At 39.0% G+C, this 60,024-nt stretch overlaps 5 protein-coding genes and 2 long non-coding RNA genes across 16 annotated transcripts; 3 read left to right on the top strand and 4 right to left on the bottom strand.

The window, feature by feature from the left end:
* Nucleotides 1–710: 710 nt before the first annotated feature.
* Nucleotides 711–1,189, bottom strand: LOC124349232. The gene is made up of 3 exons (XR_006920249.1): nt 1,112–1,189; nt 956–1,003; nt 711–876 (listed from the first exon to the last, which is right to left on the bottom strand). It is a non-coding gene; the product is annotated as an uncharacterized LOC124349232 (long non-coding RNA).
* Nucleotides 1,190–14,105: 12,916 nt separating this feature from the next.
* Nucleotides 14,106–15,543, top strand: LOC124351031. Of its 9 annotated transcripts, none has more exons than XR_006921335.1 (6): nt 14,106–14,617; nt 14,687–14,740; nt 14,798–14,884; nt 14,968–15,043; nt 15,101–15,211; nt 15,277–15,543. XR_006921335.1 is itself a non-coding variant. In XM_046801783.1 (6 exons), the coding sequence occupies exons 1-6, from the start codon at nt 14,348–14,350 to the stop codon at nt 15,330–15,332; spliced, it is 450 nt and encodes a 149-aa protein (XP_046657739.1). In that variant the 5' UTR covers nt 14,106–14,347; the 3' UTR covers nt 15,333–15,543. The 9 variants fall into 9 exon arrangements, 4 of the variants coding, with proteins under 4 accessions (XP_046657739.1, XP_046657740.1, XP_046657741.1 ...); XR_006921331.1 differs by having other exon boundaries at nt 14,106–14,411; nt 15,098–15,211; XR_006921332.1 differs by having other exon boundaries at nt 14,106–14,411.
* Nucleotides 15,544–17,193: 1,650 nt separating this feature from the next.
* On the top strand, nt 17,194–20,150 carry LOC124348522 (magnesium transporter NIPA3-like). Its single transcript, XM_046798750.1, has 10 exons — nt 17,194–17,887; nt 17,956–18,078; nt 18,162–18,191; nt 18,316–18,407; nt 18,494–18,514; nt 18,616–18,640; nt 18,717–18,800; nt 18,883–18,931; nt 19,433–19,634; nt 19,695–20,150. The coding sequence occupies exons 1-10, from the start codon at nt 17,818–17,820 to the stop codon at nt 19,956–19,958; spliced, it is 960 nt and encodes a 319-aa protein (XP_046654706.1). The 5' UTR covers nt 17,194–17,817; the 3' UTR covers nt 19,959–20,150.
* Nucleotides 20,151–22,064: 1,914 nt separating this feature from the next.
* On the bottom strand, nt 22,065–22,804 carry LOC124348579. The gene is made up of 4 exons (XR_006920038.1): nt 22,661–22,804; nt 22,470–22,599; nt 22,283–22,402; nt 22,065–22,210 (listed from the first exon to the last, which is right to left on the bottom strand). It is a non-coding gene; the product is annotated as an uncharacterized LOC124348579 (long non-coding RNA).
* Nucleotides 22,805–23,009: 205 nt separating this feature from the next.
* On the top strand, nt 23,010–27,508 carry LOC124351048 (staphylococcal nuclease domain-containing protein 1-like). 2 transcript variants are annotated; one of them, XM_046801805.1, is made up of 17 exons: nt 23,010–23,152; nt 23,287–23,453; nt 23,587–23,659; nt 23,721–23,866; nt 23,928–24,262; nt 24,337–24,504; nt 24,562–24,726; nt 24,781–24,905; nt 24,990–25,190; nt 25,273–25,456; nt 25,517–25,824; nt 25,893–26,263; nt 26,336–26,409; nt 26,474–26,611; nt 26,686–26,784; nt 26,844–26,960; nt 27,034–27,508. In XM_046801805.1, exons 2-17 carry the CDS (start codon nt 23,336–23,338, stop codon nt 27,151–27,153), a joined length of 2,742 nt encoding a protein of 913 aa, XP_046657761.1. In that variant the 5' UTR covers nt 23,010–23,152; nt 23,287–23,335; the 3' UTR covers nt 27,154–27,508. The 2 variants fall into 2 exon arrangements, with proteins under 2 accessions (XP_046657761.1, XP_046657762.1); XM_046801806.1 differs by having other exon boundaries at nt 23,110–23,219.
* Nucleotides 27,509–27,968: 460 nt separating this feature from the next.
* Nucleotides 27,969–38,014, bottom strand: LOC124351136 (neuronal PAS domain-containing protein 2-like). Its single transcript, XM_046801895.1, has 12 exons — nt 37,401–38,014; nt 34,143–34,309; nt 33,675–33,739; nt 32,443–32,535; nt 31,901–31,991; nt 31,488–31,655; nt 31,100–31,390; nt 30,872–31,016; nt 30,678–30,780; nt 30,184–30,590; nt 29,521–29,996; nt 27,969–29,438 (listed from the first exon to the last, which is right to left on the bottom strand). Exons 1-12 carry the CDS (start codon nt 37,418–37,420, stop codon nt 29,401–29,403), a joined length of 2,064 nt encoding a protein of 687 aa, XP_046657851.1. The 5' UTR covers nt 37,421–38,014; the 3' UTR covers nt 27,969–29,400.
* Nucleotides 38,015–43,516: 5,502 nt separating this feature from the next.
* On the bottom strand, nt 43,517–52,257 carry LOC124351139 (transient-receptor-potential-like protein). The gene is made up of 24 exons (XM_046801897.1): nt 52,221–52,257; nt 51,422–51,482; nt 51,029–51,150; nt 49,883–49,994; nt 49,735–49,812; nt 49,611–49,667; nt 49,301–49,443; nt 48,959–49,160; nt 48,608–48,793; nt 48,149–48,238; nt 47,928–48,072; nt 47,709–47,861; nt 47,319–47,574; nt 47,098–47,166; nt 46,959–47,023; nt 46,590–46,713; nt 46,324–46,519; nt 46,019–46,034; nt 45,780–45,943; nt 45,516–45,576; nt 45,297–45,449; nt 44,945–45,203; nt 44,297–44,869; nt 43,517–44,037 (listed from the first exon to the last, which is right to left on the bottom strand). Exons 2-24 carry the CDS (start codon nt 51,479–51,481, stop codon nt 43,530–43,532), a joined length of 3,792 nt encoding a protein of 1,263 aa, XP_046657853.1. The 5' UTR covers nt 51,482; nt 52,221–52,257; the 3' UTR covers nt 43,517–43,529.
* Nucleotides 52,258–60,024: the final 7,767 nt, after the last annotated feature.

The raw sequence follows: 60,024 nt of genomic DNA on the forward strand, positions 1-60,024 counted from the left end.
CTGAATTTAATTTCCTTCATCGGTTTTTCGAGATGTTTTCGAATTGTTTTACCACCACACTTAGGACATTTCCCAATATAAATATTTGTACAATTGGCAAAACATAAAGAACACGTCATAACCGAAGGTGGATACATCAAATAAAAGTTAGTTTTTGATGCAACTTGTTCAAGTAATTTTTTCTTTGATTGATTTTGTTGCAGAGAATAGTGTTGTTCTATCAAAGAAGTGGCGACCTCGCCTTTTGATAACATTTGAGGAATTATTATTGAACTGGAATTGTTGTCCAGCCATGTCACAAAATTAGTAAAACACTCATTGTCATCTAAATTCACCACCATTTTTAGTTAAATGAAACTACCGACGCGTTGCAAAAGTGACGAAACTAGAACACACACTAGTCCTTGGTCAACTGCTCAGTAAAGGCATGGCCTACTCCAGTAACGGCCTAGAGGCTGGCTATCCCTGGATTGTCGAATAGATCCAGCTTAATGTAACTATCACTTATTGTAACCCCCTGGACGTTGCAAACACACACTAAACACACTTGAACCGATGAACGAATAGAGTTTCCAAGATGCGTTTGCTGTAGTGAAACACCCAGCAAATGGCTGAAATGCTGTTAACAGAAACAGGGAAATAGAGGGGGGGAAATAATAGCAATAACTAAGTAAATGAAACCTACTGGCTAACTTGACTCATGGGCTGGCTGGCTGCACGTAGAATGTCTTTCAAACCAAGTGCTGCAACTGTCTTGCTCTCATCCAGTCCTTTGCCACGAGGTTCTTGACGAAACTCTGGCATGTCAGGGTAGAGATGAGATTTCAAGCGGTGAATTTGGGTCTTCAGCTCCTATAGTGTTGAATTTGGGTCAACCTAAAAGAAGAAATACATTTGGTCAATGGTCATTCTAGTGGCAGAGTGCCATACATGTCTGCCACCTAACTCAACTTACCGTTAAAGTTGCCAGCTGTTTTCCCCCTGAAGTACTTAAAATGCCAATCTAAAAGTGAACCCAAAATGAAATGTTATTAGTAAATTTTTAGGTTAATTCAAAATACAAAGCTAGTATTGATAACCAAACTAAATCGACGAGTTATATGATACACACCTCCATTTTGATTTTCGTTTAGTCGAATATCGCTTCTCACGATTCAGAACGAAGCCGACAGAAGATATATAGCAAGTTTTACAACTGAAATTAAAGTTGTCAAGCGAGTGAAGCCTGTGGGCAATTTCAGCTTTTTTAACTAAAAACATATTTTTAATATTTTAAATCTAAAAACATAATGTTTTTCATTCTGTTTTTTAAATTAATTCCGGCTAGAAAAAAAGCTAGAAATACTAGTCTGTAATACTCCACACAGTTTTCGTTCACTTGTGACGTTTCCGTGTGTTAAAGTTAAAAATTTTTAACTTGGTTTCAGCAACCTCTTGTGGATTTTATGTTTTATCGGCTATCAGTGGTTACAGCTTACAAGAATAGTCCCTCACGATAAATTTTTTTACAAAAACGTTTTTGAACTTCTGCTGAACTGGCTGAACAGATTATATTATTAATATTGCCACAAATTAAAAAAAACGTCGTTCTTTTAAAATAGAAGAAGAAAAATGAGTGACAAGATAAATAGATTAACTGTTTCTGTGCTGGTTTGTGTATTAGCTGTGTATTTCGCTGCGCTGTTGGTGGTATCCAGTCAAATTAACAAGATTCAACCTGTCCCTTATCTTGACGAGATCTATCATGTGCCACAAGCCCAAGAATATTGCCAAGGAAACTTTTCACATGTAGGGTTTTATATTGTATTCTGATATTTTGTCAACAAATTATCTAACAAAAAATTATTGTTTATGCAGTGTGATAACAGGATTACTACTTTGCCTGGATTGTATCTGATCTCGGTTGGTGTCATTACACCATTATCTAGCTGGTTTAGTAAAAATTTGTGTGAAACACATCACCTACGACTAACCAATGTTGTTCTCAGTTTGAGCAATTTTGTGCTGAACGTTTGGTTGACCAAAAAATCCATCGAGACTCTGGGGTAAGCTAAAGTGTGTTACCTTGTTTGTTTTTTTAAGTAGAAAGTGCATTGTATTTTCTTTCTGAAATCCAGAAACACGATACATGGAAAGGCATGGCATCAGCACTAAATGTAGCCCTCTTCCCACCTCTTTTCTTTTTTTCATTTCTGTACTACACTGATGTAGCTGCGTCGTTCCTAGTTTTTCTCATGTACGGTCTTCACATGTACGGAAAGAATGCATTAGCGGCTGTTGCTGGTATGGATTTCCAAGTCGTAAATTTAATCGTCTTTGTTAATTTTCACATTTGTCGTGCAGGAATCGCAGCCGTGCTGGCGAGACAAACGTCTATCGTCTGCGTAATCCTTGTAGCTGTTGGATGCTTCTATTTAAGTTTGCAAAAGCTACTGTTGTCAACCAAAGATCGTAAATTCCACATTCTTTCAAGTTGGCATCAAGTTCAAGTAAATAAGAATATGAATAGAATTTTAATTGGAACCATTTTTAAATATTGAATGTTACATTCTAGGTCATTTTGAAAAAGTTTTTAAATTTGAATCCCCCCCCAAAAAAAATTCATACATACGGTACATACATCATCATCGGTACATCATCATTCCATTGTATCTCTTTGGTGCATTTGCAACCTACCGAACGATGTCTACGAGTAAGAGTTTCATATTTGCTTTGGCATTCATTGTCTGTTGTTTTGTCGCTCTGGTGCCTCAACGACTCCTAGAGATTCGCTATTTCTTCATCCCTTTTTTGTTTGTAAGATTGCATATCCGACCCAGTTCTTGGATGGCTTTGTTTTTCAAATTCTCAATGTATATCGCCATTACGATGACATAATCGTGTGCCTCATCGTATAACCATTACAGAGAGTTTGTAAACGTCCCCTGTCTTTTTATACGAACCAGCTATTTTTGTTCATGGCGGATTATGGAGAATTGACTGGTCTCACGATAAATTATTTGTTGCAGTACTTCTCCCTTCATTTCCTACCCATTCTTAGTTATTTGATGCTATGGTTTTCTTAGTTATCGGGTGATTTAATAATTTAAATTAAATACATTTCTGGTTAGATCTTTTTTCCGAAATTTCATAGCCCCAATAAAAATCATTTCATGTTTTGTAAAAGGCCTACAATAAGCCTACAATAAGGCTCCGATGCCTGGGCCCCGATACACAGTCCGTATGTCGAACGTCGAAAAATAGGGCCTGTTAATCGTATTTTCGCACAATTTCACCAATATATCTGCTTTTAAAGTAATATTTATTCGTGAAACGACAAGTATATGTTTAATTTGGGCCAAAGACATTCATACCAGTGGTATGAAAGTCCACTGCCACTTGCCTGAATTCCAAATCCTTTCAGGCCAGTGGAGCTAGTAAACATATGTCCGTCTCTACATTAGCTCAACCACACTACTCTAGGGTTGCGATGATCATTGATCAGTGGGCAGTCGCGTGTTGGCGAAGTTGGTTGAAAGGGGGAGGGGCAACTCCGTGAGGGACTTTGGGTCCGAATAATTTAATATTCAGAAAGGCCGACATGGCTTGAGACACTCCCTAAATCGCATTTCATACGTAGAATGACATCTTCACCATCCGTCAATGTGAAAATCCTTTCGCGGGCAAACTCCTTGGTGAAACTTCGCATTTCCGACAACAACGTGCTACCTTTGACAGGAATCAAGCAGGGGGCATGCAGGCTCGCTGTCATCAGCGGATTACGACTGAGTTGTACACTCATTTCTCGGAGACAACAGGGAAAATTTCTATGGAAACAATCTTACCAAAATTCAATCAGCGAGACTGTGGCGTGTTTCGGCAACCCCTCTTCCACTACCGCTGTACACCAGCCAGTCAGCCGTATCAGTTGGAGGTCTTGGCTGAAGTTGCAGACGTAGACGAGGGAAGACTTTCCTACGCGAGGTGTCGTCAGAGGGGGAGGAGTGTCATCAGACAATTCAGTGTAATCAATCAACTTGCAAATTGAAGCGTGATCCTGGACTTGTTGGTGGAAAAACAACTAAAAAAAGAAAAAAAAATGTTACTGACGTATTAAAGCACAGCAAACGGTAGCGGTTTATCTTTGCTGTCGCATCGTCAGAAGAGTCTGTCAACGTATTTTGGTGGGATTCAGGTCTCAGTTTCTGTTCCAAAATTTTGTGAATGATAACCTATATTTGCATAGTTCACCTATTGACTATGCGAGTTAAATTTTAAACTGACATTTATGCTGGCTACCTGTAACAAGACCATAATTTGGTTTTCTTTCTATTTTTAAGGCTAAAGTGGGGTGCTGTGAGCAACTGATCGAGAAGGAGGAATTTCGAAAAAAATCGGAGAGCTCGAGAAAGAGCTCTCTAAGCCCATGGTGGTCAAAATCACAGCGTAGTTGCATCAAGACTGCCCAAGTTTTATATTTATCGTTTATTATCTCCACAGTTGATACTTTATATCTATTCTAGTTTAAGAAAGAGTTCTTACTTTACTATATGGCCAGTCACAATTGAAATGTTCCTAACATTCTTAAGAGATGTATTGCTAGTTCTTACTGCCCTCTTCCACTTGAATCATCAGATTATTTAAGAAACCGATAGGAAGAGAAAAAAAGGGAAGAAATACGTAAAAAATTATATTTAAGTCTTAATTAGGCCTAAAATACATGATTTTAGCATACTCTATGATAGCAATCACTGTAGAAAATAAGCAAGACAAAAGTCCTAATAAGGAAATGAAAAAAAACATAAGGTTTGAAATACGTTCTATTATCCTTCTTATCCACATGAAAGAACCCATCAACGTCGCCAAAACTGCATTAAGAACCAGGCATGACAATAACGATGCAGCAATGTCATGCCCCTTTGAAGTCATTTTCCCATTTTGGCAGTCGAAAATGATTTTTGCCATTGCACCGAGAAACTTAGCCACAATTTCACAGAACATCCCGCTGACAGGAATGTTAAGAAGTGACACACGTGATTGTTTCTGAATGAAAAAGGTGAATTTTTGAACCCGTTTAAACCTAACTTTAAACAACATTGAAAGATACTTCCAGCAGGTTCATTTCCTTTTTCAGCGTCATCATTATTTACATCTTATGATTGTTTCTGGATAAAAATATGTGAATTTTTGAACCCATTTAAACCTTATATTAAACAGAATTGAGAATTGAAACTTTCAACAGATTGATTTCCTTTATCAGTGTCATCATTCTTGAAATCTTCCTTTGGAATCAGCGTCGAGGATTCAAAATGTTGTACTCCTAAGAAAAAAATGCATTTTAAACCTAAATTAAAACATAACTAAAAAATCATTTACAGCAGATCCATTTCCTGAAACATTGGAGCTACCATCGATGTCTCCAATTTGGGGTAGGTCAGTTGGCCTATTTAAATTTTCCATTTCTATCAATTTCAAGTAGCATTAATAATGAAAGATTATACAAAATGAGATTTAAAACTTAGAATTTCTTCAGTAGGCCTATGTTTTACAAGACAGAAACGAAACGAAGAACGTCACAAAAGCATACAATATTTTTATTTAAAAATTCCACATTTTACACAACAGAAGTTGCTCTAGCGTTGGAATATTCTCACAAGTAAATTGTTTTGTGTTACACAATTCTTGTTTACATCTTTTATAACAAAATTTCTATGTTCCCATAGGCATGGCATCATTCATCGTGATGTTAAGCCAGACAACATGCTTCAGTCAGATAAATGCCATGTTAAATCGACTGATTTTGGTTCGAGTCGCGTACATATTGACAGAGGTAACGTGCGGGTTTAGTTGGAAAAGATATTTCTTTATATAAGTCGTGCGAGTCTTACTCATTTTTAAAATTGAGTTGAATACGTTAAAAAAGTTCAATCGGTTACTACCGTGTTCCAAAATATTCTGAATTTATGATGATTATATCACTAAGTAATCCAGAAATAGCCAGGTCTTTTTCAATCATGCTTCCATCTATAAAATCGTAGAAGATTTTCGACATTGCTCCAAAAGCTTTGGTTGCATATCCTATGGCGATAAAGTTCACTGGTATATTCATTGTTTCCTCAAGTGCCTTTTTCTACTGTATAAAGAAAAAACAAATATTTTTATGGCTCAATTACTTTTCATGCGACTTTCACTTACTTCATTTTTGCGTTCGTGAAGTGGTATATTAATTGCTCTTTCATTTAATGAATTCTTCGGCGTCCATACTGCTGATTCCCTCTGTTTAAAAGTAAGTATATCATCATAAAGGTATGTATCCAAAATTTGATGAAAAATTATGCTCTCTTCAATGTCCATGTTTCTCCAAATGATGATAAACAAATTGAAATGAAAATATATCGAAGACAAAAATGAATGGAAAGCAAAGTGTGAGTTCAGATGCAACTACGTAAAGCATGTATGTTTAAGGCTGCAGAAAAGAAAGAAACAACAACTATTCGATAGAAACCGGTACGAAAACCAAAGAAAAAGCGCAAAATTTTTGTTATAAAAAAACTCTTTGTCTTCGCTCTCTTTTGCTACTCATTTTCTATGAGCTCTGGGTTTTTTAAGGAAAAGCGGTTAAGAAGACTCGTCTACAGTAAGGGCAAACCCTTGCTCTGAGACAAAAGCCAATTGCAAACCTCTTCTGCGGTAATTGCGCTACATACTCTCCGTAAAAATTATATTCGCAGCAATCGATCCCTCAAAAAAGCTGGACGTCCCAGCTATATGTTGCATAGCATCAAATGACCCCATTCTGTGTCGAGAAAGTGGAGCGGTATTAAGGTGGAGAAAGAGAATAAAGAGTTCATTCGTAAATTGAAAGAGAGGCAAGTTCTCCCATATTTCGTGAAGACTAATCGACGGGATGCGACTAGGGACCCTAGGAGAGGACGTTGCTGCATCAGTTGTATGGATTTGCGTTAGGGTCTGTATCTTACAAAAAACACGATAGTCCGTTGACTGCCGGAGAGCGTGAATCTTCCATCCGAGAAGGCTAGATGCTCACTGTTTCTTTTACCTTGAACGGCTTGCAAAAGTTGGAGGAACCACTAACTACTGCAATTTTCCGCATCCGGATTACTACGCCTTTGGAGACGAAGAGCAGAAAGCCGTCGATATCACGGATGAAAATCAAATAACGTCATTTCACTCGTTTTCCCGATTAAAATTTTTTTATTTATTTCTAATTTCTAATTTTGTTTTCCTTGATTTCATTTCCTGTAATTATCCGGCTACGTTACATACGATACGTATTATTCAAAAGGTCTTTCACGACTTTGCATTCGAAAACGATGTAGTAAAACTCGAGGTATGCTGAAAGGATTTTTCATCGTTGAATTTCAATTTTTCGTCCAACTATGCTGATAAACTAATGGCAATGAGCTGCAGGTAAGATCAGCTTACTTAATGGTGTGGTGGTCGTCACTAGGAAGAGGTCTCGTAAGCCAAATTACTTTATGACAGTTTTTTCTAGTTCTGCACATCTATGGCTCTTTTTCTCCAACATTCATCCAGGCTGTCCCCGAGTCGCGGTCTGAAATCAAACGGCACCTTTGCCAAGGGCGGCTGCAAAATCATTGATTTCACCTGTGTGGCTTGCACCCTTGACCTAGCATCACAAGGCCGAAGACATGTGAAAGTCCATTAAAGGAAATGTTCATGCACTTTGTGAGAAATTTGCAAGGTAATCCGTGTTGGGGTAAATTATCAACGGTTCAAGGTAACGGTGAACGACTTTCCGACACTTACCTGGTCTACACGAAGAGAGTGACAGTGTCTGGTGAAAGTCGATGCGTGATAGTGTTCTGTATTAATTTCGCTATCAAGACATCCCCACCCACCCCCTACCCTTGTCGCTGCCCTTTCAAGTTGAAATTCCTTGTACAAGGTCGCATTTGTGACAAATATTCAACAAGTCACTGTAATCCTTTTCTTCGTAAATGACCTTTTCAAGATTCACATATTATTCTTCGTCCATCCACGGGCTTCACCGCCAGTCATCACCAAACAGTTATCCGATTACGGGTTCCCTTTTTGGGAGAAGAAATCGGCTAGTCTAATCTCAAGCGTGGAATGTTCGACAGTTAGACCATAGGTCGTGACAAAGTGGTGTAATGATTATTTTGTTATTTTCAGTTACAACTCATTTTTAAAATTTGGTTTTTAATGGAAGGTAGAGGGTGGCATTCGGTGGCAACTATTTAATTTGGAATCCAGATTTCCAAGTATCTGTACAACACTCGACGAGTGAGCCGAGTTCAGACAAGCAGGCGCGGTATTGCAGCAACCGAGGATCCACTCTATCAATTGTTACCAACACAGTCAGGGAGTTTGAAGAATCCTGTGAACGTGCTTTTGCATGTCAGTGCACCTAGCCAAAAGAGTGACGTGGACGAAATTTTTTTCAGTCGCGTAATTTCGAGTGAACGTTCGCACGTAACGGAACGGAAAAACCCGAAAATATTTGCATAATGAAGGTTATTTAGCGGTCTTGTCATGAAATCTAGATTAGCTTTTAACTGGACCCAATTGGCATTCCTTTTGAGTGAGTAATCGTTTGCCGAAATCCCTGTGAAATATTTATTAACCCCATCCAATGGCTTAAATTTGTATCGTTAAATTTCACCCAAGTTGGTGGGGAAGGGGTTGAAGGTTTGATCCGCCACGAATAACCAACATTAAATGTAAATGCTTCCTAAACGAAGATAAAGAACTATATAGTAATAGGCAACGAGTATCAATCTGAGTAATGTTAAAGTTCACAATGTGGTGGATCCACCAGTGGCAGTGTAATCAAAATGTATGCATTCTCGAAGTATGTAAAGGAGAAGTCACTGGTGAGACATCCGGTTAAACAATAGACAGATGCCTTTACCTAATCGCAGTTTGAGCAATCCTCTGTACTTCATATTCACTTCTCTGATTTTCCGCGTTGTTCAAGTATCTGAGTTTCCTTACACTTAAGGCCCAAAAGAAATACTCTACAGCCTGACGCTAACGAAGGCTGATCACACCGACTACATTTATAAAAACCAATTCTGCTCTGATCTACGTGACCGTAAACGCGACAAAATAGAGTCGAGAAGTCCCAAAGCCACCAACCTACTCCTCGGTGGGTGCTCCTTCAAACAAACGAATTTAAATGGAACGAAACTTAAGGGATACCTTTCAGATTACTGAAATGTATTTGTGCCAATTGAGCGATACATGTTTTCGGGTTTACGCAAATAAAATAATTTCATGTAATGTATTCAAAAGATTCAGAAACGCAACTCGTGATTGGTTTGAATATGATAATCCACATCTACAATATAAAAAACAGGTAAAACAGACCAATGTTAACTTTTGATGATATTTGATGTCTTGGCAGATGGGCTCGACTGAAAAAAAATTAATGAAACCTTCAATATTCCAGAGACAAATGAAAAGCCTTCTAACAAAAACAAACGTATTATGATAGTGCTAACCCTGTCAATTTTTGATACTACAGTGATCACCCTGTAGAAGTGAGTTGCGAGTTACCCCTTTCAAATTTTACAAAGCAGGAAGGGAGTGGTATCAATTCCACCCCGTCCGGTAAGGTTGCAACCACACAACCGAAAAAAGTGCTTGGTCCCCATTATTATCCTGAGACGCTCGAAAGTGGCATTGCATTTTCCCCCAATCTCGAAAAGTTAGAATTGGGTCTACGCTTCACCATTTTTTTTCGTCATTGGGGGGCGTTCTCGTGGTCGCGGTCATTGCTTCCCCCACGCGGGATCCTTTATGCCCAACCCCCCCCCCCCACTTCCTCCGATTCCACTTATAGCTACTTTGTCCGTGCCATCAATGGTCCCTATTCATCGTTCACAAGCGTAATTCACATAATTCACATAGAAACACGGGTCCAGGGACAGACATCTAGGTTGTTTCTCCTACTTCTTCACGCCTCTCTCTTCACCGTATGCAACATAAAACTTGTATCACAGTCGTGATCGTAACACATTTCGCTGTCATGGAATTATTTGAAATTAGAACATGGAGTTTGGGAATTATTGGCATGGTGCCTCTTTATTTCGACTGGTGCAATAAAAAAGCTCCTTCTCGCCTTCCGCTACCCCACGGCAAGTTCGTTTCCCACAGGCGAACCGCGGAAGAAAAGGGGTAACAAAACACTTTTTATAAGAAAAGGCGGCGCCAATTATCATCAAGCCTGCGTCTAAATCTCAGCGAACAGTTCCACCGATGCGAAACTCCGATTTCGTCTATATTCCAAACACCAGACATCAGAAGCCGAGATAATCATCCTATAAGCCACCCTAAAGGCAAAGAGAACATTTTGTTTTAGCGAGCGCTAGGTGGCTTATAGGATGAAGCCCGGCATGGCCGAAAAACGAAGTTATTTTTAGAATTTTTTTCCTAAATTTCAATCGTTAATACTCGTTAAGAAAACGCCCCCCATTTAAACTGAAGGAATTTCAAAAGGCCTCCCAAAAAAGGAAAAAATTGATACCGACAAATATAAGTCAATCAAGTTCAACTTGGTGAGCCGATCCGCTCCCAAATTGCGTGTCGAAACGAGGTGCCTCTTTGGCTGAATCGAGAATTGGACGGGCTCACAATTAGAATCTAGTTGTAGACTTTGAGCTACCGTTGATAAATTCCACCGATCGAAAGTCGGTCTTGACCATTTAACGTAAAAACGCGCTATGTGTCCAAAAGAAAAACCATAACAGGAAAAGAGAATAGATTTGACATACTGGGATCCTTTAAAATGGAATAACGACCACCTAAAGATGAACGAGGGTGGCTGAAATCGCGATAAAATTGGCGTTGATCGTGACCACCTTTAGATCCGGACGCGCGAGGGGCTCCCGCGTTTTCGAGAGCGTTCAGAGTTGTCACCTGGTCGACCAGGGCCTGGGTGAACTTCGGACCGAAGAGGTGTTCCCCACCCGTTGGCAGGACAGCCTTGTCGTCTAGTAGCCCAATATTCTGTGGGTAGATTTGAGCCAGAATGTTGTGGCGTCGCGCGCTCTTGATGTCGTGGTACACCACCGCCCAGAGCTCAGAGCTGTTTTGACCGCCTTGGCGTCGGCTCGAGATTTCTTCTTCTTCTTGAGTCGACTTGCTAGAAACATAATGGGCTTGACTAAGTTAAGGATTCTTAAAGGTTTGGTTTCTGTATATCTTCTCGATTGGGTCGATGTTGGCCTTAGCTGCCGAAGATGACTTAATTGCCTTCAGCCGGATGTAGAATGCCTCATCTAGATTGGGGTTGATCAGCAGGTCGGCGTTCTTATTTAGTTTGGGTCTTAAGGCCTCTCTAGCACTTTTCGCTCGAGTGTCATATAAGCCTGATACAACCCAGCCGGCCAAACTAGCTGACTTTTCACTTGAGAGACGAAATTTCTTTACGTCTCCCCTTCTTGATGAATCGGAGCCTGAACTACTAGAACTTGAGCTAGAATCGCTTGACTGTTCGGGATCCGACATGATGTTTGCACAACGAGAGCGAAAAGAGATCTGATGTGTTTGAGAGGGAGATCCGCCCACCTGAGCGCCATCTCTCACCTATCCCACGTTTTTGTTGTTCTTTCGTTTGCTGAGAAGCAGCTGAAATATAGAGGTCGCACACAGTCAATGTCGAACAAATTTACCGACAATTATGAAAACCTGCAAAAACCTGAAACATAGTCATATGATGCTTGCTTAGTAGGCCTAGAGTATGGGTTGATCACACTCGTAGACCCGATATATTCCGGATAAAGTTACGGAAATCGTGCATTATTATCCACGAAATCAGACTTTAGGAATAAATATAACCGATTTTGGGTTTTCGGTAATTTTAATTGACTTAATCACCGTTTTCCAAATTTCGGTACCTAGGCTATTGTCTCGATTGTCGTTGATACTATACTATCGATAATCGGTTTAATAATTTAAAAACAATATACGTATCAAAAAGTTCTTCATACTAATGAAATTTTGCTAAGAACATATTAAAAATATAATTTAAATTCAGAAGTAATTCACCAAAATAAGTTAAAAGTAACAAATTAATCAATATTTGACGTTGTAAAGTATTTGACGTTGTAAGTTCCAGAAATTTCTCAAAATTTCTCAGAAATCTGAGATTTCTACCTTATTCTTCCTTTTTCTCAGGACTGCACATCGAGAAAAAGAGTGGGTAACCCCTTGTTCATCGTGTCCCCCACTGGACCACGCGAGTCCTGACCAGGGCACTCACTAGATAGCTTCCAGTTGCCGTCGGCTCCCGGTAAGGGCGCCTCTGAAGTTGTTCCGTTTCCCCCCTGCGGTCTCAATCGGCCTCGGAGATTTAGTTTGGACGTATATCCCAGGCTACTCACTATGGCAAGCACTCATCACCAAGGATCCTGTCTCTTCTGTACACACCAAAACGAAATCCGTCGGAAGAAACAAAATTTGATTTTTCCATGTCGAGTTATACAATGGGACACGGAGTTGGCTGTCGGCCAAAATGTTGTTCCGTTTTAGCGGTGGCGTAGAAGAACTTCTTGCAGAAAATGGCGAATTCTACAAGCACGTCCAAACCAGAGATTATGAGATGGCTTACTCTTTCTAAAGTCCAGCAGTCGGCATTGCCCCCTCCCCCTACTGAGAAGACGAATTCGACTGCGCTGCTCCTTTCGGCGAGCTCAGGAAGCTTTGCCTTACTTGGCGGTAGGGGCGATCCTCAAGGGGGAGAACTACTGGGAAATGCTTCCCTAACCGCCCTAATCTCAAGTTCTTTCTTGAAAAGCCGCGCGATGGAAATCCATAATAGCGGCTAAAAATGAAAAAAGTCCCATCACCGAAATTCAATGGTGCTAGATGAACACTCGATAAGTTGTTGGCTTAATATATTGTTAGCAAGCTCTTTAATTCAATAATTATTGCAATCAATAGCAATCTTGAAATTAGAAATTTCTTTCTCTGCCCTAAGAATTATTGAGCATTATAAGCTTCCTAAGTATAGTACATTAGTTGGTGGCACAGCAGACAAATACTGGCTTGTAAATCTAAAGTTCTGGGTTCGACTTCCGAAAAACCAAATATGATTTGACAACAGAATTGAAACAGTCTTAAGAAAGCAAATGAGTTACGAAATGTGAAGGAGGCTAATATCACATTATGAGATTAAATGGAAGTATAAGTAAATAGAGGGAAGCAAAAAAATTTTCCTTTCATTCTTGAAAGTGAAACGGTGGTCGCGCGAATTTGATAAAACAAATACGTTATGACCTCGTGCCAGGGTATACAAAGGGTGTACAAAAGCAAATAACACCTTTTGCATACCCGGGTGTACAAGCTTGTACCCACTTTTATTTAACACCAAGTAACCCTTTGTACACCCAAAAAGGACGAGAGTGTAATTCTCTTCAGCAAGCCATCCGCACCGAAAGAGAAGATTGGCAGCTCGCTGTAGCAGAAGCCAAGAACACCAGCCGCCTTGCGGACCAACAACGAATAAATTCTCTGAGGTCCTCGTCACCTAAGTCACCTTGCCCCATCACCTGCACTACCTCACTTCCCCCGACTTGCCCAGTTGCCCTTCTTCGCCGACCAACGCCACTCTGGCGAAACTAAAATAAGCGGGGCTTTGCTATATGTTGTGTTCCTTAAATGTTCTATTTTTTGTTGTACCTGCATCTTTATTCTTTATTGTAAACTCAATATTTATGATTAACGTTATGTGCGTGATCTGTTGTCTCTACTCCTCCCCCAGTTTCCCCCACGAAGTTCTTCAATTAATTATCAGATCCGCCTTTTGTATAACGAACATTTTGGGGAATTAAGGTCAGGGCATAAAATCTTTCGTCACTCCTAGCTAAGCCCGGCGCTCGTCCTTATTTCTGGAGGGTGTCCTGATTTCCATCTTGAATTGTGTCTGTATCCATGTTTCTTAGATTGTCGAAATTGGCTGCATGCAGCTTATCGGTGCTCTTCCTCCGGTTTGGCCGCGGTATGCTGGCTCATCCGGGGGAGGGGGCATGTCACGGACGACTCCGAGATGGCATGCAAGAGCGCCAGCGAAGCAGACGGACTCGCGTCGCCCGGTGTTCTGGGAGTTGGATCATAGACAAAGACCACTGGTTTATGCTCTTCATAAGAAAATTAACATGGCCAACTGTCGCCAACATTCTTGCTACCCTTCCTCCGATTTCTCCAACCCCGTATTACTTGTCCTGCCCTCTAGTGTACGTTTTCATCTCTACGTTCTGTTTCCTGCTCGGCTGCTCGCCAATCGTCCGCCATTGTTCGTGGCAGTTTGTGGCTTCGGCGCTTCGCGTCCCATGAGAAATCTGAGAATTTAGCACGAGAAATGTCGTTTACGATAGAAAAAGAAGTTGTGGTGTATATTGTGTTCAATTTTGGTTTGATTGAAGGTGAAAATCATAGATTTTCAACTTTTGAAGTTAACACAAAGAGGCTTTCAGAGTGGGAAAAATGGATTCCTTAACCTGATGCTCAGCTATCTGTGGTCGGTATTTTGATGCTGATGATATTATTAAAGGGAGAGAAATAGGTGGAATTTTCCAGCCATTCAAGAAATGGACCCTTAAAGACCTTGCTGTACCCAAACACTTTCTATGTAATATATTTTGCAAATGTTAATTTGAAAACTGGTATGTTGCTGAAATAACTGACAACTTTTACGTAGGCAAACCTGTTGATCCTCTTGCTGAATCTCTTGATTGTTCTCAAGCCAAGAAAGGTAATTTTCTAATATAATTAAAACATGAACCCCAATCTAACTATTATTATTTTACAGGTGGGCCCAAGATACATATCCCATTCGCTGATTGCAACAAAGAAAATCATAAAGCTCTTGCTTCACAATCTTCTAATAATGTTAAATGTATTTCAAGATTTAATGCCATCATATTGTTGCATACATCTTTCAAAGGCATACTAAAAGGAATACCAAAATTGTTATCATAGGTGGGACCTCTAAACGGATTCCATTATCTGAGCACTGGAAATCGGCAGCCTCTCATTTCCAAAGCTTCAAACAATGGTACTTGAAACAAAGGTTTTAATTGAAAATATATGTTGACATTCTCAATTCCAGCAGGTACACTCATCAATTTAACTAGTCCCCATAAACACTTTGAGATGATTAATAGCATTAATCAAATGGACCAAAATGTGAATGTTATCAATAATTTGTTAAGGGCAGCTCAAGGTAAATCATTGTGGAAGTTTTAAAATATAGATTGTAATTTAATTAGTCTTATTCATTTATTCAAGGTGAGACCAGTGTGACACTTCATGACCTTGGAGTCAACAATTTCCTGTTCCTCTGAGAGACTAGCTTCGACTGATTCTGAAGCAACAGATGCTTGTTTTAGTCAAGAGTCCCTTTCAGGTGATCCCAAGACCCTTCAAATCAACAATTATCCAAATGAAGACTACATGAAATCCTACTTCTATTGTTTAAACCTTTGTGGTCTGTTATAACATTCTATATTGTCCAAATGGCAAATGAACAATAAATTACGACTTCTCCTGTTTTAACCTTTGTTTCCCATTCCATCACATCCCATTTTATCCAAATGAAAAAGACTCGGCGATTGATGAAGAGAGAAAGAAATCATAAATAAAAAAATCGACAATTTTCTTACCTTTTTTTATTAAAAGCAACATTCAGTTAATAATAAAACAATAAAAAACAGACAGAAAGCAGTTGAACAAAATTACAAAAACTTTTCAATAACACTTACGACAAAAATTACTTAAGATTTAGGACGACTTGCATAGAATTATCAATTATATACCAAAAGTCCAAAACAGAAGGAAAACATTAAAAACAATACTCGTCTGCAACACCCTTCGTAGCCACGGTGCAGTACAGCAGTTTATCCGCTAGAGGCACTACAATCGATACGGGAGCTCGGGGTCAGTAGGGATAGGGCTAAAAGGATAGTACATGCGAAACCAGTCTTCTTTATCTATGGTTGGATTCTTCGAGCGATCAAGAACACACCTTGTCTCTTTTTCTGCTGTAATGCACAAATTATCTCGTTCCGACGACTTTAAGTTTGCATTTAACGAGCTTTCACTCGTTACATAATTTTAAGTTAATTTAAACGACCAGCACAGTAATTTAAATGAAAAAACGCGCATTAAATTTGTGAAAAAGCGCAAAACTTTAAAATTTTATTGAAGGCTTCCTGTTCACAATTTAAAAAATCCTTTGATACAATGTTTCTTCGTGACATGAAGAACACGCGATAAAAAATGAAGCAAATCTAATTATTTTTGCGACGAAAAAATTCGAAACTCGGCGGAATAGAGTTGGCTAACGTCCGAAGTTGCCAGTTCGCTGAAATTGTGAAAAATCGATTGGACACGTAAAAGTAAAATGTCTTACATGGCGGCTTATGGAGTTTCGCCCGTTTTAGTTTTAGTTTTTAATTTTCCCCTTTAAGTCGTCTTCAGTTGCTATTCTTAATTAGATAACTACATTCCTTAGTTATCAGGTATTCTTTTAAGATTTATTTCCCCTCGATAGTCATTGTAGTTTATTTATTATGAATTTTTAAGTAAACGTCCCTACCGTGTTTACGAAAAAATATCGCCATTTCCTGCCCCAAGGGAAGAATGGAAAGAAGAGACGAAGGAAGAAACTAAGAGGGGACAAAAGGGTGGCGCGGGGTTCTCTTTACTCGGGGCAGGATATTGTCCTTGAAAACCAAATGCCCTTTACTTAAAAATTCATAATAAATAAACTACAATAACTATCGAGGGGAAATAAATCTTAAAAGATTACCTGATAACTAAGGAATGTAGTTATCTAATTAAGAATAGCAACTGAAGACGACTTAAATGAGAAAATTAAAAACTAAAACTAAAACGGGCGAAACTCCATAAGCCGCCATGTAAGACATTTTACTTTTACGTGTCCAATCGATTTTTCACAATTTCAGAAAACTGGCAACTTCGGACGTTAGCCAACTCTATAACCCACTAGTGTTTTTTCAATAAAGTTGGCTAACGTCCGAAGTTGCCAGTTCGTTGGACGTTGACGATTGAACGGTTGAGCGGGTTGACGTCCAATTTTTTTATTTTGGACGTCAACCGTCCAATCGTCAACGTCCATTCGTCCAAGTCGAACTGGCAACTTTGGACGTTAGCCAATTCTATTGTTTCTGCAGATACGTTAAATAAGCGTCAACTACAGTAATTAAGTATTATTTTTCAGCTTAAATTATTTTAAATAAATAGGCGAAAATAGAAAAAAAAGAAGTGAGCAAGTCGAGACTCGAACCTTCATACTCTAGAACCGTAAGTAAAGGTCGCAAAAATCGTTCTGCAGGCCAAGGGAAAATCTCTTTATGGAGTTGACAGACCAGACCTCCCCCTTAATGGCTCTTCGTTGGATTGTTCTTGCGCTCCTGCCCTCTAGCGGCTGAAGGACGAACGACCGTTATTCGTTGTTTTAACTTGTCCGTCGGAGAAGTTAATTTATAATGTAATTGATATGTGTTATTCTTTGTACGTATAAAAACAAGGTTTAATTGATCAAAACTAATTTAATAATCAATATATAATTAGAATCAACGAGGCATTAACGAGTTAACGTAACGTCTTGTCAGTTGTCAAACAGTTAGCAGACGATCGAGTTCACAACAAAGGCATGTGCACGCTAGGCGTAAGGCTATCTGTGGGGTCTTTTATGTTTCAAGAAATCTTTGTTGAGTCAGGTTTCAAACTGATTTCCTTCAAAAAATGTGAAGATAAAATCTTTCCGGCACCCCTTATCACTGCATATTAAGAATTTGGTTATCAATGATGGAGACCAGCACACGAGATTTTTTTATTGGATTAAGTCTAGCAGTTTTGTCTTGCTTTTTTATAGGTAAACAGCTATAATTATTGTGAATCAATATACATTATGTTCCCTTTTTTCATTTTTGTGTTGAGCAGGTTCCAGTTTTATCATTAAAAAACTTGGATTGCTTAGGCTTCGTGGTTCTACATCTACTCCAGCTGCTGATGGAGGTTTTGGATACCTACAAGATTGGGTTTGGTGGACAGGACTTATCACAAGTACAATTTAATTTATGGTTTATTTGACAAGTTGACTAAAAAATAATATTTAATTTAAAAAAATGTTTGCTTCCTGATGAAAGTGGGAATCGGGGAGGCCAGTAATTTTGCAGGTTGGTTATATAATGCTGTTACTAAGAATTACATGTTATTTTGCTGAAATAACTATAGCAACTAACATGTAGGTCTACTCCAGTTATATTCTTTACTGATTTTTTCATTTCTGTGCATGATAAGCTTATGCTTTTGCTCCGGCTGCCCTTGTTACTCCTCTCGGAGCTCTCTCAATTCTTGTCTCTGCTGTATTAGCACCAAAATTTCTGAATGAGGTGAAAAAAAATAATAAGCAAAACAGTATATTTTTAATACATAGAGTTGTGTGATTGTAACATTTACAATCTTTTCCTGAGGACAGAAGTTGAATATTCTAGGCAAGGTAGGCATATTACATATTGCATATTTATGAGGTTTAAATTTAATAGTATGATGGTATACATTAATCTCAGAAATAATCTTGTTCTGTACATTTCTTTGCAGATAGGATGTATGCTTTGCATTTTGGGTTTGTAATATTTCTCTATATGACTAATCGAAATTGAGCATTTGATCAACCCATAAAACTGCTATATCACATGTAGGATCCAGTATTATTGTTATTCATGCTCCTAAAGAAGGTGATGTAAATTCCATTCAAGAGCTCAATAAAAAAATTTTTGAATCAGGTAAAAGAGTAATATTCTTTATACTTTCAATGTAGGATTTGAAATTTTACCTAAAATCCTGATTTACCTTTTTCTCAAATAGGTTTTGCTTACTACGTATTAGTGGTGGCGACACTCGCAATATATTCCATGTAATATCTTTATTACTTTACTAAACAAGCAATTCGCGGCTCTTCCGAGTTCCGACCCGCAAAGTGGTCCAAACTCGCCGTTTAAGATAATTCAATTTTAAGAACAAAACGGGCAATTTAGAAACATTGAATCAAGTCATGAAGTCAAAGTCTTGTCTAGCATTGCAAGGCACCTCGATGATCGGAATTAAATTTCTTGTAATTTTAGATTTTCGAGAAAGAAAAACAGGGTCGTAGTACAAAAAGCTATTATTAGTGTAAAATTGCCTCTCCCTCTGTCAAAATCCCAAAATGGATTTCTTTGGTTTACCGGAGATATGAGCGTTTTCGCATAGAGCTGCCAATGATGGTTTTTTTTTAACGATTGGTGTAAAGGAAATCGGTTTAAAAAAAAACGCAAAAAGTTGTACCTTCATAACGGTGGTAGTTTTGGACCACTTGAGTCGCGTTTGCTTGTTTTAAAAAGTTAAATCTAATTTTTTTTTTTTTTTCGTGCAATAGCAAATTCATCGTGCCTCGCTATGGGAAAAAAAATGTTGCTGTATACATATTCATTTGTTCCAGTATAGGCTCGTTGTCAGTAATGTGCTGTAAAGGTCTAGGCCTTTGCATTCGTGAAAGCATGTCAAGCCCAGAACGTTCAGCTCTTAACAAACAGTTTTTCCTATTTCTTATTCCGCTTGTAATTTGCATCGTCGTTCAGGTATCAATTTCTTCTAATCCTTTTTTACTTACTAATTTAATTCACAATTCTTTCTCATAGATGAACTACCTGAATAAGGCCTTGGATTCCTTTAGTTCGAATTTAGTCAATCCTGTTCACTATATTTTCTTTACCAGTTTTGTTATCTTAGCTTCATCAATTTTGTTTCAAGAATGGCACCATATTGCGGGTGTCGATGTGTTTGCTACATTAATTGGTCTCACCGTCGTCATCATTGCATTGTTCCTAATAAGTTCTTTTAACGATTCACAAATTACTCTATCGGAGATATATTCTTCTTCTTCGAGAAAATATCTGAATTAAGGTATTAAGCTTTTGAATACGCCAATCAAATTATCATGTAGGTACTATATTTTATTTGTAATAGTATTAACTTCTATAAACTATGTGAATGAGAAAGTTTCTACACTCTGCTTAAGCCTGATTGTGAAAAATATATTGATTGTTACATAATGATGCATGCATCCTATTGAAATACAGCATTCGAAGCACAAATTTTACGAGGCAAATTGTTTTGAATCGTTTTTAATAGCAAAAAATTATAAATTTTGAGTAATTCATTCTTTCGATAGAATCCAGTCACCCAACCATAGTTTTCTGGTGTATAAAAAAACATACGTTGCGAAATATTGTCACGGGCGTTTTTATTCTAACTATACAACTCGGCGAGATTGGTACACAGTAGGGGAAAAACAACTCGATGCTGGACGAGAACACAGTCAAAGAGCGTATTCGCCACTACTGGCACAATAACCAGTAGATTGATATACGCTTTACACACTAGAAAAGAGAACTGAGACGAACAAAAAGAGAAGCGGGTGCGCTCTTGTGAGTCTAAAACGGATCTGCCGTCCAAGAGATGCCAGAGAAAAAAGAAAGACAACCCACGAAAACAATCCCCGGAAAACAAAACAACAAATAATACCGAGAAGCGATGACCAACACACAGAGCTATCCAGAATCCTAGTCAACGTATTCAACGTTGACTAGATCAACAAGGTCGATTTTATTCGCTTCTGGCGAAAGACCTTCAACTGAAATACACAGGAACAAACGTTAACACTCCGTCCGTGACAATATTTCACTTTATTATTTTTTGCATGTAATTAGCCGCCGAAAGTGTGGACGGGCGACAGCGCAAAAATAGCGGACGGATCAGAGATGAGCGTCAGCATAACGGACTTTCTACTCACCCAACCAGTCGGCAGTCGCCGCAATTGTTTTTCATGTTACGTCCAGTTATAATTAAATTCAGTTCAATGCACGATAGGTAGCGTTAAATATTTATTTTAAATCTCAAGACATTTATTGTTTTTCTTTACGTTAAATACAAAATGAAAACTTTGCAAAATTTCAATACAACATATCAACGGTGCGTAGCACTATGACGGAATCGCAGTAGTAAAAAGGCGCTTAAGTATCGTACTATAGTAATTTGTATCACTAGTAAAATTGAAAATGGCTACAGTGCATCACTAGTAAAACGTATCTCAAATAATACCGTTCGGTAGAAAATCAAAATTTTCTAAATAATTTATTTATTTCATACCAACAAAAGGTCAATAGTAAATTGTTTCATAATTCTTTTTCAAAATTTCGTGTGAAAAGGGAAAGTGATACAGTAGTATTTTGTAGTATAACGACAACGTCTCGTTAGTAACAGGCATCAACAGTAACACCCCCTATGATCCAGTATGATATTCACGGCTTCGCCGTGATGATCCCGAATGTAAATTTCACGGCTTCGCCGTGGATGATACCGAATTTAATTTCACGGCCTCGCCGTGGATAATAATAAAATTATGTTCACGGCTTCGCCGTGATTGATAATAACTTGACGTTCACGGCTTCGCCGTGGATGATAATAATATGATGTTCACGGCTTCGCCGTGATTGTGATTCGGGAATTACCAATTTTATAACCTAACCTAACCTAACCAAACCTAACCTAACCTAACCTAACCTAACCTAACCTAACCTAACCTAACCTAACCTAACCTAACCTAACCTAACCTAACCTGATGTTACTTGTGAACAGAAATACTAGTGAGACAATTTATCAATGCAACGAAGTTCTTATGATACAAGAACCACAAAAACTTCGTTCTTATGAGACATTTTACTTAAAGAACTAGTTATTAATGGGTACTGTTTCGAGTTACTAAACAATGAAATTATTAGTGATATATTTTACTAATGAAACACTTTACTTTCAACACTATATATTTATGAGCAAAAAAAAAAAGCTGTTATTTATGGCCACCTTTACTAGTGCGATTCCGTCACTGTGAGATGCACCCCATATCAAGAGTAGAAACTGATAATATGCATAAAACCGGATTTGGATGGCTGCCTAAAAATTTACGACAATTTGCAGGGATTGCTCGATATGTTGTTTTTTTTTGGCAACGTCGGATGTCATTTCCAACTCGGTGATTGTGATCATCATCTTCTTCCGGATGCGCTGAATTTCGGTTTTCAACTTGGTTTCCGCATGGACAAGACGAGAGTTCAACTGGTCGATTTCGATATAGACATTTGCCGACATTTGCTTCCTTTCAAAATCGTTTGGGAGTGAATAAGTGACTCAAATGGAATTACTTTAGCGCTAAAGCTGATATAATTACTTGATAGACTCGAGCTCTTCCTCCTTATCGGTAAGTCGGTGTTCCATATCGAGATGGCTTGGTTCATCTTAGCTGATGCAATTACATGCGTTGAACGCGATGTTCTTCGGCTTTGCGAGCCTGAATGTTATATTAAAAAGGAATTGTTAATCAAATTACCCAAATCATTTGATGTCGGTATACGTACAGCCTCTGAATTTCTTTGTATGTGAAAGCCAACTCTTCACGTTCGTTTTCTAGACTGCGATATTCAATTTCTAACTCATGGAATCTGCTGTTGAGTTCAGAGTACTGGCTCTTCGGCTCAGCGTTCTCATCTAGTAAAAAAGGAAAAATTGTCAGAAAATAACAAGTGAAACTCGGAAAATATGAATTTACCACCCAATTTGCTACGAAATTTTATGTTAAAAGACAGAGTGTAAGATCAACAAGCAGTCGAGAGTTTTTTTTTTTTTTTTAAATCTATGATCGAACATTAACATTAAAGAAGACAAGACAAGCTTAAAGTGACAGGCTGTGTCCTGAATGAATGATGATTACGATTTCAAATCCAATCTATGTTTATGTTTGATGGTTGATGGTTTGCGAGCCTTCCGTCGCCGCCGCCGTAGACTTTTTAGCGCTGCTGAATGATTAGGTATAACTCCTATCTGTATTTTATGTAGTTCGAAATCCGTGGAGGCTCGCTTGCCACGTCTCAATCTTCGTCTCAATCCTGAAAATTTCTCCCCCAATCTGTTTTCCCATTGGTTGTTTTTTCTTACAGAAAACTAAAATCTGTAGAATTAGTAAAGGTAGCTTGCCATAAGTGCTATTTCAAGCAGTCTCGAACTGTGTTGTCAAGTCCATTTCCTGGATCTCTTTCTCGAGGTATGAACATATGGTCGTGTGAAAGCGTGTTTTTTTTATCTTGAATCAATTCGTTATTATTTAAGTAGTAAGGCGTATTAAAATTTTCACGAGGAAATATGAGCTCTATTAATTAAATGTATTACTCATTCTAGTTATTCTGTTTGACCCTGTCCTCCTCCTCGACGATCCTCGTGCTTCACAATGAGTTCGCAACAGCAACCGGCTCTGCAAGAAAAACAACCCCCTCAATATTTCAAAGGAATTGTGAAATTGGTATTGTCTGGAGATTCTGTGATCATTCGTGGACAGCCAAAAGGAGGTAAATGATGGATTTATTTTCCTGGTTATTTTCTTTCACAAATTTGATGCAATCTGTCATAGTGTGATTTTGTTGTTTTTATACCATGTTTGTTTTCTTTTGTTACAAATATAATTGCTATTATCATCTATAGGACCACCACCTGAGAGGCAACTGAATTTGTCTGGAATTAATGCTCCTAGATCAGGAAGGAGAGCTGGAGGGAGGTTAGTAAATGCATGCCAAAACCTGAATGATGAACTTCTTCTATTCTGTTGATATTTTTAGTGCTGAAGAAACCAAGGATGAACCATTTGCTTGGGAAGCAAGAGAATTTTTACGAAAGAAACTAGTTGGCAAGGAAGTTGTGTTCACTATTGAATACAAGGTTCCGTCATCTGGTCGAGAGTATGGTTTCCTTTATCTTGGAAAAGGTAGCAGTTATTTTACCTAGGGGTTGAAGTGAGGTGAAAGATAACATTGATTGTTCTGCAGATGCTGCTTCTGGAGAAAATGTCATCGAGTCCTTGGTTACTGAAGGCTTGGTTACTGTTCGTCAAGAGGGAATCAGAGGCTCCACAGAGTTAGCCCATTTAGCTGAACTTGAAAGTGCTGCCAAAGCTGCAGGTAAAGGAAAATGGGCTTCCACTGGCTTGCAAGAGCATGTTCGAGATATTAAGTGGGTAGCCGAGAATCCTAGGCAACTTGTTGACAAGTTCAAAGGGAAGCCAGTTCAAGCTGTTGTTGAACATGTTCGAGATGGATCGACAATTCGGGCCTTTTTACTTCCTGACTTCTATCACATCACATTGATGGTTTCTGGAATTAGAGTAAGACTATAAATTTTATGAATCTTAATTTTTGTTATTGATAATTTTTTGTGTTGTTATATCTGTGTATTAAGTGTCCAGGATTCAAGCTAGATTCCGAAGGCAAACCAGACCCAGCCGCAACGGAACCCCTGGCTGAAGAAGCGAAATTCTTTACCGAAACCAGACTTCTTCAGCGAGACGTTCAGATCGTTCTCGAATCAGTTAATAACAACAACTTTGTTGGCAGCGTTATCCATCCGGTAATTGTTTATTAATCAATAACAAAAACATGTTGAATGCAACTTTCGTCTTGTTAGAATGGAAACATCGCCGAACTCTTATTGCGTGATGGGTTTGCCCGTTGCGTTGACTGGTCGATTGCTTTAGTGACGGGAGGCGCAGAAAAGCTTCGTGCTGCTGAAAAAGCAGCTAAGGAGAAGAAGTTGCGTATTTGGAAGGATTACGTGTCTTCAGCCCCACAAGTAGGTTTTCTCACTGTGGTGTGTATCATTCGTTTACTAAATATTGCATTATAGTTGAGCGCTAAAGAAAAGCAGTTCAATGGCAAAGTTGTTGAAATCGTGAACGCTGATGCCTTTATGGTAAAACTACACGATGGCTCGACTCGAAAGATCTTTTTGGCAAGCATTCGTCCGCCAAGGTTTGTTTGGTTACTTACAAACTCGCGAAGAAATTTGAGTTAATACTCAAATATAATATAATTGAGGAATATACTCGATTTTAGGCTTGAAGAGAAAGGCGAAGAGAAGGGTGAGAAAAAGAAAGGATTCCGACCTCTTTACGATATTCCTTGGTTGTATGAAGCACGTGAATTCCTTCGAAAGAAGCTGATCGATAAACGCGTAGACATCACAGTCGATTACGTACAACCCGCAAGCGCCAACTATCCAGAAAAAACATGCTGTACTGTCCTGATTGGAGGAGCGTAAGTAGTTTTACTTTTTTTTTATGTTAAAAAAAATCTCGTCCATCTCTACATGCAAATGATAACACAAATGTCATTGTAGCAATGTTGCCGAAGCACTAGTGTCCAAAGGATATGCCACGGTCATTCGTTACAGGCAAGACGACGATCAGCGATCATCTCGCTATGACGAATTGCTTGCTGCTGAAATGAAGGCTTCTAAGACTTCGAAAGGAGTGCACGATAAGAAAGAAGCTCCGACGCACCGCGTAGCTGATTTATCAGGGGTGAGGTTTATTAGTAGTATTCTTCGTTAGCGCTTGATTTTATGAATTACTTTTGCATAGGATCTTGCCAAATCGAAGCAATTTTTACCATTCTTGCAAAGAGCTGGTCGTTCGGAAGCCGTTGTTGAATTTGTTGCCTCTGGATCTCGTCTTCGGCTGTACATTCCACGTGAGACATGCCTCATCACTTTTCTTCTCGCTGGCATCAGCTGTCCTCGAGGTACTCGTCCCAATCTTAACGGTGCTCCTGGAGTCCAAGATGGTGAACCTTTTGGAGATGCAGCACTCGTCTTTACCAAGGAACATTGCCTACAACGAGAAGTTGAAATCGAGGTTGAAAGCATGGATAAAGGTGGAAATTTCATTGGGTATGTTTCCTTTTAAAAACCATAGTTTGCTTGTAGTTCCTTGTCTAATGCATTGGTTTTTTTATTAGATGGCTCTGGTTAGATAACCAAAATTACTCTGTGAAGTTAGTCGAAGAAGGGCTTGCCAGTGTTCATTTCACGGCTGAGCGTTCAGTGCATTATCGAGCAATGCAGGTAGCCGAAGAGAACGCTAAAGCAAGGAAATTGAAAATTTGGGCGAATTACGTTGAAAAAGAAGTGAAGGCCGTGCCTGAAGAGGAATTCGCAGCTGAAAGAAAAACAAACTACCAAGCTGTTGTTATAACGGAAGTAACTCCAGAACTGCGATTCTATGTTCAAAAAGTGGACCAAGGACAGGCATTGGAACAATTGATGAATCAACTTAGGCAAGAACTCAACACTAACCCTCCCCTTGCAGGCGCTTATGTTCCCAAGAAAGGTGGGTTTTTTACTCCCTATTGAATATTGTAATGTATTATTTCAAATTATAAATTTTTTACCCATCACATAGGTGACATTTGTGCTGCTAAATTCTCTGATGGAGAATGGTACCGTGCTCGCGTAGAGAAAGTTGCTGGAAACCAGGTTTGAAGAAAAAAGAAATCAAACTTGATGTATGGTTTTTAAATTTTATTTGGTCTGACTTTAGGTTCATTTGCTCTACATCGACTACGGAAACCGCGAAATTACCACTGCGGTGAAGTGTGTGAGCATTCCTGCTGTCTATGCGGGACCAGCAGCCTTTGCTCATGAGTACAGTCTGGCGTGTACCGCGCTCCCGAAAGACGTAATTTTCTTTCTTGGCATTTTAAGAATTTTTTTTTTCTCGCATTATATTTATGTTTCGGTTTTGATTTATAGCCGGAGGACATTCAAGAAGTTGTAACTGCTTTTGGCGAAGACACCAATGGTCGGCAGTTGTTGTTGAACGTGGAATACAAAGGAGCTAACGGGGACTGTGTAAGTGAAAATAATAACGTCTATGTTAATGTAATAATTCAAAATTGTGTGGTCGACAGGTCACTTTGCTTACCAACGAAACAGATGCTTCTCAACGCAAAGACATAGCTCGTGAGCTTATCTCTGATGGATTACTGTGCGCCGAACCGCGACGTGAAAAGCGGCTCCTTAAATTGGTGAGAAATTGATTTATTATTCTATCAACAACCTTCACTTATTCACTATTGATTTTGTTTTTGTCATTTTCAGGTGAACGATTACATTGCGGCTCAAGACGCTGCTAAGAAACGTCACTTGAACATTTGGCGATATGGTGACATCACTGAAGATGATGCCAACGAATTTGGTTTGGGGAAACGCAAAATCTAAATCAGTGTGTTTCACATTTCCCAACCTCATTCCACTTGATTGGCGAAGGGAATAATTGTTTGAAATTTCTTGCTGATTTTATTCAGTAAAAAAATATCAAATTTATCTACTATCATTTTCTGCTATTGTTTTGATTTTTTTTCCTCAAAAATGCATTTATTATTATTATTTTTTTTCCTGGTCAAGCATATCACGCTCGGAAGGTTTTTTATTACCTACCGTGACATTTTGTAAGACATGCTGGGGCAGCCCTCCCTACTTTGTTGGGAATTAAAGGTTTGTTATTACAGATCAAACTTGTTAGTAGGGGTTGTGGTGCGTCAATGAAATAAACGCGAAATTAATTTCGTCTTAATTTTATTTTTTTAATATACAAGCAACAATTTTATTTTATTTTATTTTTATTCATTTAACTGCTCTTACCATAACTTGCCGTTTTAATTGTTTTGATTGAATTTACTAACGTTACAGGTCCACTTTTAGATTTCTTCTAAAAGTAGGACATTTACCAGGAAACGTTGGAGATTTTGTCTACAATGGAAACCAATGAATAAACAAGAAAAAGATAACAAAACTTTTATTCTTTCACGGGGGGGGGGGGGGGGGGGGGGCAAATAACAACACAATCGTGAGAAAAGTAAAAAAAAAATCACACATGAGCGTACACTTGTGGGAATGTACACCCAGACATTTAATATAGAATAACGCTTTTGACGACAAATGGTGGGTGACGTTTCTACCGCTTATCTCTCGAGTTAAAAAAAAGCTTCTCCCGTGCGTTTCTCTCATAGTTCTATTTAACTAATCCCATCGTAGATCACTGCCGCGACGTGTACTGATGTGACAGCATTATTTTTTTTTTCAACAAAAGTGTAGCAAATGCCGAGTAATTTGGTTTATGAAATCCTTAAGGAGAAAAAAAGGAAAAAAAACAAAAAACAAAAACAAAAGAGTAACCGACACATTGGACTATCTAACGACAACGAAGGTGTCAGACTGAAACACGAAAACACCGGAGCGGTCTAAAAAAATTAATCTTTGTTAAGCCTCGCAATTCAGCACAAATGAAATACTTGTTGATCTAACACCATCGTCTTAGATTATATGAGCGATGAAGCTTCACGTACCTGTTTCATGGTTTTTTTTTTTTATTATCGTTTGTGTCTACCAGCTGAATTATATGGCTCGCAGTGCGTTGAGCAATAGACCTCACTGCATATGTGCACATTTTCGGTATTTTTTTAGTAGAACTGGTATGATATAATAGATTCAATTTCGTACAGCTAATATAGTTACTTCCCAAATTGTTTCTAACAGTTGACCATTGAATTTTTCCCGTAGCAGTGATTCTGCTTGAGCAAAACGATGGGAATTAGGGCTTATGTACATAAAATAAAGGGTTTTAAAATGCGATTTTTTGCTAAATAGAAACAAAATACGATATTTGCACTTAACCGTTTGCCGAGCCAGAGGTTTTTTCAGCACAGACAATAGGCCTAGAGGGACGAAGAGAAATAGAATCTGGCAGCCGACAGTGGGAATATCAGTTTGACCGGAACTCAAACTCGACAGCATAACATCAACACACACGACCGTTACAATAAAAGAACGAAACGATTCTTTTTTCTTCCTCAAAGTGTTTCATAGTCTGCATGCAATTCACAGGTCTGCTTCTACTGATCGGGAGCAGAACGGAAATGAAAGAAATTTTGAACCAAATCGGTTAAAAAAGTGAGCGAATTGCGAGACGAAATCAATGGTAAGATGGCACCATCCCTCACTACGAGCCGTCATCGATACACAGAAACCCCCTCCCCTCCCCCCTGCAGCCACCGCTTTATCGTGCGATTTAACTAACCCGAGATCAATGCAACAACACATCAACAGCATGAGTGGAAATCGAGAGACGTTGGTGAGAGGAACACCAGGCAATGCTTTTTTTCTTTTAATGTGTGGATTCCATGACAACACCGTCATACCCAATCGACCTTCAAACGACACGTTGCTGAAACTGGACATTTCAAAAGCAAACGGCCGAATTTTAGTTGTTGACGAGACTTCAAACTCTGTCGAAACCAACGAATGAACACGATTTTCCCCCGTATAAATGATACGTATGAATTAAAACAGCTTATTAGAAGTCAACAGTCTCCTGGACTTCGTTGGCATCATACCGTAGTCAGAGTGAATCTTTTTCATCTAAATGCCGTTCACTGGCTATTTGTTTCTAGTGAAATCCATTACAAATCACGGACTACTAGTTCCAGTGTTCACTTTCAATTCACCTAGGAAATAGGAAGACGAAAAAATATACATATTAAAAGACAAATTACAAAATAATGACATCTATAACAAATACTGTAATACCAGGAAAATAATGTTGGTCCGTTCCGGCGATCTCTGACTGTTTGTACAAATGCTTGTCCGAGTCCAAGTAGGACAATATTAAATTCTCCTTTCGATTTTTGGGGGACATCTTCTGAGGCCAAATGATGTATCCGTTGAGATAGTTGTTTCTATTCGATTCGTTGGGTGAGCTACGTTCCGGAATAGAGATTTTCAGAACATCCTCTGGATGTTGTTGGTAGGGAACTTGAACAACCGAACAGGAGGACGGCGGATTCAGCGTAGAGCGAATTGAATCTACATTATCACTTGGTGATGACTGAAGTGAATGAGCTTGCACATTATTCACAGGTGTCAAGGGCTGCTGATGACTGAGTGATTCGTTATGCTGGATGACGACGCTCTGACTATTAGGAGCCGATTCCCATTGATGATCAATTGAAACCACCAGCGATCCCGGTGCGCCAATACAATCGACTGGATCCACTTCTGGAGATCTGTTGAAATGAGCGATTATTTCAAAGGTTGGCAATGGCATATGAGACCAGTCTTTAAATTAAACAGTATGTACATATTCGGGATTTCTATTTTTACAAAAAATAAATCAAAAAATAAATCAAAAAATTCGTCGACTCCCCCTATCAGTCCGTTATTTTATTATTTTATCTAGAAGGCTCTGCTTACTTGCTGACTTCTTGAATGTTGACGACGCCGTTAGATGTCGTCGTGATCGATGACACTTCTGTTGGTCGCCATGGGAAAGGTATGGGTGCAAATGGGTATGGGACAGCAACTAAATTAGGAATTTCCGTGTGAGATGATACAATCGAATGAGGAGTGACAGACTGGCAACGCTCTTCAAAAGTAGACGAGGCCGTTGACGATCCCGATGGAGAGTACTGAAGTTCAGAGGCGGGTGAAATACACAAACTGGACTGTCCATTGGGCATGAGACCGGATCTCGAAAGACCAGAGACCCTAGCCCCGTTCGCAAGGCAGCCATTAGACGGCGCGGAAGGCGCTTTGCCCAAGGATGCCCGAACACAGCGAGAAAGTGGTTCTTGAGTAGAAGCTGCTGCAACCGGTTCGATCTGCTCAACAAATAATGGTCGCGTCAAAGCTTGTTGAATTGATAATTTTTTTTTTTTTTTCGTTTTTTTTTCTCTTGCGAGACTCACCGCATTGGTTGGTGATGACGTGATCGCCGGTGTAACATTTCCTATGTTAAGTTTATCCAGCATGGCTCTCATTTCCTGCATCTCCTTCATACCTTGTTCTTCGCTGTAGTGAAAAAATATACAATTCAAAAGTCAACCTCACCCATCAATAATAAGCCCCATAACAATCGACAACAATGTCACAACACACATACTCGATGAGTGAGTTGATGCAGAAGAAGCTGATAATTTCTTTGGTGTTCTCATCGTACTGGATGAAACCCCGCGATCGGAGGAAGATCAAACGACCCGTACTGGTTTTGAGCCGATAGGTCACCATTCCCTCGCTTCGATCCAACACTGGACAAAACAAAAGACGTATCGTCAAATTATAAGGTTCCACATACGACTCCTGAAGGAAATTGAGAGCGAGTGGGACTTACTCAGCTTTTGAGCTTTGAGAGTGTACTCCAAATCTTCTTTGAAAACATAATCATAGGCAGACATGCCCGTCACCTCGCCGCTCAGGTATCCGGCAATGACGGCGATGCGGTGATCCGTTTGGATAATGGTGCCAGTGGTTGTGTGCTGAGTAACATATTCGTCCTGAACAGCTTGCATGATGGTCAAGGGAGGTAATGTGTTGGGGGTTTGAAGAATGCGCACCAAGCCGATAAAAAGAGGCTCGCTGTAGTCGTTGTGTTGTTGAATAGTTGCCACAGATCTATCACTACCTGAAACGGAAAAAAACAAAAAACAAACCAAATGATTAATATGCACTTGAGCCTTTTAGACATCATAGCCATTATTATTGATGCTTTGTTTTCTCACTTTTGTCAGCCCATTCGCGTCTTCGACGGGGACCTCGGAAAGTGCCCGAGACGCTGACACGCTCGTAGACGGTCGGCTCGCCCCGACTCAGCTGTCGTCCGGCCAGATGACATTCGAACGAGTAGACTTGGCCATCTAGAGAATCTGAAGCATCCGGATTGGCAGCCACTGCAATTGACAATAACCAAGAAATGAAATAAAAGACACAACACAACAACACAAGGCAAGCCAAAAATGAAAGTTCAATGAAATTCGATGACATTAGCAAAAAGATATTGCCGATAAACTCTGAAAAAAGCAATCGCAAGAATGTGGAAACTATACGACGATATCATTTCCGTAATGCAATCATGAACTGGTATAATGAAGTTTAGCCAACTTCCGATTCTACAAGACTCGTTGACACAAGTTACCTTGTTTGGCGAAATCACTTAACCGCTTTTCGATTGCTTCTTGGTCTGCCTGGTGAACAAAACAGGACAACTGGTAGCCCATCATATCAACCTAAATGGCAAAAAAAGAAAAGAATAAGGAAGGTCAGGGTGAAAATAAAAATAAATAATATCTTTCACATTAAATTGGGTTTTCAAAGAATGCGAAAATCATGAAAGGGCTCTTGAATGCCTTGTCCTTCAGCCTCCTACATTCTATGAGAAATATTCCCAAATTACGATTCCTTTGTTTCAATTTTCAACCACTCATTGATCTGGCACTCGTCGTTTTCAATTTGGGCTTTTAGACTACAAGGTGCATGAGCGATGACGACTGATTAGCTCCAACAAGGTCAATGTTAACCACTGTAACATTGAACAGGTCGTGCCAATGCAGTTGGGATTTATAGTTGAAATAACAATCAAATACGTTTCTATTTTTTGTTTGTTATTTTCAAGCTCAAGCTTGTTATTATTTAACAAATAGCCAGAACAAAAGACACTGTTAGCTTGAGGTAGTTTACCTGCGCATGACCGAGCAATTTCTCCACTCGATCCGTCACGTAGATGATCTTTCCAGAACAGCAAGAAACGACGAGCAAGAAGGAATCCAATTTCTGCATGAAAAGCAAACAAAAACGGCATTAAAACGTAGAACATACTTTTTTAAAAAATAGTTATGTCAGCGACGGTGTAGATTTTTTAACTGACTATTTAGAATTTGAGCAAATGTCTCGTTTTTGCCATACAAGACAAAAAATCAATCGTCTGATTTCCGAGGGCTGAAACAAAAAAAAAAAATAAAATACTGGCCAGCACGTATCTGGTTTCCACCATCGTATGAGATAAATCCCTATTTCGTTGTCGATGCTTAGTGCCGGCCTAGGTATTCGCCTGACAACCAACTTGAAGCCAACGCTCTATCTATTATGCATTCGCCTCCGTTTAGAGAGAGCCATACGAGCGTCTCCGTTATGTAACGCAGCTTTACGTTAACATGCAGTTGTATTCAAATAAGTAGCTGGAAAAGAGAAAAACAACAGGGGAGGTGTACAAGCAAGTTCACCAAGAGTTTCTCTTTTAATCTCTCTAGCGTAACTCGAAATGGAGGTTCGGTTCCCCTACAAGATTTCCTGCCCACAAGTGTCGCCTGACTGAGAAAGGAAAATTCTTTCGACTCATTGCCAAAAACTAAAGCGAGGGGGCTACCTTTTTCCATGGACATTTAAAAATAGGCAATCGACCGGTCTGCGTGTAGTCTTGGCTGCAGGGCTAAGGAAACCAAGAAAACAAATTTTCGTTTCCCCCCTCTGAAAAGTCGTAAAAAATCCTCCCCTATTGGAATCTCTCTCTCATAGTATAAATATATACTGTACCCATACAGTATATATAGGAAAAAAGAAGAAGAAAAAAACTTGAGGCTTTACGGTCAACTGGCCGCAACAGGCTGGAAGCAAATGCCTGTAGGCCTTGGTATTTTCTGTTCTTTCTTATTTTTCTTATTTCTTTTTGTTTCTTTTCTTTCTTTTTCCCAAGCTCCTTGTCTCAAAAGTCGTGTGCAAGACAACGGAACGAGTCGATCGAGCGAGCGAGCGAGCGAGCAGAGAGTACCACCCCTGGACCAAAGTCCGTTTTCCTTATACTGGAAAAACAAACCCATCATTAGGAATGACAGTGGGCTCGACCTCATTACGATAGCAGGGAAAACGTAGATTACATTCGAAACCAGTTTAGGACCCAAGAAAATCCGACTCACCTCCAAGATTGTATGACCAGCAAGAGCGTTCCATCGGTTGTATGGTTTGACCCGTAAATCCACATCTGTGACGTCGAAAAAAAAAAGCGAAAGTTAGAGAGAAAGCAACAAAATAATCCCGACAGTTGATTATTCAGAATGCAAACATTCTGTGCACGAGCCGAAAATTGGACAAAACACACGTTTTGACTACTCTCTGTTCTTTTATCATTTGGCAGAGCAATCGGCTGTTTCGCCTTGCACAATGTAGAAGAGGAGGGGGGCCTTTTTCACTTGCCAATTTCGTGACATTCAGTGAAAAGCCAAAAGAAAGAAAAAACGAAACGCATTTTTTGGCCACAAGATGGGCGCATTCCAGACCCAACAGACTGATGACAATATTGGCTTGAGAGCGACACTGGAGCGAAGAAGAATTCGTTCACGACGAGTCGGGAGCGAGCAGTGCAAGAGAATCAAATCAAATCTTACTCTGATGTATTCGTAAGAAATTGGCCGAGAGACGGAGCGTGCTGGTCTTGTCCAGTTTCCTAGGGGCGGCCGCCACTGACGGCACCAGACTATAAAGCTCCGAGATGTAGGCATTGAGCTTGTCACGCCGCTGCTTTTCCGCCCGATTCCGCATCTCCCGGCTCGAACTGCGTATAAATAAAAGAGCAACACCATTAAAAAATAATCGGTCTCACTCAATGAGCACAAGTCCTTGCCAACCAACGAGGAAATGAAAAAGAAAAAAAAGAAAAAAACAAGGTCTCTCTCACTCTATATACATCGAAATCAAATAATAAAAACAAGAATTAACCAACGGCACACACAGCCCCCTTAAAATTAGTTGTGATTACCTGAAATTACCCCAATTTCTCAACAACAAAAAACACGAGGAAGTCTAAGGCCGGAATGAATGTAGATTTGCTTGGTTTGTGTATTCATCATCCACAGCGGAAGTCCCGCCACAGGAGGGGGTCTTTGCCCTACATACGTAACTATTACTCGGTGTAGGGCCCGCCAGAGTCCGCCGATTTCGGAACGTGGGAGGAAAAGAGACTCGACCCGCCAACATTCTGCGGCATACAAAATCAACGAGACAATTGGGAGCGCAAATTAAATGCAGCCATTGATCGTCCATTGCCAACCGAATTGGGTGGATCGCATAGCAACCAGCCGGTTTATTTTTCGAAAAAAAAAAAAAAAAAAAACTTTGAAAAATGGGCTATCTTGATTTTGTTGACTTCTTTCAAACTTTCATTTTTTATCAGACAATAAGATAATTCTCATGCAGTCACGGACTGGCGTAAACACAAACACCAAAGTGGTTGTCCTGTACTGTCAACATATGAAACACGCCGGACACACTGTAAACCGCACAACGTTATCCAATCCTCGTAACAGTCGTGATAGAATAGGAAAAACGGCCGCGTAACCTCACGGAAAAACAAAGTCATCGTCCGCCCACTTATCGCTTACCTCATTCCTGTTACAACTCGAAATAGCTCTTACCGGGGTCTCGCTTATGCCGCCCATAGAAAAACAAAACAACAAAAAATATACCATTACGAATTTCCTACGGGCGAAAAACATGAAAAACATATCGCGCGGTCTGTGTAATGAGGCACCGTGCCAAAAAATGTGCCACCATTGGCAAAGAAAGAAGAGACGGAATAACCTAATGGTCTACGGTGAAATAGCTCGAGGGCAACTACAATCGATATCGGAAGAAAACGGATCCCCAGGATCGATAGCCACCCAATCTCTCGGTGAATGTTGGGAGGGTTCAACTCTTAGCAACGTCCATCCATCAGAGACTTAAGCTGCTGTTGCTGTTGCTGCTGCTGGGCTGGCTGTGGCGACGGCTTCACTTTGTTTCAAAACGCACTTGGCTCCTACAAACAAATCAATATCCAGCATTTCCATCGAGTACAAACGGGGGAGCCAGGTATACATAAAGACTCTTTATTAGCGATGGCAACATTGCATTGCATTTTGGCTTCACATAACTGGCCGGTTAATCAAATCTCGATTCTCCGTAGTCAACTTGAACAAGAAGATGCTTATGCGAAACGTTGCATTAGGCTCTTTGACGTAACTCGATGACGTCACAGGTAGAATATTGATCCGGAAAAGCAAAGCCAGAAAAGGCGACCCACACACATTTTCTCTCTGCGTGTGCGGGAAGGAAGCTAGAAGCAAAAGAGAGAGAGAGAGGAGAGGGAGAGAGAGAGAAGCCCAATAAACAAGGGAAGCAATCATTTACTCATCGTCACACAAGAGTTTCCTTTTTGCTGACGCAAGTCCTACTACTCGAAAGAAAAGGTTGAACTTTGGATCCTAAGAGTCTCCAGTTCCATTTCTTAACATTTTGTTGTCAAATTACAAGAGACGCACAGACAGAGAGACAGAGAGACAGAGAGAGAGAGAGAGAGAGAGAGAGAAACAAGTAAGTGCCGGTTGTGCGAGGAAAGTACCGGCCATGTCATTTGGCATGTCAGACTTCTTATCGAAAGGATTAAGTAAATATCGACAGTAGCAAACATCCACGTGATGGTAAACGAACGGATCATTCTAAACAATGAAACGGGATTACGTGCGTCAGTCAGTCAGTCTCTCTGCGTGTGTGTGTGTTGCAGCGATTCTTTTTGGCACAACGAGGAAGTTGTCAATCGGACTCACGCGCACATTGGCTTCCATTACGTCACACGCAGTGCGCCGTAGCCATGCACAAAGTAGCCTCCCCCCCCCCACCGATTTTTCCGACAAAATGGAGCCGAGAGGAACCTAGTGGCAGAATGCCATCAAGCTTTTGTTTATTTTCAGTTCGCCTCTCTGTCATGTTTCCCTCGACCGATATAGACCACCGTCAAATAAAACAACAACAACCAACTTTTAAAGTTGTTGTACGCACAGGAATTCCCCAATCTGCGTGATATTAACTGTAGTTTAGCTGTATTCCTATTTTCCCCTTTTATTTTAATCTTCACGTGATACAAACGACCTATCCCATCTGCGGTGCGGTGATATAATTTCGTCTTATCCAAGAGCCTGGCAGGGCAAGTCATACGATTCACACGTAACAATCGACTGAATAAGTCACAAACAAAAAAAGCTGGGTTATAAAGTCTATCGAACAAAAAAACCAGCTATGCTGTAATCGAGGAGAAAAGGCATCATCATCAAATATAATAAAGCTTTGATAGCACGAAACATTCCACCCCGAAATGTTGGTAGGCAGATAGATAGAGAGAGAGAGAGAGAGAGAGAGAGAAGGAGGGAGAAAGTGGCGTTCAAGGACGAAACCACGGCCTCCCCTTCGTCAATTATTCCCCTCCGCCTCAGGGTCGTCCTCTTTTCTCTCTCTTTCTCTCTTTCTACTATGCACCACCAATGTGTGTGTGTGTTACTCAGCTCTACTTTGACGTTTCTTCAACCGTGAATCTAGTGGGGCTACAAAGGTTACGACTTGTTATGTCACTGGAAAAATTCTTCCGTCTCTCTCTCTCTCTTTCTTGCTTTTGTTTTCTTTTTTCACACGGGAGAAAAACCAAGGAGATTATTCCGTGCGTTTGAGATGCTGTTTAGTAGCTACGTGCTTTAAGAGCCGCTGCTGACAACAAAATACTTAACATCCTTACGACAGAAATATAGGCTGCTGCCAAATCTTGGTTGGAGACAACCATAGTACAAACAGAAAAGATGAAAAATCATGATAAGGCTGGTAATTAGGTTTGATTTTACCTTGGTAATGTTTCACTCATTTTGTTAAATTCTCAGTACGTTTCCAATCGTTTTGTCACTAAAGATGCTTTCCGTAAGGCCACAATCGATGGCACGTAATAATGACCTAATCATGTCCGTCACGAGGTCAGGTTTGCTGCAACGTTGTGGCCTCCATCACATTTCCACATTATGTAACGGCATGTACACACACTCGTTGAGGTATGCCCAAAGTTTACACCGTCGAATTTGGTGATTTTCTACAAGACGAAGTCTAGGCGACTGGGGGGGAAAAAAACTGGCAAAGAAGAAGGCGAACTGACGGCACGACCACGCACACAGAAAAACAGACTACTCGACCATTAGAGGCGTTGTTGCTACTGCTGCTTTTTTCACCAGGTTTGACACTGCGCCATCTTTGATTGTAATTCAAAGCCAGCGACTAATATTTTCTCTGCTTTCCCTGTGAACGGGGTGAAACACTGAATCAGTTTCTCGAAACAAAACCAACACTGGAATTATGTCGACACTGCAAACAGAACGTGCAGCCCGTTCTTTCGACGCACAACTCTCGAACGTTTGTGACCTTGTGAAGATTGGTCTTGGACATGAGCCAGCAGAGAGGCAGACTGCGTTACTCTCCAATACTCATACCGCCTCTGACGGGTAAATCTGGCAACTTTCTATAACAACACCACCTGGCGAGTGAAAAAAGAGTCAGATTGCTCGATTTATCATTTAAGACCAACCAATTTTTTTTTTTTAAGAGATGAATCGAAAAGACTTCGCAACCGACTAAATTAATAATAATATCTAAATCGGGATTCTTATCGATTGTGATTAAAAATTAAGGGATGTTAGCGCCTTTCAAGGAATAGTAGCCTCACATTTTTAGATTGCTTAGGGGAAAAAGTTAGCTAGGGGAGTTAATTTGATTATTCGTAAAACGGAGAAAAGGTTAGAGCTTCAGTCATAAATGAGAATTGTATCTATGAATTATCTGATATATTTTATGAGTTAGTAGATTATAAGTTATGGTGGTACTTACTACTCAGGCAAGTTAGTATAGCATTTGGTAATTCTTTTCATTGATTAGGTTAGGTTACCACCACTACCTTTTCGGGGTGCATTTCTTTAACCTTTTTCATTTTTTTTTAATTTCATTATAATTTTTTTTTTTTAACTTTTCACAATCCGTATGTTTTCTTAATGCGTTATCTTTATAAAGTTGTGTTCCATTAAATCAGCCTTCTTTTCAATGAATAAAAAGTCTCACGAGGCGGACACCGTGACCTTCACTACATTTTGTAGCACCACACATAGTCACAACTCACAAGTTAAGCTATCCAATTTACAACGACTTAAATATATTTTACAATTTTAAATTATATGTGATCTGATGTGTTATTGCCGGGGTTAACCATTAAGCTTGTTTTCTGGTTGAGATTGAAATAGCGATGCTGACATGCTGTGATGTATATGTCTGGTGAAGAGCGGACACAGCCGTTTATGAACGACTTGTTATGTCCTATCTTCGTAGGGAGGCCTATTTAGCATCTGATATGCTGTTTAAATTCGAGATAAACAACCAAGTTTATGAAATACTAGAACTTATTCTGAATTAACGGAATCTCGAGTGCCCCCCCCCCCCCCAAAAAAAAAATAAAATAATAAATAAATAAATAAATCAACGTTGGTTCGAAATTAGAAACACTTGGGGGACGACTGATTTTTCTTGATTCCACATTGTTCCTAAATTGACGCGTTGTGCTTCAGCGTTGTTGGCTTCTGCCCCACATACGACATAGCCCATAATTTCTCTTAAATATGTTGCGCTTGTTTTTCTTTCCTGGTACGACTACAAATCCAGCCTTCTCCAATACCAATCAGGGAAACAAATTCCCATTGGAAACAAGACGACGGACCAGCAGGGACCAGTAAATATCACTTGGGCAACGCCAACAAGGCAAGAGGAGCTAGGCTCTCTCTCTTTTTCCTACACTTGCAGTGTATAGGCTTCGTTGAAACCTTAAGAAATCTATCGTTCTTATTTCCTATCGTCGTTCTCCTTCCCCCTTCGATTAGAGAGAAAACCGAGCGAGGGCGACATGTGAGACGGCTATTTGGTGAAATTCTGAGCAGCGAGCAGGGGATTTTTCTACTCAAAGTCAAGGACAAGCTCCATCTCGCTTTGATTGGGAAAATTCAGTACAGTAATCTGACAGTAATCGAAAGAGCAAAGGAACGCGTCCTCAAACACATTTACTTCTTGATTTTTTTTTTTTTTTTTTTTAGTCAAATTATTTATTGACTTATTTTTCTTTGAGTTCCAAACAGACAGAAATCAAGAGCGTTGTTGATAATTCGTTGATGATAATTCACTTCTTCATCCGGTCAGTAGGATTGAAACCGAAGCGGCTCTTTCGCTTTGGGGTAGAGAGAAACTAGGATCCCATCCTTGTCGCCCGAAGGAGTGATTGATTCATAGTGTATTCAGCTGGCCGGGCGATAGGGGCGTCATTCACTGGCCATACAATAGCAATAAGAAAAGAACCACAAAGTCTACTCCGCTATGAAACTCGCTCAGTGTGAAGTAGCCCTTAAGTGCTCTATATACTAACATGAATCAATCTTGCCTTTGCCTTTTCATTATTTGTTGTGAAAATCTAGAATTTTATTCGCCGAACAAATGGCTGCGCTAATTTTTCGGCTTTATCAGCGACTGCGATAACTATAATGGTCACAAACAGTCGTCAAGTAAGATTTTGTCCAATGAAATGAGGGATGGCGCAATAACCTTCCTCAGACCTTCCTTGTCGTCCATGTTTTCAGAAAAATAAATTCCCAACTGAACTAGGACAGCTGGCCCAGCACGTATCGTAGAGAACAGAAGACGGTATACTATAACATGACCGCGATCAAATATGAACGATAACCGAGCAACATTACATACCAACTTGACAACATATTCAAGGAAACTTTCATTCAGGCCAGATGAAATGATACCAAATAGACAGTTCCGGCATCACAAAGTAACAACCAATGCGTACAAACTTATCAAGACCGCAGCAACAGTAATCCTGTTACTTAATGATTATGTTTTTAAGAATTATCGAAATTTGGGGTTTACCGGCTGCTCGGTTATTTCCATTTTATAACCATACAATCTCATATTCTGACCGCATCTAGACCCCTTTCATCAGCATGCTGACTTGTTTAGTGAAATCTGTAGATAAATGAGTAGCTAATAATCTCATTGATGAGTGTTACAACACTTTAATAGGCAAGCTTAGCGTCATCCTTGCCCATCTTTATTTTACTTTTAAAGGTGCACCTTGATATATCCATCACATTAGGCTTGCTTTTAGGTTATTGCGGTATTTTTATTTTGGCATTTTTTTTTCAAGATCTTTTTTTCAGTTCTTCATTGGAAAGACCAAGTGTTTTCCCTTCCAATCTTTCTTTTATATCCTTTTTTCCCGATCAGTCAGTTATACTTATTATAACTGCTCGCAGCTCTTTTACAAAGGTTTTTGATTTCGAGCATTTGAAACTGGTATTTTTTGTTCTTTCCCCCGTGATGCTATAGGCTCTTTTAGCTGGGCAAGTAAGCCACATTCGATTGAAAGTGCATAGATGTACAGAAAAAAAGATGTGGTAGAAATTTAAATAAATGAAATTTCTATCGAAAAAATACTTTATTTGTGAAGTCTTTCCATCCGGTCTTCTGTAATAAGTTTTTTGCATCATACATTATTTTTGTTCTACATCTTGGGGATCTCTTTCAGACACAGAGCTCAGTTATCTTTTATTAGCCTAGATTCCGTCCCACATAAAATTATTAATATCCTCGCGAGTCGTGACGCATTCTTGTCTTTGTATGTTTTCCTTTACCGGTAAAAGACAGAAGATAACGTGAATATTGACAGGCTCACCAGGCTGGCCTTTTTTAAATATGAATTAACGGTAAGTCTAAACTCTTGCTTGTCGGATTCGTACATTTTAAATAGGCCTAGAAAAAAAAAATAAGGAAATATTTAAGTTAAGCTGTGATTTGGATTCATTCTTAGCAGGTGTTTTAAATTTTCCATACTTTTTTTTAAAGATTTGTGAAATCTAAAGAAAAAAAAATTATTCGATTCGATGACTTCAAGTCCTCCTTTTGTCCAAGTTCTTACCTTAATCATTGAGTAAATATGCAATCTATTTGACTGTTTACTGTTATGAACACAAGCTAGATTTTTTCTTTGCTTAAAAAATATATTTTTATTTAAAAAAACAGAACCTTCGAATTTGTAAAAATGTTAAAGTAAGTTGGCGATTTAAAAAAAAAAACTAACATTTACGAAATTTAAAATAAAGTCCTATTCTAATAAATTCGGATCTTCATTATATTTTCAAATAGATTTAGACCATCATGTTTTTCCCGGAATTTGAATTTGGCCGAACCTAAATAAGTTAAGTAAGAAATAAAATCAAATAACATTTTTTTATGAGCACACGTAGTACTTCTTTCGTGTTATCATCTATGTACGGCTGTTTCACGACGGGGTTGTGCGTAGTTTAATTTGCCGGAGTGAATCGTGATGCTGGAGCGGAGCCGGACGAAGAGCTAGAAAATGCAGCCGGCCTACATATAGCACCTCCTCCCTCCCATATGGGATGCAACCAAATTGATTGACTAACTTGGCAACGGATTCTTTCTTTTTTCCCCGTACTGCTTTGGATCGTTCATCTTTCTGATGGCTTCTTCCTTTACACAACGCCAGGTCGCGTTGTGTCGTACTTGTAGCTGCTTAGTGAGCCGACTTACTCCCCCCCCCCCCTCTGCTCCCCTTGTATACAGACTCCAACTGGTCGAAGGATTCGAGGCCGCCGGTCGGTTGATCCCCGCTGCGCTCTTCAAAACATCCGAGAATTGGTGTACAGCGTCCCGCACTCCCGCACTCCCGCTCGGCCAGCGCAGTTAGCAACAAGGGGAAATCAATAACATTAGCTGGCCCGACAAATGTGGCGGCAGACTTGCGTAAGTGCATGAGCGCTTGAAAGATGGATTCGGCCAATTCAAGCATGCGATGACAACACCGGGCCGTCAACACACGATCAAGAGCAGACTCACAAATGTTGTGCGCACAGTCTTCCGTACATCACTCTTCTTTACTCGGAAGTTGAATAAATATATTTGTATAAATATGCCCCGTTTATGGTAAACGAATTTTTTATTGGCATCGGTGGTGCACAAATGTCACATTTCTCAATTTGGAAAAAGTCAAAAGTAGTCTGACCGGATAGCAAATTTTAAAAGTAAAAAACACGTTTGTATTGATTATAGTATCGCCGTCTTTTCAACAAATACTCAATGTTCTGCGCGATGAATTAATTGAACCAACTTAAATAACATATTCGCGTCACGTGTCCAATCGTCAAGCGCTTAACACGGCCATGTATTTGTCAGTTTTTGTTTAACCTCTTTTTAATTCCAGGTACTATACTGTAGTTATATTTAAATATTTCACTTTATGAATTGAAATAATAAGCTATACATTTTTTTTTTAGTTGGAAAACTCTTCTATTAGACAAGTTGCATTTGCGCCATACCTATACCTCACCGTCTTATCTCTAATTTAAAAAAACCAATTAATTATGAAATGTTTGCATGCTTTTTATGTGTATCGATTTTAACACTGGGAATCAAAACTCCGCCTAAGGCTGGTGCGTCGACAAAACAGAGCTTTTTAATATAACTGGGTATTAAAATACACGTGTATGTATAGAAGGGGTTTGGGATGAAATGTTCATTCACCGACATATGTTTCTTAAAAGAGTATTATAAGACAATATTTTGTGAGAATTCTAAACTTCTTCACGTCGAATTTAACAAAATAAAACATTATCTTTTTTTCGTATCGTGTATTGTTCAAACCGTCAGAGTACTGATGCTACGCTCATGTTACAGTGATGACATAGCCTCATTTCTCTAGATAAGAATGCCATCTATACTCTACTTGAATATAATTGAATATCATTTTGTTTTCAGACTAGTATTATAGCAAGAATACGTATAGTTTACGGAACAGCTTATTAGTACGGCCAGCCGCCAGCAAGCTACAGAGAATGGAATCGTAAAATGTCACGCGCTACAATCTACTATTAAAACCAGCCTTTGCTGTTTTCACGTTTGACGGTTTTGACGCCGTCAGCGTTAGTCGGTTTCTCAGTCGGATTTGCGGGCCCGTCCTCCGGTTTAGGGGGTGGCTGTTTCCCGATAGGTGCTACTGGTGGATTCTGACTCGGAATCGGCAACTTTCGATCAGCGGCAGCAGCCGCATCAGTTAATGGCGGGTCTGAAGACTGCTGAGCAGTAGGCGCTGTTGAGGACGAAGGGACACCGGATTCTGACGAAGAAGAAGATTTGAAGATACCAGCCGCTGGCGTATCACCGGTCGCAATGATTTCCTTTTTCGATACAGTCGTTGCGTAATCCGCTTCTTGAACTGTGGCTCGACTGCTGGCAACATTGGTAATACCCGATAGCATCAATCCGCTTCCGCCAATGTCTGTTCCCTTCGAGTCCTGCTGTTGGACCTCAGACTTGAGAGAAACTTTGTCTTCAGATAGGGCGACGCCAGTGTTGTTGTGGGAAGGTTTCGATTCCATTCTACAATCATTCAGAGGAAAGGTCAAATCAACGAACTCGAATTAACTTGTAAAAAGATATTAATTTCCAATGATTCCGTTATTATTATATAACACCCAAACAATAAATAGTGAATGTGAAAGTGTGTACGAAATAATCTGAATAATTAAATATGAATGGAATAACGTACAGTAATTTTAGAAGGGATAATTCAGAGAAAATATCGCAATTCGGAAATAGATCAACAACGTAATAATTTTATCGATGTGAGTTTGCTTACTTTGTTAGCAAAGCGCTGATGTTGCGACTGTTACTTGTTGTTACTTCGGTAGTGGGAGTCGACGCCACGTTTGTAGGTTTAAGATCGGGTAATGGCGGGGAAGGCGCTTTCTTGGTGGGCCGAAATTGGATCTTGGCTTCCTGCGCAGCGCTGTCAACATTGGCTGACGGTTTTTTCACGTCGACCTCGTCACGCTTGGACGCTGTCGACGAAGACGTAGCTGCAGCAGCCGCCGCCAACTGATTCGACTGCATGTTCTTCATGGAAAAAGGAAACGGTTCCTTTTTCTTGTCATTTTCTTTGTCGTAATGGCGATCGTTTTGGACTTCTTCTTCCTCTTCTTCTTCATCATCTTCCCTCATCTCTTCGTTGGACATGCTGCGAAGCAGCTCCAGAACGCTGGATCCGGAATCAACAGGTAGAGTGATGTCCGTGCCGGAATATTTGCCATGCTGAGGAGAGGGCTCCGGTGTCGGTGATACAACCGTCAAACGCTGAGCCTCCTCCATGGCCTTGCGCAAGTTCTGAGAGCTCTTAAATGACTCGTTACTCATCGATTTGCCAATCTGAGACCTGTTGATTAAGAAATTATAGAAGATGGTTGATGCTGCACACGGTGTTGACTGTTACATAACTACTACAACTTACAAGGGTTTGATGGTGCGGCCTTTGACGCACGCCACGGCCGGCGATATTCCGGCCGCATTCATGGCTACAGCTACACTCGCCAGTTTTCGGAATTTATCGGCTGCGTTATCCTTTCCTTCTTCGCCGTGATTTGATGAGCCTCGCCCTGACCAGTCATTCGATTCATCTTGATCTTCTTCGTCTAGCCCAGCAACTGACACCACGTGAAAATCGCGCAGCAACCGACGCTCCCAAATCCTCATCTTGCGACCCAGCGCAGCTACACAAAACAATAATAATCAGCCATGAATAGCCTGTGCATGCTAAACTTGTGAAAATGAAATATCTAATGTGATCATTGTTGGTAAAAAACCTTTGGAATTCTTGTTGGCCGAAGAAATATCCATTCCGTTATTTTTGAAGACATCAAGCAGCTCGAATCTCAGCGTTGAAATGTCACCCTTGACTTCGTTGACATCATCTTCCGTCACTTGAGACATTTCTTGTTGTCTGTGCATTGCGGTGACTATCGAGGGAAATTTTATGCGAATTATAATTTGAAAGTAATCATCAAAATATTTAATAATGTTACCATAGCGCCAAACGAGTGAACGCATGACGGCAGTGTAACAGTAGTCTCTCTCGCGCCGTCCCTAATAAATTCGATACTTTTACTTGTGAACAATTTTGTCAAATTTTGAAATCAGGAATCGTCGCCGTATTAATGAAAACAGCCAAAACAAAAGAAACATACGATTTGTTATCGAAGTGTTATAATTTTTAGGAGGACTCAATCTGATGTAATTATTGCATGATAGCCCTATAATATAGGGTCTGATATCTATACGTAACATACTTTAGTTGAAGTACGACGCAGCTTGCCGGAAGATTTGCTGGTTTTACGACAGAAGAGTCGCATGATCTTTTTAGGTGTCGGTATGAGATTGAAAGGTGGAGGAAGTGTGTGGCCCGTCGAGTCGAAATAGCTCATCCATAACTTTGAACGAGCGAATTTCCATTCTGTTTACATACCGTGAGTCTGGTTAGTATCCAGCAGTTACTACATTTATTTATACAACAATTAATAATAATTACCTGTATCGGAGTGTTCCTGGAATATTAAAGGATGAATATAAGTTCATAAGTTACTCAAATTTTTCTTGTTGAGAAAGAGAAAGAAAGCAAGAAATTGAGCGAAGTAATAATCTATAAGTCTAGTAAATACCGTTAGGAAAGAACCCGTCCAGTTCGTCGAGTCAAATTAATTAGGTCTACCGAGTGTTTATACTTTTTATAGTTTCAACTGACTTCACAAAAACCGTTAGAAGTAAAACTGATTTACCGAACACTAATTGGTCCAGGTTTATAAAAAAAAAGAGCTGAAATTCTTCACAACGTACCGTAATTAACGAATAGGAATTGGACATCATGGCGATGAGTAAGTTCAACAAAACCACCACGTTGATTACGGAGTAAGCTCCGAAAATCAACATGCCCCAGAAACGAGTGTAGCTCTTGACGCCGGCAAGTTCAAAATTGCCCAAGTCTACCAAACCGAAACTGGCCCAGAAAAGGGATTGCGATGACTCGAACAAACTGTGTTAAAAGAAAAAAGCTATCGATACCTGAGGAAATGAAGAAAAATTCACAAAATAAATGACAATACTTAGCAAATCGACGCCACTTGGCACAGGCATCGGCATTTTTGTTCCAGTCCGGTAACCCACCAGGTAATACGAAACATTTTTGCTTCTCCAAATCAGAAAAGTACCAGAGTAACTGATTCAACCCTGCAAATCAACGATCAAATAACAGGAATAATTTTACATCACATAATCTTCTAATAACATATCGTTAGCGCATATGTGTATTTATTTATTGGGCCGTGCTGACCTACGCCTTATTGTTAGCGCTATGCCCATGTTTTAGATCTAATGATGTTTTGATGTTTAGATATTTAATGCAATACTTTATCCTTGGGTATCAGATAAAGTTTTTCTTTTTTCTTTTTTAAACAATCGAAGATCATACGAACCACAAGCAAAAGAGAATAAGACCAAGCTGTAGATGAAGAAGAACTTGACGATATCAATAACCATCCTGAAATATGTGAAATACCGGTCAAATATGCAGGACCAAACATAATTGCATTAGAAAATTATGATCTAATTTACCGTCCCAGTGAAATCTGTAGAGGTCCCAAATACGGATTGATTGAGAAGAGATGCACCAACTTCAGTGCACTGAAAACGTCAAATATACCACCGTTAAAAGTTAAAAATTAAAAATCAATGGGCTTAATGCATAGATATCGATAGGTAGGATACCGGTACTATATTGGTCGGGCACGAAAAGAAAATGATCAAAAATTTGATCAAACCGGATCAAACAATACCTGAAGATATTTGCCATGGCACAGACTCCTTCGGCGATTAACTGAGGATCAAACGCGTCCCATTCTTCGCGAGGTATATAAGCTGCTGCCGGATTGTCACGGATTTCATTCTGCTGTTGGATGTAAGCAACCGTTCTGAGTCCCATAGCCAGAAGGTACGATAAATCTCTGCAAACGTCAATCACGTTCCACAGATTTCTTATGTAACGCCCGACACCATTCTTCCACATTTCATGAAGCTCTTCATACACATATCCTAAATTTCCATTAAGTAAAGTTCATAAGGTGTTTAATACAATTCGGGTAATATGCTATCTATTCATTGTACTTGAAATCTGATTGATAGAGCCTTTAAAGTGACAAATTTTTAAAATAAAAATGTAGTTTTACCTATGACGTAAACCGCAACGAAGCATTCGAGGAACGTGGGGCAGTTGCCTCTCTGACGTCTCAGTTGATCCTCCAAATTTTTTCGCATCGTTTCCGTACCCAAAAGCTCGACGACAAGTACGTCAAACCGTTGCGAAACCAAAATTAGCAGAACTGTGGGAATAATCGCGAATTTTGATTGCTCTTAATGGTTTTGCATTGTTTTTAATTATTTCTTACAAAGGAAGAAGAGATAGGAAGATGCATGAATAAGAAATTTCATGAATGGCTTCTGCATAAGCTGAGCATAAGAAGATAACGGAGCAATCATGTATAATCCACAATACAGGGGGAAGAGTAGAGCGACTAATGTGATCTCGGCCAACTACGGACAGGATTAAAAGTTAACTTAAATGTTCATAAAGAATTTTAAAGCACGTTTCATTGCAGAATCAAACCACCTTTTGGAGAGGAGATTTGCGACGGAATCCCGGTAAACCTTCATACCATATGGCAGCCAGTAGCTGCTGGATGTTTGGATGGGCTACAAACTGAGAGGAGGAAAACATAACTTAATTATTTTATGAATTTCTTAACCATGCCAACGGTTAAAAAAAGAAAAATGAAAAAACACATCGCGACAATTTTTATCAAATATATAGTTGACGCAACCGGACAGAAACGCGGATGGAAAAAGATAAAGGAATTAGAATATCTTAGAACCCAGCAGGAGAATAACACAAATTACAAATTAAAAACCAAACAAAAAAAAAATTTTAATGGTTATCAAAGTTGACAGACTATTTATGTAACGGACGAAATGTGTTATTTAATTATTTGTTATTTAATCGATTAACCGCACACATCATCATCGTTATATACGGACGTGATGTTATGATGCCAGTAATATTTATAATCACCATTTTCTGCTTCTGGTCGATTGCGAGTTCAAGTCGGGTCAGTTTCATCTCTTGAACATTATCAATATCACGTAGAGAACTGCTGTGGCTGTGAGGATCGTGATTTAAGAGAAACGCTAGCTCGCTGGAACTCCGTGTGTGGCTAAGCAAGTCGCATGCAAATTGTTGGCATTGACGCCTTAAATCCTAAAATGCGCAAACAAATATTTGTTCAGTTCTCAACGTCACAAGCCGAAAGCTAATAAAAAAAAAAGGGAAACTGTAGATTTGTAGAAGTTGATTAGCTTGTTCCCTTATTAAAATCAGCGTCACGATATCTTCGATTATCTACCCTAGATTATGCATCATTACCATATATTCCTGACGAAATTCAGTTTCCAAGTAAGCCAATCGTTTTAATTCGACACTGAGTTCAAAGGCACTTAGGATGGGATCGTTGGAAGAAAGAGCAATCAACGAAGGACTCGAAAGTGCTCGATACGCGTTAATCCTTGACATGGAATGGCGCAAAGAGTCTTCCAGAACACCGCGGATGCAATCGCCACAGCCACATCTTATTTGGAAACAAAATAAAGATTAAAAGTTAAAAAATGTGGCATTAAATCATGGAAAAATAATAATTTCATAATTTTAACCTAAAATTTGATTGAACACAATTTTTTACTAAAATGAGAAAAATAACATGAAAATTACTGAACGTCATGTGGGACTGGTATTGTTGCTCCACGGTCCAGCAAAATCTTAAGAATCTCGTAGTTATTACGATGCGCTGCCAGAATAAGAGGGGTAATATCAGGAGTAAAAGAAGAAGTGGTCCGATCTACGTTCTCCCAGCTCTGAAACCAAATAGTAAAGACACCAAAATACAGAAGATTAATCATTTGAATTTTGAGTTTTGGCACGCAAAACGCAACTGATTAGTTTACGTACTTCGTTATATGCTGGTTATTAATAGAAAATTGCTAAAACATACATTTTAAATCGTTAAAAAAATACGACTTACGTATGGATCTCCTTCTTTATGAATGAGCTCCTCGTGTTCCAGAAGAAGCTCCACGGCCTGAAATGAATTTGAAAAACTTTAATTTCAACACTCATTTTTATTGCACTGGTCATTTTTTCTCTACCTCAACGAATTCTTTGTCGATAGCATGAAGCAAAGCATCTCTAGTGGCAATCCCCATCACTACCAATAACTCCACCATCTAGTTTAAAAGGTAAGTAATCGATTAGTTTTTTAAACCTCGATTGGTTTCCTAAAAATGTAATTATAACCTGTAAATTTTCATTATCAATAGCCATAAGGAGAGCCCCTCGTCCTAGAGGATCCACGCAGTTCAAGTTAATGGAATTACCGCAAAGTCCTCGCTTAACTCGGTGGATTATTCTGATACACGAGTATTGAGACAAGTTTCAAATTACAAATACATTACATAACTTATACATCACACACAAATTATAAAATTGAAATTGTTACCGGTACTGTAAATAAGCATAATCATGAATTGAAGTGGTCATTTATAATTATTAAGCAATTAAATCGCATATCATTGATGTAAGTAAGTATAACTGATTAATCCTTATCACAATTATTAATTGTGAAATAAATATCTTGTGATTGCAATCACAGTTATAATTGTGATTATCAACGTAATGTTACGTGCAACGAAAAAAAAAACACAAAAAAACAAAGATTTCTGTCTTGCGACTTGGTATCATCATCGTCCAAGTAAATTCATTCGACGGCGATGTGTTGAGAACGTGGTTGAGAACTAATTAGATTCTTTTAGATATTACTGAAACTTGATATACATACACCCAATATACCAGGGAGATTTTCATGGAATCAAAATATGAATTCTACTTTACATGAGCCCCAATAATTTGTTATAATATTCATAGTGTTTTTTCAAGTCGAGTCCCCTTAGGCTGAAAAGTTTTCCATTCAGATTTTTCACTTTTAATATTTTTAAAAAATTCATTTGTGGAAGTGATGAAACTATATCTGGTCAGCTAGTTTTTGCCAGACACGACCACTTTTCTGCAAACTCATTTCTCATGGTCTTCTTTCAACGAAAACATAGGAAATGAAATTTGGAGGCAAATTATTTCTAGTTACTGGCAATAACAAATTTTTACGATTTCGTTCCACTTTAATCATTATACGTCAGTTCGAATTAAACGCCAAAAGCATTCCGTTTCCGCAAAATGAGCATTGCGGAATGTCTTAAGAAGGAGAAAAATGTTAAATCAAGTGTGTGTTCGTGATTACCACCAATCATTATCATCGAAGGAAATGGTTTGTCTACATCCATCACATTAGAATTTGCAATGATCCTAATACTTTATTTTCTCCATCAGCCAAAAATTGGTTTTCCGTGCACCATGAATTGAGTTGTCTGATTTTTGATGAACGATTACCTTTTAACAGTAGTGAGATCTCCTCGTTCAACTGCTAGCAGGAATTTTTTTTCCTCGAGTGTCAATGATTTGGGTAGTATAGGCATCTTAAGGTCACGAAAGCTCTCTGTTCGTATACATCCCTGAAAGCCGTTTTCGTAAAAAAAAAGTTATTTTAAGACTGTATACAGTCAGTGTACCATACTTAATTTCTATCTCTGAGAAATAAAAAATGACTTCTCCTTCATAAGAGTTCATTTTGCTAAAAGGCAGAGACAGAAAACAGAAATCGCTCACTGCAGCGCTAACTTAGAACGCTAGGAGACTCGCGGAGAGAATGAGCGGGTAAAAAGTAAAAAACTCTTTCAATCCAGTTGTGAGTCACTAAAAAAAAAGAGTAAGAAAATCGGAAACCTCTTCGATGTTGCTGAACTGCGGGACGACGTCGTCACCTTTGTTAGGAGGTTTCTCCATTCTTTTCGAACAAAATCCGGAATAATAATAGAAACAAAAAATATTAACGAACAATAATTAAATCCAGGTTTACTTATTTCACTTCAGAAACTGTCAAAAGCATAGGATAAAAATTTCTTAATTGTGTTCATATTTATTAACATATTTTTTAAACAAACGTTCAAATGTAGGCTTAACTGAAGCTTAGGTATGAAAGAGAATAGGTTAACTTTTATGATTTTTTTGCTATCCCCCGTTCTGTTTTTCGCTAATAAATAAATTTTTTCAGCTATTATAGGACATTAGGGCGGATTGAGACAATCATTTTTTCACTAGATTACGCACAAAATTGCGTGCATTACGACTAGATGCAAATCCTAATTACTATTTCCGCAAAAACTAAACTCAAAAATCTATTCTGATTGAGTCACGGACTCGTGGTGAAACGAAGTTTTTACAGTAAAAAAAAAAAGTTTTTCCATAATTTTTTTTCTAGTGTGAATACAATAATAGATAAATATAAAAGCCATTTCTGAGGCTTAATGAAGTTATCATTTCTGAGATACGGTTTTCATTAATATACAACAGATTTTAATTAGAACTATATTCACTATTGAAAAATCACTTAAAATATTTATAATGTTAAGACTTTATTTTATGTAACTAAAATTATCAAATAAAGTTCTATTGTAAAATTGCGATGGATTCCAATTTCCAAGTATTTATATATGGGTGATTTTATGAAGAACTTGACGCTCACTTGCATGAAGAAGAATTCGTAACTGACTAGTGAACAGAATTGCTGGATTTCTTATATACAGGGAGAAAGCAAGCGACCTTGGGTATTTAATATTAAACAATCAGATTATGTACACATGCCACTACGAAGTGGGTGAAGGTGTTGGAGTGGGTGGTATCACCCAGGCTTCATTTGTGAGGATTCATGTCCCCAACTAATTGAATTAATGTCCTTATTTAGCTCAACCTGGTGCTAGAGATCCGACGAAGCATCACATATTCATTTCCTGGTTTTGTATAATTTGGGTCTACAGCCCCAAAATAATTTCGCTCTGTCAAGAAGACATTCACACACGCATGCGTCTTCATTCTTCAATCGCGCGCGGAACACTACTAGCGTGCATTTATTTAAATAACACGATAAATTAAATGTGCTGCATTGATATAAGAAACACTTTTTTCAGAGTTTTCTTTGTGTCAACTACAAAAAAAAAAAAAAAAAAATACATTCATAGGAACCGGTCAAATCCTGGAACGCATCGGATCCCGGACAGCCTTGATTTTTCTTAAGATTGGATCAAGAAAATTTGGCAAGGGTATATCCACCCGACAAAACTTAAAGTCGACAAGACCTCGACAAAACTCCGACAGAGGTCGATTTTACCCCGACAGTTCCCGAATTTACTCCGACATAATGCGATTTCCCCCCGACTTGATTTCCCACGTGTTTGTTTATTAAATATATCCCTGTAACTTTTGTTAATAACGTCATTTGTATTTGAATGTCATAAATCAAGGCGTTGTTTAAAAAAAAAACAGAGGGAATAAATCAAAAATTAATTAACGACGGCGAGAAATTTTGCACAGATCACAAAATTCAATTAATCACAAAAGCAATTAGAAAAAAGTAGTTATCTTAAAACGATAAAACTAACGAAACAATTAAACATCATAATCATACTCCCTATTCCTCATAGTCAACCAGCCAAGATGGGCGCTTAGTTCTTCTAGTACTTGTTGCCAGTATCGCTTGTGGGTTTCTTTTTCTCTTCTCACCTCTTGCATCGATATCTGTTGTCATCTGTGTCTTTCTTGGCCGGCCTCGAGACTTTGGAGCTGATGCCTGGTTGGCGACGGGATCAGAGTTTGTTTGCGTCTTTTTAGGTCGCCCTCTTGCTCTATTTTGTTGGTCATGCTGAAAAGCGGTAGACTTATCAGGGTTTGGCACTCCAGCAGCAGCAGGGTTGAAAGCGAGAACAGGCTCCAACGGCTGAACCATGGTGGCACGCTGCAATAGTTGTGTTGCGCTTTGAGACTCAGTACCCACTGGATGCATGTTAAGCCAAACTGCGTCGTCTGGTAACATAGCGGTTATTGCAGGCTGAAGAGGTGTAAATGAAAAAGGGAAAGTTACTACAAATAAAAGAGCCTAATATGGCGTCGAAAAACGAACCTGTTCCAATGTTGGATGTTTTCTATCGATTGATTGTCGTCTGTTACAGGCAAAGTCCCTTCCCACAGCTGAAGAGCATCTGATTGGAGAACATCGTTGTGAAACGAGAAATTATTATGCCGTTGACCATCGTCTGCCAACGTAATTAATGGCTCAGGATAATCAACGACTGCAAATATAAAAATAATGTGTTTTCGGAGGTGGGAAATTTTTGCCTTTGCTCTAGTAGGCGATATTTACCCTTCCTACGAAAATGAAACAAAGGAGAAATCGCGACAACACCGCGGGGTGGGATGGAAGGGGAGAAATGGGCAAAAATGACAAATCTCATTTTCAATTTGAAATTCATTATATTAAATGAAATTTAAAAAATTTGAAAATGACACTTGTCATAGAACTAACGAAACTCTTTATTTTGCTTTTTTTGGCGTCTTTGTAGGGTTATTTTTTCTCTAATTAAAAAGCGGCAAAGTAGCCACTTTTTAATACGCTTCTACAGCGTGTTTTCAAACTTTTACATCCATTTGTAGATGTCATCCCCTTAGATATAAAAATCTGAAAAAAATTCAGGAAGTAGCCAACCATTATGGCTACTTCCAAAAAAAATTTCAACACCCTCCGTCAAAAACCCGTTTTTTTGGGAACGCGGCGAAAATCGGCTTTTTACATAAGCTTTTCTCCGCTGAGCCGCTCTTCTCGCGCGTTTCCAAACTTCTGGTAGGTACTGTAGGTAGAGGTAGTGACATGGTGTATTAGTATTAGCCGATTCCAACCAAAGTTCCCCCACCATACTAATACACCATGGTAGTGAGAACACCTCTGATTTTTCTCAGATTTTTTTTAAATTTTACGAAGTACTTATGACCCGTTATAAAAGTCGTTAGAAAGACGAGAGGATCTTATGCAAATTAGGCCACTTTGGCCTTTTTTGCAGTTGAACGGCTAGGGCTAGGAAAACGCGACTTAAAAAAAATAGACCTGCGTTAGCTCTGTAGATGTTATTCCAACGAAAAAGTAGTAGTCGAGTAAAAAGTCGTGCGCAGTTTACGACGATGCGCACCACTGCGGCCGATAGCAGAACGAAAATTTTTATTACGCTTGACTCTTAACGTAGGTACAATCCTTTCTTCAAGAATCGTCTGCTTCTCCCAGCCCTCCCCGCTCCCTCCCAGCTCCCTGCTCCTCCAAGCCAAACAGTTTCCCGACATATGGATAGGTGCCTCAAAACAAAAAAATCGCCGTTCGAATTTTTTTGTAGGATACTGTCATGGACTACTGTAACTAAAGAACGGGACTCTTCGCCTATCTCGCCGTATTGGTATTGGTATTTTTAGGTGCCGTCTGCTTTATTCACAGACTGGTCTTCTAATCTAGATGACCTTACGCACCGGCGATAGTAGATTGCTATGGTTTTTTGTTCGATGGCGTGAGCAGTGTAAGTGTTGTATTGTGTGGAAGGAGCCCCAAGGAGGGGGATGGAAGTACCATCATTGTGTACGATTTTTACTAGCTAGTGCCCTGTGTAGGAAGAGATCTGTATTGTATGTGTAGTGGTAGTGCCCGGGTATGGGAGCAACTATGCTCACCAGGAGAGTCGAACTCAGGTCTCCGGTGCCCCCCGATCACCAAGCGACGCCTTATCCGACTCACCTACCCGCCCCCCGCCTATCTCGCCGTGTTAAAACTAGTCGGGTGGGGTTTGTTCAGGAGATAATTACTGGAGAACATCGAAAAAATGCAGTTTTTTTCGCTGATTCCAACTGTGTTTATAAAACTTAGTAAAAAAAAAACTAATTAATAAAGTATTTTAATTTTACTTTCAGGAGTAGGGGTAAAAAGACAAAACACCGGTGCCATCTAGCAACCAAGCACTCTAAGCTCTTAGGAATATACGCTACAAGTTGAAAAATAGTTAGGCAGCTATGTCAGAAGACTAGAGATAAGAGAGTGGTCTCTCTTACTCTACATGTAACTGCTTGCAAACTCAAAGAGCTTAGGGTACCTGGTTCATAGATGGCACCGGTGTTTTGTCTTTTTTCAAATTTTCCGTAAAGTAATTTGCAATATCTCTATAACCGTACATATTAGGTATACGGACATTAGGTAAAACAATACATATTTTTTAATTTCGATTCTGATTCTCCCGGAAAAAAATTTTACATGGCCGACATAGGAAATGCCGAAGAGTCCCGTCCTTTAGTTAAAGTAGTCCATGATACTGTACACCAAAACAATAAGCAAAGGGTAAATAATTCTATTAAAAAATCAAACGTAATTTCTTACACAATACGGACAGTAAGTTTTTTACGTTCACGAACCTTTTTTTCTCAATCCCAAACCATTTATAGAATTTTGGAGCTGTGCGAGGGTGGTTTCGTTTGTTTTGGGGTAAATCATCTTCCGACCATACCAAGGGCCGACACATGCTTTACTGAAAATAAACACGGAGTCTCTCGCATTGCTCCTATCCGATTGACCGATTTGACAAGTGCCTTTCTAATTCTAGGCATAGGGCTAACTAGATTGTTGATTGGCGACGCTTACTTTCTTGTTGGAAACTATCTATTCGAAATGGCGACGCTTCAAACGTTGTTAACTTATGCTCGAAAACTATTAAGCCACAATGTTATATGAAGAGAGTGTATGTATTATTTTCCGTCAAAAGAGTAGTAAAAGGAAAGCCAAACGTAAAATTTGTTTTTAGATGTTATGTTGCATCTTATTGTTTTGAAGTTTCCATGTTATTTCCCAAAAATCCTGCTAACAAAAATTACGGACAATCATGAAATTAAATGTTTCCCAAACTTCATAGAACAAATATAGCGTGATTCTCTCAAAAAACCTTTTTATTTATTAATAGGTGATTTTATTACTTTGATACCCTTGATCCCTAGAAACACGTTCTTTGTTATGGAAAACAAGGAGATAACTTCACGGAAAGTCAAAGTTTCAAGTTTATTTGTAACAAAAAGGTACAGTTGTAAAGTTGTAAAAGTTGTAAAAGGATTCATCCGATATTTGCGGCTGCATTAGAGAGTCTTCAAATTCAAGAATTTCTGTCTTCCCTGAACAATCCATTGATCGACATTGAAGTTAATGCCCAGTTGACTATTTTGAAAGAAGAAGATTTTCAGTGTAACAAAATTGAAGACATTTTCCCACCAACCCTCGTCGAACTGTTTGAAAAAGTTGAACTGTATTGCAAGCAAACGATAAATGGGGACCACTGATTAACTGCCAAGTTTGTGATGACCTATATTGAACTCGTTGGTTTTTACCACCAGCTTGAACGAGAAGTAAGGACAGGCAATCATCAACTATATGTTTTCTGTTACCCCAGTACGCTAGTTTTTTCTTCGCTTTCAACCACCAAAACTATGCACGTTGGTTGACGAAGTATCACGACAACCTCCTTAACATGGAAGCAAGCCATCCGGGCATAACCAAGCTTTCCGATTCTGGAGCTATTTCCATTAGGAGAACTAAAAAAATCATTCTCTCGGTCTCCTGTTGATATTAGCTTGGAGCAAACTATTAATGCTGACGCTGCGAATTCCTCGACAGGTATTTCATTATGACCATAATGTTTATAGATTGAAACTGACTTATTTTATTTCCAGGAATAACCCACTTTACAAATTCAGAGCAAGCTCAACAACGATGAACAATCAGTCGTCATGTTCGTGTGGGACTCATAACCACTTTGCTCGACCATCTTGGATTAAACCGCAAAGAAGATGTATCAAAGGGAGCTTCCCCTCATGGAGTAAAAAAGGACAACGTCCTATTCAACGACAGAACAGAGTACATCAGATGTTGCAAAAATCCGTTCACAAAACAGGAGGAGAGATCGGATGACGGCCAGCACTTATACAACATCTGCTCAGGCAAAGCAGCGTCGAAGGAGACAACTAGTTTTCTACTTAAAGTCCGAGAGAATGGATATACGACAAGAGAAAAGTTCATCGTAAGTTGCATCGGAGATACGGCTTCGTTCGAAAAGCTCATTACGTAACAGAAAATGTTTACATTCGCCTCCGAATTCATCAAAAAGAAAAGGAATACGGCAGATGGAAAGGTTCGAGAAGTGAAAATGCAACGAGATCTCATGGGACGCATTTTGGAGTATCCGCTCACGCCCGTCCCATTGTCTCTATGTCATAAGGTTGGCTAATGAATAAGACACCGAAAGCCACACTCTTTAAAAAACTTGAGTCCCATGTCACTGATTTCAGCCCTGCTCCTTCATCAGTTGACACATATATAGTTGACGGATTTTACTTCTTGGATCTTTGTGTGGATTTGCCAATGTAGTATGAAAAGATGACACGACACATTCTACACAAACTTTGCCGCACAAGTGCAAAACGAATTGATTAAATTTTTGATCGTTTCATTATGCCTTCAATAAAAGATGCCGAACGGGACCGAAGAAGCAACTCTGAAAGAGACATGTCAATTAAAATTTCGGGACCGAACAACAGCACCCTTCAGACTGGTTCAAAGCTTTACGCAACGAGTTTTTCAAAAAAAGAATTATCATAGTATTTGATTGAGTTGTTTCAAGACGACTCAATCTCTCACATCATTGCCGATAAGACGTTGAATGTAACGTTTGAGTCATCTTGCTATTCATTCATCGTCGTGGAGGGAGAAGTCAAGAGAACAGAAGAACCCAGTCTTTTTTGTAATCACGAAGAAGCAGACACGAGAATTATTGGCTATCCTGGCCTCATTTCAACCCCGGCAAAAGTCCTCATTCGAAATTTGAAACATGTCCAAATCATAAGCGGAATCACTTTGTATCTGGAAGTTGGTTTGATAAGCAAAAATACTTTGCGGTAAATTATTAATGTTACTGCCATCAGTGCAAAATTAGGATCCCCGTTGTCTGAAGCCTTTCCTAGCTTTCATGCGTTCACTGGATGTGAGAACTGTCCCGCATTTTCTCGTAAAGGAGAGGTCGGAACTTTTTTACAATTCAAACTATCGTTACTATAATTTTATATTTACAGATCATTTCCCATAAAAAATATTCTTTTTTATTATCTTTTTGGTGTCCTGGAGTTTATTTTAACTCAGTTTCTCATCTACACCATAAAAAAACACCGAAACCGTTTAAAAATAATATAAGTTTCACAAAAAAAAATAGTTTTCACAGATTCAGCACTTTCCTGTATGTATACCTAGATGCATTTCATTATTAAAGCGCTTACTTTATGTATCACATTAATGACAATGGTTTTCCATTGAAGCCCATGATGTGAACTGCGACAGCCGAAGTCAAAATTGAAAGAAAAATTATTTCCATATTTTCATTATTGTTTTCATTTTTTATTTTCATATTGAGTTAACAAATAGAACATTAACTGCAAGGAAAACTGTTTTTATTTCCGCGTTTAAGAGTTTACACAATGTAGTACCATTTAAAAATTTTTAAAACGATACATTCCGAATTTGAGCTGTGAGCTTGATCTTTCGCGAATCACGAACAGAGGGAACAAAACCAAGGCACTTTCTTGCACTTCATTGCCGACTGCAGAATATTCTCATATTTTTGGTGGAAATATTTCTGGCACATTTTGCACTGCATCATGACGTGGAATTTTGGTGAAAGAAGTCTCGGTTATCCAAAGTCAGGCATCTGGTAAACACAAGAGATAGGTATGGGAAATTTCTTTTTCGTCTCAAGTTAGAGCGGGGCCTCTTTCCAATGTCAAATCTATAATAGTCGGACTCATTCGTCAAAGAATATTCGACTGATTCAGTATATCTACATACATTTTTTATTATCATTTAGATCTTGAAAAACTTAAAATTGGTCTACTTGATCTTGAAAAAACTAGACAGTCTTTGCAAACTGATGTTTTTGCTAGTGACTGTTCTCTGTTGATCCATTTCATAGGGAGGAGTTAGTATAATTTACATATCACTTCCAGTTGTCACTCACACAAAATCCATTCCTACAGACTGATTTGCCCACAGATATCTAAATCAAAAATGAAAGAATTACTTGTGGAAATCAACCGTAAATGTCTGTGTGTCCCTGTCCCCACATGTGAATCGATTTTTCTAAAAAAATATTTGTGCAACTCATCTTATGAGAAATGTGACATTGAGATATTCTCTCCATTGATGATGCTGATAAATGTCAGAGAAAAGGGGAATCTGTTGGTTAAGTTGTCATCAACATTTTTCTGTAACGTCCACAGAAAAAATGTCTCCACTTATCTACATTAAATGTTTCAGGAAGAATATACAGACATAAATTTACCTCATTCCACACTGATTTGTTCTTCCTGATAGGAGAAAATAGCAGGGCGTGACCGGCGTAAATAATAATAATAATAATAATGTAATTTATTTGTGTAGC

The sequence above is a fragment of the Daphnia pulicaria genome, chromosome 7 (assembly GCF_021234035.1).
Source record: "Daphnia pulicaria isolate SC F1-1A chromosome 7, SC_F0-13Bv2, whole genome shotgun sequence".
Classification (NCBI taxonomy): Eukaryota; Metazoa; Arthropoda; class Branchiopoda; order Diplostraca; family Daphniidae; genus Daphnia; species Daphnia pulicaria.

What these genes read in the sequence shown, in the direction of transcription:
- LOC124351136 (XM_046801895.1), bottom strand. Translation starts at nt 37,420, where the DNA reads ATGAGTGAAACATTACCAAG. An exon ending in CTGGTCATACAATCTTGGAG is followed by an intron (nt 32,536 to 33,674) that starts GTGAGTCGGATT and finishes CTTTTCATGCAG; the next exon opens with AAATTGGATTCCTTCTTGCT. An exon ending in GGACCAACATTATTTTCCTG is followed by an intron (nt 29,439 to 29,520) that starts GTATTACAGTAT and finishes CCTATTTCCTAG; the next exon opens with GTGAATTGAAAGTGAACACT.
- LOC124351139 (XM_046801897.1), bottom strand. Translation starts at nt 51,481, where the DNA reads ATGGAGAAACCTCCTAACAAAGGTGACGACGTCGTCCCGCAGTTCAGC. An exon ending in TCGACAAAGAATTCGTTGAG is followed by an intron (nt 49,668 to 49,734) that starts GTAGAGAAAAAA and finishes AATTCATTTCAG; the next exon opens with GCCGTGGAGCTTCTTCTGGA. An exon ending in AAGTGGCGTCGATTTGCTAA is followed by an intron (nt 46,520 to 46,589) that starts GTATTGTCATTT and finishes CTTTTAACACAG; the next exon opens with TTTGTTCGAGTCATCGCAAT.
- LOC124348522 (XM_046798750.1), top strand. Translation starts at nt 17,818, where the DNA reads ATGATGGAGACCAGCACACGAGATTTTTTTATTGGATTAAGTCTAGCA. An exon ending in CACCAAAATTTCTGAATGAG is followed by an intron (nt 18,408 to 18,493) that starts GTGAAAAAAAAT and finishes TCCTGAGGACAG; the next exon opens with AAGTTGAATATTCTAGGCAA. An exon ending in AGTTGAATATTCTAGGCAAG is followed by an intron (nt 18,515 to 18,615) that starts GTAGGCATATTA and finishes ATTTCTTTGCAG; the next exon opens with ATAGGATGTATGCTTTGCAT.
- LOC124351031 (XM_046801783.1), top strand. Translation starts at nt 14,348, where the DNA reads ATGTCGTTTACGATAGAAAAAGAAGTTGTGGTGTATATTGTGTTCAAT. An exon ending in TTCCAAAGCTTCAAACAATG is followed by an intron (nt 15,044 to 15,097) that starts GTACTTGAAACA and finishes TCTCAATTCCAG; the next exon opens with CAGGTACACTCATCAATTTA. An exon ending in TTTGTTAAGGGCAGCTCAAG is followed by an intron (nt 15,212 to 15,276) that starts GTAAATCATTGT and finishes CATTTATTCAAG; the next exon opens with GTGAGACCAGTGTGACACTT.
- LOC124351048 (XM_046801805.1), top strand. Translation starts at nt 23,336, where the DNA reads ATGAGTTCGCAACAGCAACCGGCTCTGCAAGAAAAACAACCCCCTCAA. An exon ending in TGATGGTTTCTGGAATTAGA is followed by an intron (nt 24,263 to 24,336) that starts GTAAGACTATAA and finishes CTGTGTATTAAG; the next exon opens with TGTCCAGGATTCAAGCTAGA. An exon ending in GTACCGCGCTCCCGAAAGAC is followed by an intron (nt 26,612 to 26,685) that starts GTAATTTTCTTT and finishes TTTGATTTATAG; the next exon opens with CCGGAGGACATTCAAGAAGT.